The 72089-nt window shown below is 38.8% G+C and overlaps 5 protein-coding genes across 9 annotated transcripts; 1 reads left to right on the top strand and 4 right to left on the bottom strand.

The window, feature by feature from the left end:
- The first annotated feature begins 7439 nt into the window (after positions 1 to 7439).
- Positions 7440 to 19157, top strand: LOC134680044 (uncharacterized). Of its 2 annotated transcripts, none has more exons than XM_063539033.1 (4): positions 7440 to 7589; positions 9944 to 10099; positions 12093 to 12198; positions 18257 to 19157. In XM_063539033.1, exons 1-4 carry the CDS (start codon positions 7535 to 7537, stop codon positions 18381 to 18383), a joined length of 444 nt encoding a protein of 147 aa, XP_063395103.1. In that variant the 5' UTR covers positions 7440 to 7534; the 3' UTR covers positions 18384 to 19157. The 2 variants fall into 2 exon arrangements, with proteins under 2 accessions (XP_063395103.1, XP_063395104.1); XM_063539034.1 differs by lacking the exon at positions 18257 to 19157 and adding an exon at positions 15801 to 15975.
- A 156-nt stretch (positions 19158 to 19313) lies between these two features.
- On the bottom strand, positions 19314 to 22234 carry LOC134680109 (uncharacterized). Its single transcript, XM_063539157.1, has 2 exons — positions 21982 to 22234; positions 19314 to 19957 (listed from the first exon to the last, which is right to left on the bottom strand). Exons 1-2 carry the CDS (start codon positions 22019 to 22021, stop codon positions 19374 to 19376), a joined length of 624 nt encoding a protein of 207 aa, XP_063395227.1. The 5' UTR covers positions 22022 to 22234; the 3' UTR covers positions 19314 to 19373.
- An 8910-nt stretch (positions 22235 to 31144) lies between these two features.
- Positions 31145 to 36040, bottom strand: LOC134680062 (uncharacterized transmembrane protein DDB_G0289901-like). 2 transcript variants are annotated; one of them, XM_063539071.1, is made up of 3 exons: positions 35885 to 36040; positions 32240 to 35627; positions 31145 to 31719 (listed from the first exon to the last, which is right to left on the bottom strand). In XM_063539071.1, coding segments are annotated over exons 1-3 (3486 nt in total). In that variant the 5' UTR covers positions 35982 to 36040; the 3' UTR covers positions 31145 to 31718. The 2 variants fall into 2 exon arrangements, with proteins under 2 accessions (XP_063395141.1, XP_063395140.1); XM_063539070.1 differs by having other exon boundaries at positions 31145 to 31732; positions 32244 to 35627.
- Positions 36041 to 42068: 6028 nt separating this feature from the next.
- LOC134680124 (serrate RNA effector molecule homolog) lies at positions 42069 to 60014 on the bottom strand. Its single transcript, XM_063539176.1, has 17 exons — positions 59804 to 60014; positions 58627 to 58881; positions 58051 to 58236; positions 57117 to 57183; positions 56741 to 56939; positions 56236 to 56324; positions 55663 to 55822; positions 54754 to 55100; positions 54192 to 54332; positions 53395 to 53601; positions 51674 to 51817; positions 50694 to 50837; positions 49239 to 49352; positions 49005 to 49148; positions 48189 to 48316; positions 44046 to 44147; positions 42069 to 42269 (listed from the first exon to the last, which is right to left on the bottom strand). The coding sequence occupies exons 1-17, from the start codon at positions 59941 to 59943 to the stop codon at positions 42194 to 42196; spliced, it is 2643 nt and encodes an 880-aa protein (XP_063395246.1). The 5' UTR covers positions 59944 to 60014; the 3' UTR covers positions 42069 to 42193.
- Positions 60015 to 61092: 1078 nt separating this feature from the next.
- Positions 61093 to 70720, bottom strand: LOC134680043 (atrial natriuretic peptide-converting enzyme-like). 3 transcript variants are annotated; one of them, XM_063539032.1, is made up of 6 exons: positions 70341 to 70720; positions 68984 to 69078; positions 67544 to 68628; positions 66798 to 66998; positions 64330 to 64449; positions 61093 to 62524 (listed from the first exon to the last, which is right to left on the bottom strand). In XM_063539032.1, the coding sequence occupies exons 3-6, from the start codon at positions 68580 to 68582 to the stop codon at positions 62295 to 62297; spliced, it is 1590 nt and encodes a 529-aa protein (XP_063395102.1). In that variant the 5' UTR covers positions 68583 to 68628; positions 68984 to 69078; positions 70341 to 70720; the 3' UTR covers positions 61093 to 62294. The 3 variants fall into 3 exon arrangements, with proteins under 3 accessions (XP_063395102.1, XP_063395099.1, XP_063395101.1); XM_063539029.1 differs by lacking the exon at positions 68984 to 69078; XM_063539031.1 differs by lacking the exon at positions 70341 to 70720 and having other exon boundaries at positions 68984 to 69092.
- Between the last annotated feature and the right edge of the window lie 1369 nt (positions 70721 to 72089).

Here is a 72089-nt window from a genome sequence, read left to right as displayed (position 1 = left end):
TTTGGGGAAGGGGGCTTTATCTCCGAAACTACTGGGTCTAAAATTTTGAAAAGATACACAGAATAGAATCTATAGATGACAGGAAAACCTATTAGAATTATGCAGTCAAGCGCGAGTCGGACATTACTTATAGTTTTTGAACCGATCCCTACAGGTTTTTTAAAGGCAATTCACTCGCGTTTCACATATATAAAATACACTGTTAAAAATTGGGTAATGTACGGAACCCTTGCAACGCGAGTCCGACTCGCGCTTGGCCGGTTTTTATTCATTTTGAGGTACGGAACCCTAAAAAGAGAAAAGTGTTCCATATGTCTTTCGTAGAAAATTTTATATCGATTATTTATTTACAAGAACAATAAGAACTTATTTTGCTATGAGCCTTATTTTACGAGTCATTTGCGAAATCCTAAAAATAGGGACCTGGAAATTGATTATAATTAACTTACCCCCTTTAATATCTCTTTAAATATTGATCGTAGCGAAAAAGTGTACAGAACCATTTTTGTGGACAATTTTATGTAGAATATTGTTTTGCAACGGGCCACCGTTTACGAGTTATTTACGAAAAACTAAAAAAAAGTGACCTGTGAACTGATTGTAATTAACTTTCTTCCTTTAATATCGCTTGAAATATTGATCCTAGAGAAAAGTGTTCTAGATGTTTTTTGGAGGAAATTTTATGTAGATAATTTATTCTTAAGAACCTATTTCGCTATGGGACACCGTTTACGAGTTATTTACAAAAAACTAAAAAGGGACTTTAAAATTGATTATAATTAACTTACCCGCTGCTTTGTCTTTTTAAATATTGATCCTAGCGAAACGTGTTCTGCACTTTCCCACTCGGGTCGCCACTTTCCCGAATGAAGGTTGAGGGAGGCGATGGCTGAGATCTCGGAGTAAATATCTATGGAGTAGAGACGCGCACTAATTTCTATCTGAAAAATTCTGTCGTTTTTGGCGCGGGGGACGAGGTAACGCACACAAATAATGTTAACACTAATGCATTTTTAGCATGCGTCGCTACACACGCACACGACAAAATTATCAAACACTAGCAAAAACTATATTCACACAAGTACAAGAACAAACACAGACAACCCTGTCCGTGAACGAGATGACGTCAATTCTAAGTAAACCTAGATAGTGCGAGGGACGCGCCGATAATATTGTCGATAAAATTGACAATGAATTTTAATTTCTGCTTATTATCAATTATAATAATAATAACAATATCAAGTCTTTGTACGAGCATTTTACTAACTTTCAATTGTTGTATTGTTTAGATGTTATTTCTAATAGTTTGTCAATTTGTTTAGGGCGAATCTTGCAAGCTGATATAGAATGATTTTTTGTTATCAGTTCATTAGTTAATATTTTACATGTTGGTTTACTTCTGAAAGCAATGCAATATACTATCGAGCATGCAGATCTGATGACAGAGATGGAACGCGGCCATAGGATGTCATTTAAGGGATATTGAGTAGGGGATAGTTAGTATATATATCGGCGGTAGATCGTAAAATCGGGCATATCGAGATATTCCTAGGCATATCATGAAACGCCGCCATTTAATAATCTGCCTTTTGCATTTTTTGCCACTGCTAGTGCTGCATTCTATGTGGCATTTGGAGCAGAATGCGTAGGTACTAGGTAGGTACTAAAATCATACGCTACCCAAACACGTACTATAAGTAGGCTGTTAAGCCATTTCAATGGTTATCATTTGCTAAAATTTAGGACATCCTACTTATTCGATATGCCTAAATGTTGAAGTTTGCACAGTATGGCAGGTGGTCACTAGTTAGATCATGACATGCCGGCGTTTCATGATCTGCTTAGGAATATCACACCTTGAAGTTAGCACGATATGGCTGGTGGTCACTAGGCAGATCATCATCTGCCTAGGAATATCACTCCTTGAGGTTTGTACGATATGGCTGGTGTTCGCTAGGCATCATGACCATCTGTATATTATTCATTGTTTATATCGATTTTACCGATATTGGTTCTTATGGTGTCCCATCACTAATATTGGTACGGTGATACCAGAGTAATAAATTAAAAGTGCCTATTTATGGAAAGTGACAGCCGTAAATACCTTAAATTAATAAAATATTTGCCATGTTAAATAAAAATATATAGCTGGTCAAGCAAATCTTGTCAGTAAAAAAGGCGCGAAATTCGATATTTCTATGGGACGATATCCCTTCCCGCATACATTTTTCAAATTTGCCGCCTTTTCTACTGACAAGATCTGCTTGACCAGCTATATGTAGAAACTAAAGAAAAAATAATTTTCAAAAAATAGTCTATCGGTAATTTAACGTTATTTAGGGGTTGTGCACAAATCACGCGAGATGTTTTCGACTACTTTTTGATCCCCCGTCCTCCTTTTCTTTATTATTATAGATCAATTTATTTGATTAAATAGATTAGGTTGATATGAAACTAAGGTGTTATATAAAAATAATGTGTTACATAAATTATAATAACAAAAAGCAACGCAAATAGGGCATATAACTGCAATGATCTGCCGTCAGAGTGTAGCACTAAGCTAGCTAGTAAATTTTCTCTTTTCTCTTTATCGCTCAAATATGCAATAGTGATAGAGAGGTTAGATAACGAAATTTAAATTTTCTTGTTCCGCGGCGGACCCCCAGATTGTGATGGATTGTGATAGTCGCGCCCCCTACGCAGAGTTTCGCATAATATTTCCTATTAGAAATTCTACTCGTACCTAATTAATATTTAGAAAGTCTTCTTTAGAATTACCCTAAATTAGATCTAATATCATATAACTGGTATCACTGTCAGATTGACAATGTTTTTTAGTTATTTGCAAAGTTAATGCACTATTTGATAATATTTAGATGTAATAGTACTTACATATGATAAGAAACATGTTCTTTTTGTAGACTAGACGTTTCCGATCTCATTTTGCACGAGAAAACGCTGCAATTCGGCATTTTCGGCTCCTATCATTCCGCTTAGACTGACGTTTGCTGAATGGCGTATGACGTGTGGCAACTAGTTTTATATAACCTCCTTGACCGGCGGCCGCGATCTTTTTGCAGAGGGGAACGCCTGTTAATGGCCGCTCCATAGATATTTACTCCGAGGCTGAGATACGCGTCATACTCGTGAACGGGTGCTGTTTGTGGAGACTGGTCTGTTTAAGCTAACACGAGCTATTATACTTAGTAACTTAATTTTTATTAATTAATTACAGTGAGACGCCTCATTCTGTTCTCGTATGTTTCTTTTCTCTTAATGAATGTCTTAATTATACAGGAAATTGACTCTTGGAGACCCTATACATCTCTAAGGATAACTTGATAAACTATATAATCTTATAGTTCTGACACCTAGAGACATTTACACCTCTAAATATTATAGATTTTTTTTCGTGTGTTTTTTTATCTGTATTTTGTATGTAATTCGACATTAAGAGACCATATACATATCTTAGTAATTGTAATACGTTAGATTGAATTGTTAGTTTTATTTTATAAAATTGTTGATGTTACTATTTTTGCTTTTATGTAAATTCAATGTTGACGTGTAAAAGTGCCCTTGTGGCCTATTTGCTGAATAAATGTTGATGTTTGATGTTTGATGTGCATGTTTCTTGTAGGAAATTTTACGTTTATTATTTATGTATAAGATTTTTTTTTGCTATGAGTCATACTTTTCAAATTATTAACGAAAAAATAAAAACAAGGAACCTTAGAATTTATTATAATTAACTTTCCCCTCTTTATTATCTTTTTAAATATTGATCCCTGCAAAAAGTGTACTGAATCTTTTTTGTTCAAAATTTTGTGTAGATTATTAACGTCTAACAACATTTTTTGATATTAGCCACCGTTTATGAGTTATTTACGAAAACCTAAAAAACGGGACCTTAAAAGTGATTATAATTAAATTTCCCGCGTTAAAATCTCTTTGAATATTGATCCTAGCGAAAAATTGTAATGAATCTTTCTTGTAGGCAATTTTATGCAGAATACTTATGTAATAGAACATTTTTTGCTATGTGCCACCGTTTAAGAGTTATTTACGAAAAACGAAAAAAAGGGACCTTTAATGTCAAATATCTCACTTCCGGTCAAGATTTCGATCGAGCAACCGGCAAATTCGGATTCAGCGGGGTCTAGTTAGGTTAAAAAACCCGGTTGCCAAAAAGTAATATGCTTTGGCAGTCTAAATCGATTTTATGAAAAATATGACCAGTCTAATTACTATATATGTTCAGAATATTATTTGAATAAACTTAGGATAGGATACTTAGGATAGGAAATAAAATGTGTGTTTTTATATCTTTAAACCCAATTACTAAGTAGATTGCACATACATTAAAGTCACATTAAAATTCCATTTTGCGAAATAGAGATTTCAACCTTTAACTTTGCAAAAGTAGATAATTGAAATATTCTAAAAGCAATAAAAATAGATTAGGTTAGATTCGAGCTACAATGACATTAGTTTGGGTTCAAGGCAAGGTTGCAGGGCCTCAACAAGGGAAAAAAGGGGGAGGGACTGTTGGCCTGGCTCAGTGAGCCAGAACTCACCCACTTATCCCTACTACTGCCGTAAGCAGGTAATGAATTCCCAATGTATTAAGTTTAGGTTTAATAAATTATAAATATATTTTATTAGTAACATAATTATATACAAATATGTATAAGCATAAAGTAATAAATGAGCCTACAGCTATTAATAATGTCCGTAATCTGTATAATCCCAAAATACGGATCCATCGTATGTGGATGCTGCTTACATAATCTCGTCTGTCAAGGTGTTTCGGCAGGAAAGGCCTTGGCAGACTTATAAATTCCTGAAATGAGGGTTCATACCTACCGACTAGAATTAGTTTCATGGTGGTATCAGATGGGTTAGTGTACGGTAACCGATGGTCATTTTGCTTATAATCTCGGCTGCCAAGGTGTTTCGGCAGGAAAAACCTTGGCAGACTTATATATTTCTAAAATGGGGGTTCATACCTACCGACTGGAATTGGTTTCATGGTGGTATCAGATGGGTTAGTGTAGGGTAACCGATGCCGACCTTGCTTACATAATCTCGTCTGCCATGGTGTTACGGCAGGAAAAGCCTTGGCAGACTTATATATTCCTGAAATGAGGGTTCATACCTACCGACTGGAATTGGTTTCATGGCGGTATCAGATGGGTTAGTGTACGATAACCGATGGTCATCTTGTTTATAATCTCGTCTGCCAAGGTGTTTCGGCAGGAAAAACCTTGGCAGACTTATATATTCCTAAAATGGGGGTTCGTACCTACCGACTGGAATTGGTTTCATGGTGGTATCAGATGGGTTAGTGTAGGGTAACCGATGCCGACCTTGCTTACATAATCTCGTCTGCCAAGGTGTTTCGGCAGGAAAAGCCTTGGCAGACTTATATATTCCTGACATGAGGGTTCATACCTACCGACTGGAATTGGTTTCATGGTGGTATCAGATGGGTTAAATTAGGGGTCCCGTTGGCCACCTTTGAGAGCGTCTGCCAAGCACTTCCGGCAAAAAAAATACTGGCAGACTTCGCTTTTATGTGTCTACATGTAAATTTCTAACTGCTGCCATAACTATTATTTCGGTATCAGATGGGTTAAATCAGCCCCCTTTTTTCGCACCGGAAGTGGCCTTCTTTTTCGTACTTTCGGCAAGTTCCGCCGTGGCAGACTATCGAATTCGGACTTAGCATCACTTTTATGGGACACCATTGTGCATTTCATCGTGGTATCAAGTCGGTTAGAAAATTTGCGGCCGGCTCTTCTACTAATACGTTTTTATGTATTTGGATTATTTTCCGGGTTCCACGCTTAGGTATTTTGCAGATATTTATTATTTTATTTAAAATATCTGGGACCAACAGGACGGCGTCCATTTGGTCGACCCAAGTAGGCCTTTTTGGCTGCCCGATCTTCACCCATCCTTTCGAGATGGCCAAGCCAGCGGAGACGATGCGCTTTGGTCTCACATATTATGTTCGGCTCGACTATCAGATGTTCTATCTCGGCATTCTTTCGGATCGTCCAACTGCCATCGTCTCTTTTAACCAAAGACCGATCAAAGTGGCGTGCTCTTGTGTTGGAGGCCAAGACTCATTTTGGGTCATCGCGCCAACCAAGTAAGTAAGTAGTAAAATATCTGGGAGACCGAGATTTCTTGAAACTATAAAATGCGCGTTTTCTCAAAGATAATAGACCTATAGCTATATCGATTTTTCGCCCCCGAAAACCCCCATATACCGGGTGTGGCCTGTAACATGAGCAAATAATGAAAACATAGATTGGACTCCTCAAACGGTGACACTTTTTTTCAACAACTTTAAAAATTATTCTGAAGTATTTAGACTCCCTATTTTTCATACAAAACAAATATTATTTCCAATGGACGCCATCGCCACGCCATATCATTTTGATTGACGTTGCTTGTCACGCCTTAAACATAACAAAATTCGCAATATATTGCGTCTTGGAATAAACTTTAAAGTGTATTAAAAATCAAACCACAAGTTATTTTTAAAAGTCGCTGAACAAATGTTGGTCAGTATGAGGAGTACAGCCTACAGTTAAATTTTTTGCTCATATTACAGGCCACACACGGTATAACTTTCATCGTAATCGTTAGAGCCGTGTTCGAGGTCCTCGAAATATAAATACATACCTATATAAATACCTATATAAATAAACAAGAATTGCTCGTTTAAAGGTATTAGATTAGGTAAGGTATATAAATGTATAGCATCACCGACATGTTTTAAATCGACACGAGTTGCGAATTACCTTTTCATACGTGTATTGTACATCGTTTTACTCTTACATTACAGTACATATGGGCACAGAATAAATAATAGTACTACCATACAGAAATGAAACTTCCTACAAAACCGAAGTTTGACAGTTATCTGTCGTCGTGTTGCAAACGGACGTTAAGTTGTGTCAACCCTAATAATCGCTCGGAGGCTCGGAGCAATGCTGAGGCGAACGGAGCCGAGTTTGCCCGAAGGAAGGAGTTTCGCTCCCCTATAATACTTAGACTGGACTTGATGTAGGTACATGCATTGCATAAAATTGGGAACAACGGTCTAATATGGGTTCAATTCAGCGACCATGTTGTAAGTAAACGTAGATTTCTAACTATTCGCGTGGTCCATAAATTACAGTTGAACCATTATCCAAAAATAGTATCGTTACAAGATGACCTGCTATACCTAATTATAATTACCAGTAACCTAGTAGGCACGAAGTGGGTTTATAGGCACGCATTCTAAAAATCACAGCCGTGGAGAGACTCCATCAAGCTTCATTGCTACCTAATCAAATTTACGATATCTTTTCGCTGGTAACCGTTACTGTAGGTAAGTAGCGGGCGTGCCGTGTCATGATGCGCTTTCAAAGCTTTGGACTGAGTTATATCTAGGTAGCTATATAAAAGTGAGGCAGCGGAGCGCCCGGCAGTTCCTCCACAGAATCTGTCCGAGTCCGACGTATCAACCTTCACCATGCAGCGGCTAACCTTGTTTTTACTCTCGGCGGTGTTGGCTGTCGCTCTGGCAGGTTAGTGCCCTTTCGTTTAGTTTTTGCCGCCGTTCGATGCGACTGTCACTTGTTTTTTTTGGATTGGTAACATCCGATACGATCAAGTTTTTTTAGCAACTTGTCCTTATTTGCCAAACAATAGGGACGACTAACGCGGGAACTCGCGTGAATGTCGTTGATTTTCAAACTTTTGGAAACCTTGGGTCTGCAATATTTCTGTCTGAATACTTATTAATAGGCGTGAACTTTCACGAATCAAATAAGTACTATAATTTCCTATGTCAAATGGATGACTCACTTTATATGATAGGTATTCATTATCAGACCACTCCACTGTTCTGACGACAATGATAAGAAGTTTTGGAAAATTATGGCTAGTAGTATATAGGTACTCTTCTTGAGCACCCAACTATTTTATGAATAGGTAGTTATTTTTTACAAGAGCGAGGGGTTATAAGCGAAAGATGCCAAAATTGACCAGCACGAGCGTAGCGCAGTGTGTGGTTAGAAAAGTGGAATCTTGAGCATTGCGATATTTTCAGAAGGCACACACGAGGGTAAAGAAACTTTGCTACCAAGTGAAACAACAAACTAACGACAAGAAAATACTAACTGTAAAAAAATATTACAAATTAAATCCAAATGAATGCTACTAAATATTTATCATTCAAAATTATCACTTAAAAGTAAATTCTACCATCTAACATTTCCTCAAACTTTTCATAGGTACCAAATGTTAGCAATGTACGCGTAGGTACGTACGTAGGTAAAAATATCTGAGAAACCATTTAAAATATATAACTTAACTAACTACTAACTTAACTAACTTAAAATATATAAATAAACAATTAAACAATTAAACTTGGCCAGAAAACTAGATAAAAACTCCCAAACAAATGCTAATAACATCTTTTAAGTTAAAAAAAAACAAATGTTTACACAGAAACAGAATTCAAAAATTCTACCCGTGATTAAACGAGCTTTCTTAAAATTCCCTTTTTCTCATTTATTGTGGTCTCATTAAGAGCCGTCGCTGACTGTACCACTTTGATGAATTCAGAGTGTCTCCTTTTTGCCGATAAATATTTAAAAGTATTGTGGTTTCATCGAGTAAAAAACGAAAACGCTTAACAAGCCTCACAATTCACAAAGCTTACAGATGTAGGTACCATGCAAGTTTGACCTCCGATCGTGCAGAATTGTCTGCCATCCCGAGGTCAAATTATACATCAAGAATTTGTAGAAAATCAGTTTTGTGAATAGATAGGATCGAGGCACTCACAAGGTTGAGATCACAGTACGTAATTTATCTTTTATGTTTAAGTTGATGCGACCTTACCCGATCGTGACTAACTTTACTTTTAATGATCAACAAATCGGTTGTTGATTTTCTATATCCATGTATGATTAGGTACATACTTTGATTTAATTGGAGACTCTTTAAGATTCGTTATGCGGAATTAACCAGATATTTGTCAAGGGTAAGGTTGGTACCTATACCTATATATAGTATTTATTTACTTCTTTATTGCACATTACAAGAAAATAGATACGGCGGACTTAATGTATGTAGGTATATAGTACCAGTAAACCTACTTACCTTGCTGAGATCAATATTAAAATATAAATAATGGATGCACATGGTTCAAATCAAACCTACACCTACATAAGCCGACCGAGATGCCGCCAGAATGTACAATCTACTGATGTTTGGAAGAAAAAACAATGGTCCCAAAGACCAGAATTGAAATGCCCCCTTTTAGCTAACAGTACCTACCCGTAACGTACTTTCTTAAGAACGACGTTGAACCACAGAATAACTAATGTTGAACGGCATACTGCACTCGGAGCGCAGTGAAACAATGCATGTACTGTTACTACGGGTGTGCATTCCTGGCAGTGGAGCCAACAATAGGTACCTACTGTGCGCGTTCATATTACACTGATGACTTGACCCAGCTTAACACAAAGTTGTATGAACACCAACAACCCGGCGGTACCTACATTCAAAAACTGACTGACTTCACAAAACAGTGTGTCATCACTTTCTAGGTAAAGCTGTACCTTTAGAATCCCATGACCAGATCCTGACGTAACGACAAAAGGAACCACTTGTAAGATATACCTTTTAAAGAAAGAATATACCCAAAGGATTGTCCAGCCGCGAACTGAGAACCGATCGATTATTAAATCTCTTCTTAATTAATTAAAGCTTTGATTCATCGACAATTTAATCCACTGTCTCGAAACCGCCTATTCGTAACTTCGTTGACAATGGATTAAATTAAATTGTGTTATCGACATAAACCCTTAATTGTGTATTAAGAGCACCCTGTGTACATTACTACATTTACTACTGATGTAAATTCCAGAGGGCCAGTACTACGTGCCCCGCGCATACTACACGATCGACTCTACAGGGCACGCGTCGGCGCCCGTGCCCCTGCAGCGCCTGCGCCGGTCCTTCTACCCTTATCCCGGCCCTGGATCTGATGCTAATGCCAACGCTAACGCCAACGCATGGGGAGGTACGTACACACAGTAACTGATGCTTTACGACCACCATAATGCGATGACTCTACCTATACGGACACTCTACTATTTCGCATACCTATTATATGAAACATGCGAACTAATGCAAGTATTGGCAGGCAAGTATTGTATTCTATAGGTATTCGATAACTAACTGATGCTGTACAGCACAATAACTACTCAAAATCTACTAAGTACATAGATATATTTATACTAGCGGATAGTAAAAGCGCTTTTTTCGTTTGTATGGTTTACGGAAGGTTTCAAAAATAAAGTCTAATATAGTAATTTATTTACGTATTTTAATGTTCTTTTTAAAGTCGTTAAAGACTTTCTTTAAAGTGCATTTTTCTTAATGATAAAGTTGATAGGTAATAGATTACCGTAAACATATCATTAGCTCAACTTTATTGAATCCGGAACTTTACTAATCACCGCTAAAACGCGATGGGTGATTCAATCAAGATGACTGAGAATCATGACATCGCAATAACATTCATTCACTGACCGGTCGAGGAAATCCTTGATGATCCGAAGCTAATCGTGGCCAACCACGACTTTCCTATTAATTAAAATGCCGTTATTAATTAATTATGTACTTACCTATCACCTACCGCGGTACGCGGTAGTAACATAACGTCGTCGTACCTAATAAAATTCTCTTAATTGGAGGTAACGATAATACAGGGTGTATTTGTATCGCCAGCCATACTCTGCGTAGTAAAATAATTATTGGTCATACTGAACAATTTTTATCATGGGCCTAATGCCAAAATCGCGAAAAAGAAATTTGACTGTCCCATAGAAATCGTTTTAATAAGCCTAGATAAAGTTATTATTTTATTTTGCAACCACGAGGTTGCTCTAAATAAATACCACAAACATAACTGTTTGAAGTATACTCGTCTTGCCTTAAACAACGGAACACGTTCAAGTGGAATGGAAACGGAATGGTAATTGATATGCACAAAATGAGTTCTTAAGTACCTACTACTTAAGTAGAGCATCATCGACGTGCGCGGCAACCACCAAATTCTAATCGCTTTTCGAGCTACTTGCCTCACCTCTGTCTCAGGCAAACCAGTATAAGTGTGAACTTGAGCCAGAAACTAATATGCGCGATTGAAGGAAGTTTGTACTGTTCTAATGATATGAATTCTCTTCTCTATACGATCGCAACACGGCCAAGGTGTATCGCCGCTGGCGCCGTTCGAATAACGGTTCTAAATCACCCATCACCCGCCAAAGTGCAAATAGAAAAAAAAAGTTCAATGAAATCATTAACTACTTTCTTAAAAAGTTTGTCACAAAAACTAGTGTCAGCTACTTGAAGTTCAATCTTCCGTGACGAAACGTGAGGAACCTGCTTTTCAGTAGACACCCAAAGTAGGTATGCTAACTTAAATAGATTTCGTGACTCTTACCACATTGTCAATAAGTTTATAATGACTCTTTTCTTGGTATAATAACAAAGTAGGTTCAGCGAACTAACAATGCCTAGAGCGGCAGGTGGATGGTGGATGGTACAGTATAGACCAATGTATTTTTTTCTCTATGGCAATGGTTATAAAATTTTGATGTAGTATATTAAATTAGAGTCAGGGACGGAGGGAATGGATAATGTAATTTTTCAAAAATAAATTGAAATGTTGTTTGGTTGAATAAATGAAATATAGAATTACCATGAATAGTTTTATTTCTGTCAATATTTTAAAAGTGCGAAAATTTTTGGTGCATATTTATTGCACCTGTTACAGGAAACACCCGGTATACCTATAGAGAGGCTCTTTTATCAATCAAATCTCTATCGGTACTATTCCAGTTACCTCAGCTTAGGCATGCTTAGGATATTTAAATAATATAGGTACATTTACTCGTCACAATGCCCCACACCCTACACACGAGGGGCGTCGCCAGCTGATGCGCTAGTTACTCAAAATATAAGTTTAAGTAAGTTCAGAAATAAAAATATGGTGACGTTATTTTCAGGTGGCAACGCTAACGCGAACGCGAACGCCAATGCCGGCGCCGGGCGCGCTTTCCCCGGCGGCAGCTGGGGCGTCCCCGGAGCGTACGGAGCTGCGAAGCCAATGGGGTAGGTAACTCATCATCATCATCTCAGCCATAAGACGTCCACTGCTGAACATAGGCCTCTAGGGTAGGTAACTGAGTATCATTAATTCATTATCTCATAAAGAGAAACCGGTAAAAAATGTGTAGAAATTACCGTTAAAAGTAATTTTTCATAAGGTGAGATGAGGGACCTACCTACGACGAACACCAGGACAAGAAGAAGACTTTGTGGAATCGTCGTGTTTTTCGTCTTGCCTCGAACAAATAAACTACGTTCTTCTTAACCTATTTCGAGAAATTTACCGGTTGCATTCCCTTATACAGAAGAAGAAAGAAAGAAGCAATCTTCTGTAGGTTTAATTTGTCTCATCCCAATTAAGGATGAAATGAACGGGAACTAACTAGAATTCTGGTACCCACGGGAAGAAAAGTAAAGCATCACAAAGATACGGCTCCAAGGACTACTTTGTTTAAATAAGTTGCTACGTTACCAATACCAATAATTTATTAAAAATAGGATAGGTTACATATCGGTTCGAACAGTAGCCACGCCATACCTGTCACATTGACAAGTCGAATGAGTTCCCAGGTATAGTTATAGTTAGTTAGTTTTACTGGGCATTTTCCGCAAACGGTATCCACTATTTTCCGTGAAACGAGGTAGCCCTCTCTCTACTCTAACCACCCCTTCTCCACGCAACCTAGCAACTCTAGCAAAGTCTTTAGGTTGCTAACTACCTCCTTCAGTGTGCACGGATTCCCTAAATATTTGCTCTTGTATACCTGTTTATCCCAGGGATATTAAGCGATTTTTACAAAAACGTGGCCATTTGTCGACAATTAAGAGATGGCACCAAAAAACTGATGCCTATTATAGAGTCTGTGCGGAAAGAGAAGAGTTGTAGAATGTATTGGATCCCATATATTTAACGACTACTCTCTTTCCGTACAGGGCCCGTAGCCAAATTACATTCGCTCCGTATCGATTCGATCTCTACGTTCGCGACCCAACTAGCAAAAATAAGTCATAAATATGTTTTACAAACGTTTTTCTTAAAACTTATTGGTATGCAATTTTAGGCATACAAACGTTTATACAACGCGATTTTGGCGCAGTTTTTATGGCTAAACAGTCGTAGAGTGGTCACTCAATCGTCATAAGCAAGCACATTTAGTCCTACAGCTGTCATAAAAAATATATTAAACGACTTTTTAGTCGGAAAAGTATCGTAAGTTCTCGCTTTGTAAGTGCAATTGCTTGTAGAGTGATCATAACGCAGACGTTTGTACGACATATGAGTCGGTGAAATGCAACAGCGAAGCAGTTTCAATCATAAGTATCATAACAGGTCAAACAATTTGTGAAAAGCAGTAATAAGTTAGTATTATACTTTTTACCATTTTAAGTACTAGTAACTCAACTCGACATCTACTAGATACGAGTATAACAAATCAGATACGCATGCGAACATAATATTTTCGACGAATGTTACTAGGTTTTGTAAGACATTTTTAATGCCCCCTCTAAATATTGTTTATTTATTATATATAATTTAATAAATTAATTGAATATTTATCTTTGGTTAGTTATATGACTCATATACGACTTATAACTCGTAAGCCGACACGATACGGCCGCCATTACCATGATCATCACGCAGTAGCTATAAGACGGTCATGTTTGTGACTGTTGTATGGCATTTTAGCAATTTAACAGCTGTAAAAAGCTGATGTTATGACTAGTTGTACAGTAGTAACTCATAAAGCTTTTCTATGACCAAAGTGCTGTAAGATGTCATATTGAAGTTGTAAATCCGGGAAAAGGTCATGGTTAAAACTTTTATACGACAATGACTAAATTGCTTTATTACTATGTTATACAAACGTTTGTACAACTGTGATTTAAGCACAATTTGCTTTAAAACTAAAGTGCTGTATAAATGACATTTATACAACGTCACGTTGTAAACCTTGCTTATTTACGACGCATCTACGATTAATCAGTCGTAAAAGGTTCAGATCTTATGACCAATTTGTTAGTTGGGGAGCGACTGGTCGATAATGTTTATAATAACCTAGCCAAGAGGCAATCTTTTTAGTTATCGCATATTCGACCGGCCAAGTCGATAAAAATTAATTTTAGTCTGTGGTTCTCGTTCAAAACTGTCAAGAAACGTCATCTGTCAGCTGTCAAGAGTGTCAAGTGAACAGCGAATCTAATTTTGGAGAAAATAATTGTTTTATCGGTAAGCAAATGAAATATTTTGGCATTTGTTTAACTTAGTTAATTACAATTTCGTGATAAAATAACTCTATATAGTGTAATATTTAGTTTACCTAGGTAAAAGCATGTCGAAGTAGGAAACTTCGGATTGGCTTCCATAGTGTTGTAGATGTAGAGCATGCATAGATTCATAATTCATAAAACATAAGTCTTAAATTTCTTAGCCCGCCGAACCATACATGAAAGATGGATATCTATAGGAAATCTGAAACTATGACAATAAACCTAAATCTAAATAAAGGAACCATAGCTCATAGTTTTGTAGAGTTAATATACCTACACTGTGTTTCACAATTTTTAAAACCTTGACCTAAAAATTTTTGTAAGTACCTACCTACCTACCAACCACCACCTACCTAGGAACCAGAAATCGTTTTTATTTCGATAATTGATAATATAAATTATATAAAAGATAAGGAATAAACAGTGGCGTACCAAGGCATGGGCGAATGGGGCCTTCGCCAACGGCCTCGCACTTAGGGGGGGCCTCGCAAAGCCAACCTTTTTATTACCTTGGGAAAAACACATTGAAAAGGGCCTCGCAGATGTGGTTTTCGCCAACGACTAAATTGGTTCACGCTATGCCACTGGGAATAAATGTTACCAAGAAACCCTATTCCTATCTGAAATAAACAGAAAATGGTTTATTTGGCTATACATACAGTGAATGTGTGTATGGACGAATAACATATAATATTTATATTGTTTTGCACCTCTCCCGGCGGGTTAGGGGTTAGGACCATTTAAGACTTAAGTGATAAATTGACAATGGCACTATGCCATCCAAAAAATATGTAGGAACAGCTAGTGATTGAAAACGTCACAGGGATCAGGATTCGCCGCGAGGAGTAGAGATTATCCAATAGTACGTACCTTAATCGATGTTAAGATTTAAGATTTTTTTGACAGATTGTTAATGTCATATGACTCATATGGGTTGCTAATAATACATGTATTAATACTCGTACGTAAGGATTAACGGCCTCAAATCTCATTGATTTACACGTTGTGGTTATGAAAGGTCACACGCATGGGGTATAGGGTTCGTCTACTACTTAACTATGTCATTAATATTATTTAAAACCTAAGGGTCGGTTGCATCAAACCGTCTGTCATCGAAAGAATTCGCAAAATTTTATTGTATGTACAAGTCTCATAGTTTACTGCTGAGTGATGTTAGTCAGCCCGTCAACTGTGGCTGGCGCAACCGGCCCTTAATATCATGTGTTTTTTAAATGTCTTGTTGCTAGCATCCTGCAATCGATAAGAACACCGATAAGTACTTAATCATCATCACCATCAAAGAACATCAGTGACTAATTTGCCCTTTTTGTCCCTAGGGCCTAGCGGGCGAGCAACATAACTAACTCCGGTGTGGGCCATCCTGAACTTTTCCACCAGCTGCACACGCCGCGCGCCGCTGCCCGCGCCCCGCGGCCTACCGTGCAGCTGCCGGAAGACCATTTTATTGTATCTAAGTTGTTACTAATAAAAAACGCATTTTGAAATGTTTAATTACTTCACTTTTTACCTCATCATCGTAAACTGGATGGGATATTTAGTTAACTGTTCATAAACGAAACGCATGCTCGACACTGACTCCGATTGGCATACCTCCAAAGAAGTAAAAGTCTTACTTTTATTAATTATTACTATTAGATATGACCAAAAGCATGCACATTGGAATCTTTTAAAATAATTGCTACATACAAATCGCTTATTTAACGCCGATTTCAACGATTTTATGATTCATACAAAGATAACTGCGCTTACCAATCGAGGCCCCGCCACTTGATTGTTTCCGTGGAAATCCGCGTCGCCACTTGACTACTTTTCGCGTTTTCGTTAACGCCACTTGAACCTCGAACTATTAGTGGCGTCGATGTCTTATGGCAGAACATTGGTTTGGCAACTAAACAGTAACAAGTAATCTGATGAAAAAAAACAAATACTATAGGTACTTATAACAAACAAAGCACAGGGGTCATTTTCCCAAGAAAAATCTTAATAGCGTGATTCAGGGTTTCTACTATACGGAACTACATTTTTCATCATATAGCGCTTTCAATTCGTATACTAATCAAGATTAAATGCGAATTCATTTGTGCCCCCATATCAATGAAGGTACCTAGTGGTCCTACCTAATACGCTTCGGTCAATCCTACCACAGGGTCTAAAACGGTACCTGGGTCAAACAGATCACTGTGTTACGTCTTTCCTGTAGACATATACAAGAGTTAAGGGCTATAAAAGTCAATTTTCTTATTTAACCCTTATCCACGTGAAAAGGTCCTCCTTTTATTTAGAGAACTATGATAAAATCATTACTTACATGCCCACAAGCTGTTAACTATTGCCCACATTGGAGAGAAAAATGTACAGTTCGCGCGAACACACGTACTAGTTTTCTCTCCTGTGGGCAATAGTTAACAGCTTGTGGGCATGTAAGTAATGATTTTATCATAGTTCTCTAAATAAAAGGATGACGTTTTCACGTGGATAAGGGTTAAATAAGACAATTAACTTTTATAGCCCTTAACTTTTGTGTATGTCTACAGGAAAGACATGACACAGTGATCTGTTTGACCCACCTATATAATGTCCTACTGAACTAAATAGCTAACGGATGTCAGCAATAACCGCAAAACGCAAAACTAATAAGTTGATGGCACACATTACTCACGTAAAAACGGAGGTGCAAAAAAATAAACAAAAAATAATCATGTTGCCGGTTTTTACAACAGTTACCTACTTGTAATACAAGTTTAGGAAATACTTCGATGTACTTAATTCTCAGAATAGGCAACAACCTTGGTAGATTTTGATAAATTCATATTTTTCAATTTATCATTCATATTTAATTACTTAATGAACTTAGCCATGGCCCCATGGCTATCGAAATAAGGATAGTCCCATGTTTTTATACACCGAACCGAATTTACTTTTAAAATATCACTCGAAGCATATACTTAATTAATTGTATTAAATAAGAAATTAAAACATTTTTTTATGTGCACAGTGAGTAAGTAAAGTAGGCAGTGGCGTAGCTAGCATGGGTGGCACCCGGTGCGGAAATTGTGGGTGTCACCCCAAAATTCAATCAAAATTGTAAAATATATTTAATAATATTAGTAATATTTAAAAAGAGTAATTGTAATTTTTGCAAAATAACTCAGGATTTACTCCATCGCTTTCATTTTACGAATTTTATATGTGGCACTTCTGATGTTCACCCCCCCCCTAGCCCCCCCTAGCTACGCCACTGAAAGTAGGTACCTAGTAGTGTGCACAGTGAATACCTATCATACCTAGTATACCTATGTATGCTTAAATATTTACGACTTACATAATAGCACCGGAGGTCATTTTACGAATGAACTCCATATTCCATCTTTATAAATAAAAGGGTAATTGAATGGATATTACAAATTGAATAACTATTGCTCAAGTCACCTTTTGTTCCGTAATCACATTAACAAAACGTGGACTTGAGTTGGTATATGAGTTGGTCTTGGTACCTATATACATCGTATACCTATATCGTTGTGGTTTGGTATATATATATAGTCGGCACGAATGAAATTGGCAACGTTTCTATTAAGTATGTATATCAATATCTTACACATTTAAACGAGCAATTCTTGTATAGGTACCTATATATAAATATATATTTATTTGCATATTTCGGAGATCTCGGAAACGGCTCTAACGATGAAATTTGCTAATTGGGGGTTTCCGAGGGCGAAAAATCGATCTATAAAAAATATAGTAATAAGTAATAGAGTATTTTCAACAGCCCCGGTATGACCCGACGTATGTTCGGTGCGGTGAACGGCGCCCACTCTGTCTCTGCCAGCTCCTCGGTGGATGTCGACGGGGAAGGCAACGGGTCTTACGACGTGTCCTCTTCAGTTGGCTACTAAACCGAATCCACCATGAACAGCGAGTGATGGTTGAGCTTTTATCCGTCGTGTTTTAATAATTATACTTAATATACGAGATTACGTATACAAGAGTGATGCAAGATACCTACGATAGAAGATAAAAGTGCCTCCATCAAATCCGACTGTATCTACCGAATAGGGCTGACTGCAGCTTCAATTTCTTAAAAAGTTAATCGGGTGCCGTTCAGCCCTATAATGTGTATACTAAGATACAACGACACATGGCTTCAGAATTGTTTTTCTGTCGTAATCCTAATTATTCGTTACCTTGTTTAATATTTAAGTTTTAATTAATCTTACGAATTACTGAGTGAAAGGTCCAATCTTGACATAATTAACTATTTCGTTAATAACTAAATAAAATGGGTTACCTACTTGTAGCTAAAATTTAATGTGTGAACTTGTGTGAGTATATAGATTATATATTACCTACTTAGTGTCAATGTAATTGTGTAAAAAACCATGAAAAATCTAATTTAACATTGAACAATTGAATTAATATCCCAAAAATTATATGCGAGTACACGCACATATAAGCTCAATTATGCGTGTTAGTGTTAATTAAAATTAATTGCAACATTATGTGATATGGTTCGCACTCTACAATTGTGTAGATTTGTATTACTGCAGTTGTAGCTTTTAGTAAATATCTTATGTTAAGTAACTTTCATGTGATACTTATAGTTTGATTTATTATAGTTAGGTACATTGTTCAGGATGGGTCACAAATAAATAAATGCATTTTATATTTCATTACTTTTTTATTCGTTTAACTAGAGTTACCGTAATTTTTTTAAATCATTCTCCGAACATTTGTTTTGCTTAATACTGAAGAGAGCCTCTTCTAAACTCAATACTTAATACCCGTAAAATTATGCTAAGTATTATGCCTGGAAGGCCTCGAAGGAAATTTGCAATAATATTAAATTAAAGTCTCATCAATGGTTTCCTAGGAATTTGGTGTGAACTTTACTTATGGGGTAATTCGAGTCTGTACTGCGGCTTGTTATACTGGTAGCCGCCCTCAGCGGGCTCCACCGGGGCCGGCGCTGGCGCAGGCGGCGCTATCGGCACGTGCGGAGGAGTCACTATCACTGCGTCATCAGTTATAGCCACATCGCGGCCCGCTGGGAAGTTCCGAGGGTACTGACGGGAGAACTGCTGGGGGTACTGGGGTGGTACTTGGTTGAATTGAGGCTGCAAATGGTTGAACTGTGGGTGCACCTGGTTGAACTGCGGCTGCGCTTGGTGGTATGGGTTGTACGATTGGTAGCCAGGCGCGCTGTACTGGTAGTCGTAGTTATTGAATGAAGGAGGACCGTACTGCGTGGGCAGCTCCATCCGACCGAACATGTTTCCTAGGAACGGGAACTTGTTGGTGAGGTGGTTCCAGAAACCGGTGCCGCCGACCTGGTTGCTGCCTTGGCTGCTGCCCCAGAACAGCCGTTGCGAAGGTTGCTCGAGGAAGTTATGGTTGACGTCAACCGCGAACGGATCGTTCGGCCCGATGTTGTAGGGTGCGTTTGGCTGCGCGTAGTACCCTACGGCACTTCCTAAAACACAAATATTTAACACTGTCATAGGTAAAAAATGTATGTTGTGCATTTTGACCAAATTAAATATTCTGGAATAAGTTACTTATAGCGATAATTTTAAAAGGTAGGTTTAAAATGTGATTTATGCTCCTATTCATTTGAAATTCGAAACCTGATACTTGAAAGTTGTCTATGATTCTTAAAATTGTTTATATGCTTATTCGATCAATGTCGTATTTATTGGCATGGTGTTTAAAATTAATTCAAATATATTAATATAATACTCCATTACAACAAAAGATTAACGATTACAAAAAATCAGGTTGCACAATGATAGGTAAGTAGGTAGGTATTGTAATCATAATCAATTGAAACTAGTTTATTAGGACCGAAATTAAAGTGTCTTTCCATGTTTGATAAAATTTAGCTCAAAGTTACTTTTAGAAGTATTGGGGAAGTATCGCAATAATAAGTGTAAATAATTAGCGCCCCTTTTTAACATACGACATTGCTCCATACGAGTATTAGGTATATTATAAAATTTCACTAGGTATGTATCCATTGTTGACCATCACATTTATTTAACTGAACTATTGAAAAGTTTTTTTTTCAAACTGAAACCATTACAACCACCTAGACGTGCGCGCCGCGCCGGCGCCGCCGCGCCGCGCCACCATTCATACGCGCCGCCGCCGCCGGCTCATCCACTCGGCGCGCCGGTGCACGGCCGTATATATGAATTTTCTCAAAAATGGACGGCCAAGTCGACTTTGCCGTCTAAAAAATAGGTCGCGAAGCGCGTAGTTTATGGTCAGTCAAAAATTAAAAACTTAAAAACATTGCAGTCTCGATTTTGGGACTGCAAACTTCCAAACTTTTTAAAAGTTGAAATGGCCATATCAAATGAAGGCACAGGCCCATTAAACAGCCAAACAGATGATTAGTACCGCGACTACTTAGCTGTCTCAAATAGGTTGGCGTATTTTTGGCAGAAAAATACACTTCTATTTTTTTATAAAAAAAAATAAACAGGCGGCAAGGGCTTTTTTCTGTAAAAATATATACGTAAGATCTGTATCTGCTTTCGTGAAATATTTCTGTGATAATTATAGTTCTTGCACCATTTTTGAGAAAAGCACTATATATGACTCGGCTGGAAGGCTACTTGCTGGCTTCGGATTCAATTAAACGGACTCCCAAGGTCGTCCGTTTAAAACGAATCCTCAGCTTGCAAGTAGCTACTTCCGAGCCTCGATAATAATGTACTATTTTCGATATTTTTTTATGGCAAATCTAATGAGATCCTAACGATTTTAATGCCTGAACAAACGTGAACTAACGTCGCCCGATGACTTCACATAGTTAATTTGGCTGATTTCGGGGTGGTTATCGTGAAGACAGCCCACTTTGACCAAAAAAATAAAAATTTAATGGTTCGGGGCCCTAATGATTCTAATGCCTGAACAATCATGAACTAACGAATATCTTGCTATCTAGACCAATAAAACTTAAAAAAAGTGGTTTGGGTTGGCTAGCGTGAAGACAGCCACCCCCTTTTGTTTAAAAAAAAATGTATATTAGAATCGGGGATATGTACAAGAATAGCGTGTGCGTAAGTATAATGCTAGTGAAAAACTATACATAGTTAATTTTTGCAGTTTTAGTAGGTAATACCCTCGGAGTAATTAACAATGGAGCCGCCATTAACAGGCGTTCCCCTCTGTCGAAAATAGGCGGCCAATGGTCAACCACATGTCAACCATATGTATGGACTGACGTTTATCTGACATGACGTACCTATACATTTGATGTGCCCCTCCCCCGCAAAAAACGGCAGACTATTTTGTACCGAAAATTTTAGACATGGCGTCTCCGTTGTTAATTACTCCGAGGTAATACCTAAATGAAAAAAATTGCTACACGCCGGCGCCGCCGCGCCGCGCCGACCAAAAAAGCCGGCGCGCCGCCGCCGGCAAATTTTAGGTCGGCGCGCACGTCTACAACCACCATACGCATCACTTGTAAAAGTTCACATCACGTACCAACAACACAACACAGCAAGAGTGCAAGGGGCGCATTCATTTTGGCACGAGTATCGGCGTCGACTGCATGTTATTGTTGCCTCTTCTTGTATTTATACCCCCTCTATTCCCCAAAAGGGGACCTTGAGGTTCATTGTAGCCCAATATTGATAGTGTGAGGTAATGGTGGCTCACCCAGCGGACAATAGGCGCGACAACTAGGTGACTCGTGCGATGCACAGGCCGTGCCGAATCTGCATGTCGTATGCTAAACTCCTTCGGAATGGTCGTGTAATTATGGAGTATACTGAAAGCAGAATACATAATTAGCTCGTGAAAGCGGAGAGAAAACGTACCAAACTTGCAAGATTTACAAAAGGATTGCGTGGTGCTTATTTAGGTACTAACTCCTGGTTGCAACCTTAACCTTTATTAATAGTGATGCTGATATGATAGGTAAGGAATATTTAACGGTCATCTAGTCTTGTCGGTAGGTACGTCGATAGTGACCCTACCTACGAAGCAGGAGGTCCTAATAGGTCCAAATCCTGGTAAGGGCATTTATTTGTGTGCTCAACATACATATTTGTTTCGGAGAGTCCTGAGTTATGGATGTTTTCTATGTATTTGAGTACGTATTTATCTATATCCAATGTGAGATTAGGAGCTATGATATTTTATATATAAAATATCATAGATTAGGAGACGCTGTCACCCAAGTGTTAGATCAAAATAAAGTTGTGCTTATTTAGATAGGTAAATAATAATGATCGGGTCATTTCAGCTTTAAAGAACTCTACCACAGACTATACCAAAATTAAATTTGGAAATCTCGTAATTCAACAAAACTTCAGTAATCAAATACCATACCATTTAGCAAACAAGGCACTTACCTGATGTATCGTTACGTATAAAATAATTACTTACATATGAGAAGTAAGACAATCTAAAAAATCTACAGCCTGTATATGACAATTTTTTTTGTGAAAAATTCACTCGCACGCATGTATTTACCCAACATAATCGGCATTATTCATAAGATAACAAGTATTTGTCTTCGCCGGTTGTCGCGGCATTGTCCGAAAAAGCGTTTTGCGAAACCTTTACTCAAGCGAGCCTACACGATGGTCACGGAATCGTAGACCGACGACGGAATAGATAGGGCAATCAAATATTGCAATCAACGATAAGATAAACGTGACTTTATAGGGTCATGCATTTATTGCCGACCTTCTTGTTTCACCGCGCGCAAAATCAAAATCCCTCAAAATCCGGCCCTTTTTGTCTAAGCTCTGATCCCCGTTCATCACATTAGCTATCTGTTGAATTCCTTCATCTAGTATACCTAGGTAAGTTATATTTTTGTGTTCGACTATCGACAGGTGAATCTAAATAATGAATAACTTATTTATATAGGATTCGTAATAAGTAAGTAGGTACATTATTTTTGCACAGTCACGTCTAAGAGATTCAATAGCTATTGTCTTAATCCCTAACTTATCTCTTAATCTGACCAGCTTAAGTTTAAAGTTGATTATGCCAATAGGGAAAGTGGTTAGCTGCAAGGGGTCAAGTCAAGTCTTAAAGCCACTCGGCTTGCCAGCGATGCGAGCTATATGGCGACATACGAATCTACGATTGTTTAAGAAGAAAAAGCTTACTTTATATGTGTGTGAGTAATTTATGATGCATGAATAAAATCATGAACTTTTTATACGGCCAATGGTAAACATGTATCGATGATAAATCGCTATATTTACGTGTACACTTGCGATGTACCTACTTCAATTTTTCGCCGCAGGTAGCGTTCGGTTAGTCAACAAAGGTTAAAGGGTGAGGTAGGTACAGTCACCGCTAATAGTTATTAGTTTTACAAGGAGGCAAAGTTTTGTTTGTTCTCTCGTACTAATATTGATAGCTGAGCAAACAAAAGATTCCAAAATTGAAACACGAGCGTAGCGAATGGTTCGAAAAGTGGAATCTTGAGCGTTGTGAGGGTTTCAAGGCACGAGGGTTAAACAAATTTTGCCATCTAGAGAAACACAAAATTTTTCACCACCCAACACAAGAAAATACTAACTGCAAAATATCATTCAGATTTAAAGCAAATCGATTCAAAATGAATGATATTAAATATTTATCATTCAAAATCGTCATTTAAAAGTCTATTGTACCAGCAAACATGAGAAAACAACTCAAAATTTGCTTTGCCTCACATATGACTAAAATACAACTTTCTTATCAGCTTTTGAATTAACGATTAAGAGAGCCCTTGCCAGCTGGTGTGGTGAAAATGACTATATATTTTTGAGCGTCTGCGTCTAAGTAGTGCTGGGGCAAATAGCGTCATTGCGCAGTTGCGCCAACGTTGAGTCGAGCAGCAGCTAAGAGTTGACTAGACGGCGACGCCTGGGAGACGCTATAATATTATAGCGTGGAGTGGCTCTTAATTAACATAAGGGGTCATCCATTAATTACGTCACACGAATTTCTAGGTTTTTTGACCCCTCCCCCCCTCCTTGTCACACTTGGTCACATTTGGCAAACCCCTCCCCCCTAGTGTGACGTCACATTTTTTCTACGAAATCGCCAAATCGAATTAAGTAAGTACCTAAGTATTATTAATATTTTATCAAAATATTTTTGATGATATAAATATTAGTAATTTTATAACCCAAAACTGCTTAGGAATGAAAATTAAACGAATAAAAACGATTATCGTTTTAAAAACTTGTTACTTAAATGTACAGCGAATAAAATAATTTAAATAAATTTTCGGTTACTGATGAAGTTAAAGTGACGTCACAAAGTTTGTGTCTCCCCCCTCCCCCATGTCACAATATGTCACATTTTCTTGACCCCCTCCCTCCCCCTAAACGTGTGATGTAATTAATGGATGACCCCTAAGGTATAATTATTGCACGGTCCATGTTTTGGAGGAGGAGCATTTGTTCAACATAATGTCGTACTCGTTATCCATGGCTTGTCACTGTGCTACTCTAAACGGTCATTGTTCTTAAAGATGAATTACGGATGAGACGACAGAAATTATAGCGTTTACTGCATATTATATGAACGCCCGAGGCTCGGTGACCCGGATATCAACATCACGAGCCTCTTGCCACGCAACCCCGACTTGTTTATTTACTTTTAACAATATATTCCTTTTGAATAAATTTATTCACATTTTTGATTAAACCACAAATAAGTCGAGAAGCTTAATTGATAGCCTTTTGTTATTTATTGCTTTATTTTCAATGGGATTTACGATGACCCTTAGCTTTTATTGATTAAATTTTTTTTCTTTTTTTTTCATGTCCGATTTACACTTCGTTGTTTATGTGAGATTATACAGTAGGTATTATTTTACAGATGCCTATATCAACTACATAAGTGATCGTATAGTATATAAATATTGTTATTCGGACGTCTTTACCAATTGGTTTTATTTAATTTCGAAGGCCTACTATATACATATAAGTAATTACATGCGCATAAATTAATTGATTAATGCCATTGTCCACGGGGTATCATAATGGGCATAACGGTTGGGCAAGGTTCATACATTGAGTGGAGTAGGTAAATATTGATCATTTAATTCATTCAATGAATAGCAGTAACGTTGCTACTTGTCAAAAATAATTTATGAAGGTAAAAAAAGTTGTGGAGATGAGTATTATGGATTTTTAATCAGATGCAAGAAAAAGAGGGGGGAAATATTAAAGAAGTGAAAGAGCTTAGCGTTGAAGGCTTCATTAGAGCTTACAGCGGAGGCGTAGGTCACGGTAGGTGTAATTACTTCAATTTTTCACTTTATTCCATATTTTCATTGAATAATGTTACTGCCATTGGTATATTATTTACCTATTGGGAATAGTTATTTGTTTTACAAGGGGGCAAAGTTGTCGTTTAACCGCTCGTGCTAATATTGATACCCGAGCAAGCGAAAGATTCCAAAATTGAACCACGAGCGTAGCGAGTGGTTCGAAAAATGGAATCTTGAGCGTTGCGAGGGTTTCAAAGCACGAGGATTAAACAAACTTTGCCCCCGAGTGAAACACAAAATTTTTCACCACACCAACCCGAGGCAAATATTAAATGTAAAATATCAAACAAAATCGAACCTAATCAAATCCAAATGAATGTTATTAAATATGTATTATCCAAAATCATAATTTTAAAGTCAATTCTACCAGCAAACATAAGAAAACAACTCAAAATTTGCATTTGACTACTTTGCCTCACATGTGAATAAAATGCAACTTTGCTATCAGTTTTTGAAGTGCAAAGTAAGACTTTCCGAGCTGGTGTGGTGAAAAAATATTTACTTAGGTAGATATAAAATGCAATCTATGAGATAACGACGGAATTAAGATATTTAACTTAATTAGAGACATGAACATGATTACTAACAATTTTAGATTACCTATTTTGAACTACCACATCTGTTCAATACCTCAGGCACAGGACCTACCTATACTTACTTACTACTTTCTGCTCGGGTGGCTCGGATTCATGTTATGGAATTAATGGTGTAGGCTTGTAACTTAATTCGTCTGTTCTATGCTTTTTCTCAGAATTCTGAATAGGAAGCAAAGGAAGAACAGAAATATTTAGGCGTACCGCGAAAAACGATAATTTACATTGGTACAGATACTACGGATAGCTCTTGAATTACTTTTCACTCTTATGTGTTTGTTAAATAAGGGTTAAATAATTATTGGCATTTTGATTGTACTTATAATCCATCCATATCATATAGGTAATCTATTTTTACCGAATTTAGTCATGCAGAGTGAGTTATCGATGGGTTGTAGTAATTCTAGGTATCATAGTTTAATATAGGTTCTGTAAACAGAGTGCGGTGTCCATGACGAGCCTTTGTGGATATTGTGAGTGGGTGAAGGTAGTGACGACGTTTATTAGTCAGCCCTTCCAGTAAACATAATCTAAGGCGTTACCGCGACGGAAACGATGTAAACAATGTAGACTGCCTAGTGCCTACACAAGTACATTGTCAAAGTTTGTCGATAGAGGAAAGAAGTTATGAAGACAAGACAGTGTGCAAACTAAGTTCAAACAAACAAAATCGATTTAATCTCGATACGGCCTGTGTTCGGGTATAGCGGAATATAATCTCGCTTGAATTTGATATAAATCAGAGGAAATTACTCTACCATAGTGCACCAACCATGTTTTCTATCCTTTAGTATAAGTCCTGTGCTAAAAAAGTTGGCTAAGTAGGTATTCACATAAAACGTTTAAAGTATAAGGAAAAATCGTGCTCGAATTAAATAGCCGAATTAATATTACGGCTCCGTATATGTGCGGTAATTCTGGCTGCTAAATTAAAGTTGTCGTCAGACAATTCAGTTAGCACAAACTATATCGCGCCATCTAGTTCAGCTGTCAGACATGGGGGGGGGAGCTATATATCTTGATTTGTATACCTCTTCTACAACCAGCAACTCTTTGGTATCGGTATTAGTATTTGGGCATTTGGATCACTTCTTGCCACTTTTATCCTTAAAATATAGAAAGTCTATCGGAACACTTCAGTAGGAACACCTACTACATACAACAGAAGCTTTAGCTAAGTTTTTAATCTGTGCCTGTTATTACTTATACTTACCTGAGTGCCAATGTAAGGAGGGGCGACTCCCACAATGAATATTTATTGATCAGCATCAGCATCCGTGATGTTCATACGAGTCGTGAACAATGGAGAGAAGTGGATGATTGTATCAGCAAATACACTGCATTCCCGCCGCTCAGCGAGCGTTCAAATCAAGCTAACCAGTACAACTATGATCTGAAGATCCGTGATAATAACATGAATCGCAAACACTATTAACACTTGTTTGCTAACAGCTATATGTCAGGCATGCTGTGGTAATAGTATAAGTACTGATATATGTGACGGTTGACGAGATTTACGATCGATGCTGAGAATCTGCAGACGATTAGGACTGATGCAAGCAATCACTGTTATTCTGTCAAGCTGGGATAAAGACGTAATGAAGGTAAAGGATCTATTACAAAACAAATTTATTATCTGAGGCGCATAGGTTAATAATACACCACAACAAATAACTACAATAGAAAATGTCATATTGAAATCTTTTTTAACCATCGATGAAAAAGAGAGCCGTATAAGTATTAAAATATTATAGGTACGAAATGCTTGTCATCTTGGCTAGGCCCTCAGGTGTTTTTAAGCGTGGAGAGGTAACAGATAGACAGGGTTACGATACAGTACAATACAAAACTTTTTACAGTAGGTACACATGGTGCTAGCACTTTCCGTGCGTAATCGTATGTTGAAAGTTTAAAGGTTTTTACAGTCCAGGCTGTAAAACGTTGTACGATACATCGGTACTTTCACATACTCACATATGAGTTACTTTCGCATTAATAATATTAAGTAGGCATTTACCACTACTATTTAAGGTAGAGTAATAGTTTCTGTGCAAAATTGCAGAATCAGTATTAATTACTACGCATATCTACGGCCTACGCACACTGGAATTGCCTGCAGAAGTTACCTACTCTAATGAGATGAGTAAAATACTTTTCATCAGAGATAGGTATAATTTACGCTAGCTTTGAAAATAACTTTGATTGTACCTAGTTATGACAGATTTATATGATAGTTTAATATATAATTGCTTCTACTTAATAATTCCAGTTTTACCAGTTTAAAAAGCGTTAGTCACACACATAAATTATAATATTTTTAGTCGTTAATAGTCGTCGATCCATAGCATCCTGTTACAAGGTACATATAAGTAAAAAAATTCCTTATATGCAGTTTAGCATTTTTTTGCATATACGTCATATACACCGTGTTTTTTTTGATTTCCGTTAATTTCAAGGGTGCATTCCTGAGCTTAAATCAAGTAACTTTCACAAAGACACCGATGTTCTAATTAAGTCCATTTCGGAGATAATCAATAATTTATTTTTTTCCTATAATGCCTCTACAAGCGTCTACACTTGACTTAGGGCCGGTTTACATATTGATTAGTGTTTAGAATGAGTTCATTACATTTGCTACTAAACTTAAGTACAATCTCGGTCGACTGATGTATGAAATGACATTCATATGTCACAGATTTCAATTGTTTGGTTGAGTTAAATGTAATGCCCGTGTTACAACAACGCTATATGCTACATTTAATTACTTTTTAAACAAAAAAGAAAAAAAAAATTTTTTTTTTCCAAAATTAACTATGCCATTTAGTTCTCTTAAACGTACTTAACCATACCCCGAAGTTAACGGAATTCAATAAAAACACGGTGTATATTTAATAAGTCGACATAGTTGTGCCAGAGACAAGTAAATAATGCGGACTTACAATCTTCTTTTAACCCATTGACCGCCACAGACGGCTGTGGACGTCATCGGAAAGTCTTGCCAAGGGAGCCATCGACGGCTACAGCCGTTAGCTTCGCCAATTCAATAAAGTTCAATTTCGCTTAAATAATCGCGATCGCCTGGCGTCCGGGGCACGGCATATTCGCGCGCCGTCTGGCGTTCAGAGGGTTAAAGGGCCTGTCCTCGTCATATTGTTGTAAACTGTTCCCAGTGGTCCCCCACCTTGACCCTACTTGTTGTAAGTCCTTTGGCCCCTGGTTCACAAGTTCACCCATAACGACATCTATTTTAACTCTTTAAAATAACTCGCTAGGAAGGAGGTCAAGTCTAAAGGCTCCTCTTCACGTTGGGCCAACGCCAACGCCAACGAGGGACGCAGCCATGCGGTAGAATGAGATAGCAGTATCACTTGCTCCCTCTAACGCATAAATGCGTCCCTCGTTGGCGTTGGCCCAACGTGAAGGGATGTCATGTTAAAATCTGTGACGAGGAAGGCGAATTTGTATTGAGATTAACCACGAAGATTAACATCCAACATCAGTCTGTATAATTTAGGTATCTGGTATTAGGTATAAGTAGGCGGCATAATCTCATTAATTTTGCAAAAAATTACCACTGGATTTACCTATTCCACTTTTAGTTTTTTTTCTTCTTTTATCAAATATGGTCGACCATCACGGTAAAAAAAGTATTTAACGAGATAATTCCACGGAAGTATACTTACGCAGGAAGTCAGTAGTCGTTGAACTCTAATAGATGTGTGCTCTCATGACGTCAGAAATTCGCTGGATTGAAAAACCCCTCAAGTAAACGTGTCGTTTTTTTTGGTGTGCCCGTCGTGTATAATATTTGCGAGGTAAGAAGTGACCTTTTATTTTTTTGCTTTGCAATTGTTAAAACAAATGACAGCTGGTCTATGAATGGTTTGACAAGTTCTATGTAACTTAAGTAGGTGTGTACCAGCAAAACTAAACAATCTACAGTTTCGATACGGAACCATGTGCATGACTGCAAGTGCTAACGAGCTGAAAAATTCAACACAGTCATAATTAACTGACTACCTTATATAGTTATTCCCTTATCCTTTTTTTTTAATCAGGTGATAAACCGTGTAGTAAAAATGAAACTAGTGTACGTAGAGTGCTCACACAGTTTCTGAGATATACGTCTGGTCTGATTACAGCCTTGGGTACCTTTCGTTTATGTCAGACTTTGTGTTTTTAAGGTATATGCGATCTTGAGGAACTATATAGGTACTAACTATAACATTTATTAAATCAGGATTCTTTGGCTCGAGTGCAGTGTCTTTCAATTGCTTAGTTTGCTTTTTGTAAGCAACCTGATTTTTTTCTTCTCACAAAGGTACAACCACTACCTACAAAAAGATCTCCCACATAACTTAACATAACATAATAAAAACTGATCTTGAATGATAATCACAATATAAATTCATAAGGATTTACCATGTGTAATTTTAAGTGACATTGTATATTGTGAGATAAATAAATCATATCATATCATATCATATCATCTCATCATAAGCTCGTTGAACTCTATGCTAAGCCACACAATGTAGTCAGAAAAGTGAGATATTTTTTTTTACACGGATAAGTATAAAGCGACCACATTAAACTAGCCTAATCATAATCACAAATCTTATTAAATAAGACACAGTGTTGCGTAGGGAAAACTAAGGTCACTTTATATGAACGCTCTTACGATCTATTAAAAGTTACATTTATTATAAAACTTAATAAAGAAGGAAGAAGGAAAGAGGCAATAAAAGAAGTATAATAAAACAGTGTATTAAACATATCCTTTAATTAAATAATAATGACCTAAGTAGTTTTGAACTATCTATTACTCACGTTTATATTGCACTTAAAATACTATATGGCTAAATCGTTAACAATTCTTGAATATGTCGGTAGATATGTACCTATAAGTATTCCTATAAGAAAATACTTTGTACTTAAGTATATACATAATTGTTATGTTTGTTGGAAAGTACTTGCTTTTGCCACTTCTATTCAAAGTAGAGGTAGCAAAGATATGTATTTTTAAGGACATTGTACTTTGCTAAAGCGACGAAACAGTACAGAAAATTTAGCTTCAGTATCGACAAAAATATGCGCATAGTTAATACTTACATTGATAGGTTATTTAAAAATCCTAAGTCGATGTCTAATTGGTTGTTACAACAATCTCAGTTGGTTAGTCTATATCTTAAATATCACAATAAGTCCGTATTCAGATCTCCTAATGATTAACAATTATTATAGTTAATGGATTAAATTAAATCAGGTCGTCACATAGGCCTTGGGTGCCTTATTAACAGCTTGCCCATGTATGGAGTCTTGTCGTGAAGTAATTAAAGTTATCTTCTTCCGTAACCTGGAACAAGATAAGTGGTGAATTAGTACTAATATCAACATGTAAATACACTTGTAGGTACAGCTACAGATCGATTTATACTTCTAATAACTTGCTCAAAATTTGAAACATGTAGTCTGTCAATATGATACGGTGGAGTTTTGCATGTTGTATTGGGAGGTGAAACGAATTATTTATTAGGCATGTTATTTGGGTATGGACTTTAAATTACATTAAGTACCATAAACTGGATAAGTAATACATATATACTTTTGGGGGGAGGTTAAAGGTAGGTATAAACCAAGTAATAGTGGGTAAAAAATTTACTTAAGTAACTGTGAACAATTATGGAAAGAAACACTTTCAAACTTAGTGATAGGTAAGTAACCTAACCTAACCTAACTTGAGTAACTAGGTACGAGTAACTACTCGCAAAACAATACAAAATTGCTAAACCGACATGGGAATGAAACACATCGGATAGGTACAGACCTATTCATTTAAATTCGAAATAATACAAATAAATACTAACCTCCTTTAGTAGGGAATCCAGCAGAAGCATGCGCGTTAACGGAACTGCTCGCAAAGCTGCCGGCTTGGCTGTACGCTCCGCTGGTGGCTCCCGCGAGACTCTTTGCGGATGCGATCGCGCCACTGTTACTCAGCGCGAAGTTTCCATACGGACTGCCGCCACTGCCTCCACTTCCGCCACAACCACCATCACATCCACTATGACCACCTTGGTTACTTCCAGAGCCAAATGCACCTGCAGCTGCCCCGGCAGCTGCATGTGCACCAGCACTAGCCTGTGATCCACTTCCACCTCCATTCAGGGAATTATAAGGCGAATGGTTTCCAGTTCCTGCTGTTCCTGCATTCAGGTTATTGTTGTTTCCGTTATTGCCGAAACTACCAGCGTCAAGGCTGTTTTGAGAAGCGCCTGGCTTGCTTCCCAGTTTCCCCTCATCATAAGGTTTCAGAAGCCCCGGTGGACCGCCAAACCCTCCTGAGTATGCAACAGCATTGGCACTGGCTGACGCACTTGCACCGGCGGCAGCCCCGGCTATACCCTTGTTCGAGTTGCCAGCACCATATGAAGGGGATAACTGACTTGGTTGAGCTCCGCAATTCCCAGATGTGCAGGAAGGTTTATTGTAAATATTGGAAGTGGGAGACGTTGGAGCTACTCCATGTGTAGTGGACGGGATTGCGCTTGTGCTAGGGTGCGCGGGTTGACTTGTAGGATTTTGACCTGTTGGGAATGCAGGTTTAGAAGGTAGTGAAAAATCGTTAGGTTTTAAAATTCCGGGTGGGGCGCCAAAGCCACCGGTATAAGAAGGTAATTTTTCTTCGGAAGATGGATATGTTCCGCTAGCTGGTTTAGAAGCTCCCAAAGGTCCCGCTCCAGCATTGGCACCAGCCGCCGCACCGTACTGGCCAGAGTTAGAAGGTGAAGTAAATGGAGGAGTATATGTAATACTTGGTTTGGTGATTGCTCCTGGGCTAGGCTGTGCGGAAGAACCGACACAGTTAGGAGTGCCACAATTGGTGGGAGCAGTTCCACTCGCTGATGGGATTGTAGGGGATGTTCCTTGCGAATAACTTGGGAATTTTGATCCTGGATAAGTGCTAGCTCCTGTGGAACTGGGTGCTGACGAGGGGAAAATACCACAATTGCCGTTAACACAGTTGCCGCTAGGACCTGACGGCAAAGGTGAATAACCAGGGGCTTTTGAACCTGGATAAGTTCCCGCAGCACTAGGGGCAGACGAAGGATAGGTGCCGCAGTTTCCGTTGGCACAATTGCTACCGGGAGCTGAAGGCGTAGGTGAATAGCTTGTGGGTTTGGAACCTGCATACGATCCCGCAGCGCTTGGGACAGGTGAAGGATAGGTGCCGCAGTTTCCATTGGCACAGCTGCTACCGGGAGCAGATGACGTGGGTGAATAGCTTGTGGGTTTGGAACCAGCATAAGATCCCGCAGCGCTTGGGGCAAGTGAAGGATAGGTGCCGCAGTTTCCATTGGCACAGCTGCTACCAGGAGCAGAAGGCGTGGGTGAATAGCTTGTGGGTTTGGAACCCGCATAAGATCCCGCAGCGCTTGGGGCAAGTGAAGGATAGGTGCCACAGTTTCCATTGGCACAGCTGCTACCGGGGGTAGATGGCGTAGGTGAATAGCTTGTGGGTTTAGAACCTGCATAAGATGCCGCAGCACTTGTGGCAGGTGAAGGATAGGTGCCGCAGTTTCCATTGGCACAGCTACTACCGGGAGCAGAAGGCGTAGGTGAATAGCTTGTGGGTTTGGAACCTGCATACGAACCCGCAGCGCTTGGGGCAGATGAAGGGTAGGAGCCGCAGTTTCCGTTGGCGCAGTTGCTACTGGGGGCAGAAGGTGAATAACTTGTGGGTTTGGAACCGGCATAAGATCCCGTAGCGCTTGGGGCAGGTGAAGGATAACTGTCGCAGTTCCCGTAGGCACAGTTGCCGTTAGGAAATGTCGGCGTAGGCGAAAGGCCTGGGGCTGTGGAGCCTGGGTAAGATCCTGTAGCACTGGGGGCTGAAGAAGGACTGCCACAATTTCCATTAGCACAGTTACCACTAGGAGCTAATGGTGCAGATGAATAGCCGGGAGCTTTGGAACCTGCATAAGAACCCGAAGAGCTTGAGGCAGATGTAGGATAACTGCCACAATTACCGTTAGCACAGTTGTTATTAGGGCCCGATGGCGTTTGTGAATAAGATCCAGTAGGGCTAGGTGCAGAGGATGGGTAGGCACCGCAATTTCCGCTAGTGCAACCACCATTAGTAGAAGGCGATTGTGAATAGCCTGGGGCTTTGGGTCCGGGATATATTCCTGTAGGAGCAGGAGCGATTGAGGGAAAGGTACCACAATTTCCACCAACACAGTTTCCATTGGGGCCAGCCGATGTCGGGGTATAACCAGGGGCTGACGGACTAGAACCGGAAGAGGGATACGTGCCACAATTTCCGGATGCACAGTTTTCTTTGTTGCTCTCCGCCGACTGCGTAGGGAAGTTGGGGCCTAAGTAATTAGTTGAATAAGAATCACCATTCGCGGGATTGTATACACTATCCGGATGTTTATTATCACACTTTCCGGAAGAGCACTGACCAACTTTACCATTCGCTGAAGGGACGTTTTGGTAAGCATTGTTAATCAAAGGCAACCGCCCAGTTCCTGGATTGGGGTATTCTTTTGGAGCCGTCAGATCTTTAGCAGGTACAGGTACATCTGCATTACCCTGTGCTCCACTCTCAGGCTTGGAATAATCGGGTCCTGCACCAGGGTTCGTTTGCGGGTATGATGGCTTTGTAGAGGACGGCGATCCACAGTTTCCGTTGGAACAACCGAAAGGTTGATAGCTATCGGAAGATTTGTCGTGCTGAGATCCTTGAGCATTTTCAGTAGTTTTCGAAGCTGCCGTACCAGCAACATTTACATGAATGTCATTACCGTCATCTTCTGGTCCATCATTTGATGATGGTGTGTCACATTTTCCTGAAGTACATTTAGCAGCGTCACCGCAGTTAGATCCTTGACAGCCTGAGGGTTTCTGGCCAGAACACGCACCACTAGTGCAAGGAGCACCATTAGGTGAATATGCCCCAGCGATTGCGCCTGCTGATGCTATAGCCCCCGCGTTCGCACCACTGAACGCTGGAAAACCGTTTCCAGGTTGACCGTCTGTGCTCTTCTGACACCCTCCGGAAGTGCAACCCGCACCTCCCGGGCCAATGGAACCACTACCGCTGTAGCTGAATGAACCTGAACTGGAACTAGCACTCGATGAGGCAAAGCTGGAGGCAGAGGATTTAGAAAAACTGCCCGAAAATCCGGCCCCAGCGGGGATGCTTCCAGCGCCACTAAAAGCACCGGCTACCGCTGCTGCATCGGCTAAAACAAATATATAAACACTTTTAATACTTTGATATCTTTTACAATCTAAGCCTAAATTATGATTGATGATGACATTACTATATTAATTATTTACTTCTAGTTTCCAGTTATTCAAATTAGAAGCCGGTTTATTACTAACTCTTAACAATTATAAACTGCAGACGAATTAATAGTTTAATTACCGAATAACCAAATCAAAGTTTAAATTAAACTGTTATTTTCCTAACAAATAAACCTTACAAGGAAAGACTTACCTTTAGCCCCCGCGCCGCCCTTAACGCCATAGCTATTATACGGACTGGATGCCACTACACCCACGAGGGTCAAGACCAAGGCGCACTTGAGCTCCATCTCAGTGAAGCCTCGCGATTACAATGTGGCACAGCCACGGGTGCCTTGCCTTTATAAAGCGATACACAAATAGCCAGTTCATAATGTATAGCAAAAAACCAGTCGGCGTTTACCGCGAATCAAAATGTTGACTTCACGTTTGTTTCCCGCATTCATTAGAGGCACCGCTCCGCAGTGCATGGTAATTGGGAGCCGGGGTACTCCATTTCAAATTTTATTACGTAAGTAACGTCCTTAACTAACGCTTATTAACATAATATGAACTTGATACCATGCGCGAATCTATTCAGGAATTTACCAGTGAGTGCCATCCTTGTATCCGCTAATGTTTTTTATATCCTTTTAGGTAAGTGTTTACAGGAAAATACATTGATGTTGTTAGGGTTATCGTTTGAGATGATTTTGATATTGTTTACAAGGTAACGGCCTCCATAGGTATGTTTTTTAAGAACCGGTATTTACCAATAACTTTTACAAATCAATTCCAATAATCGCTTAGTCATTTGAATTATAAACACTGTCGGTGTGTAGGTATACAAAAACAAAGATACCTACGAGTACATGCTGGATTGAACCTATATGTATACTTGCCTAGGTTATGCACTAACGCCTTAAAATTACATAGGTAAGTAAACAATTCATCAGCATCAGCCATAAATAATAGGACCACAATTAAAACTAACGGTCACATCTTTATTCGTAAACACCTAAAAACATGGAAATGGAGCTATAATAAGTACTCCATATTTATTACAGAATGTATTTATAGAAGGCAAGTAATATATGCATTCAAATAATTTGCAATATATTGCAGTTATTTAACTGCCTATAAGGTATGATACTTAATATGTCCATATTTTCACAGTGAAAATGGTACTACTTTCCCAGTGCGGGAATAAGCACTTTGTAAGCATATAGGTATTTTAAAACTTTGTACAATACGCGTGCGAATAGGTAATTCGCAACTCGTGTCGATTTAAAACACTCCCTTCGGTCGTATTTATGATTCCTACAGAAGAGTAAATAAAAAAACTATACATACTTATCTAGGTACTCTAACTCTATTAATCAGTTTTATTTTAAAATAGGCCGGATGCGCGCGCGGCGTGAAAAAGCGAATTACGTGACATTAAATATTAGGTATTAAGTATAATTTAAAGCTGTTAGTTTCACTTAAAGTTCTTTTTTTCAACAAGTTAGGCATATTAAACTGGGGAGGCTTTCCTACATAAAAGCTTCTAGTAAAAAAAACCAGATACGAGTAGGTATCTAGTATAGATTAATTTTTTTACTGTATTACAGCCACGTCATTGGCATAAATTACAGACAAACAATCGGTCCTTCCTACTACATCCATATGTGCATGAATGTAAAATTAAACAAGATATGACATCAACGCGAAGTCATCTGGAGCTTTATAAAATGTGATCTCGGTGTCAATGACAGTGGGGAAAACTGAATGACTGCATAACTACCTGCCTATGTTGCTAAACCGTAGGTGGTTTTCGACTATTTTAATGACCGCTGGTGACATTACGTCTTAGCCATAGTAGGTAGGTACCTACCTATATAGTTTACAATATGTAAGTTTTGTAAGCTTAATTTATCTATTAAAAATGTATCTCCGGAAGTTACTACCTATTATGTATTTATAATTGTCCCGCATTGGTCAGAAATGGTTTCCTGAAAAACTCCAAATTTAAAAGGCTATGGATTAATGCATTTGGGGAGGCATAGTAGGAACCTTCAATATTCTCTCCCTCTTATCGTATGGAATCTAGAATTAATTTATTTCTAACTTAAAGAACCTCAAAAAAATTTGACATTTTTGAGTTGAGGTGGACAACCTAGCCAACATGCTAATCGTTTGCGCTCCGTAGCGTAGTCACGTCTCTCTAGCACTTTTCATATTAGTACCACAGCGACAGTTGCGTTTCGTTCGCTACGGAGCGTAAACGATTGGCACGTTGGCTACGCACCCAGGACATATGACGAATTTGCTCTAAAACAAAGACAAATACTGCTCCTATGCAGATACGAGCAAGGACAAGTGATAGTGTTACTGTTACCAGTACCTTAAACTGGATCATTTGAATCAGCATTGGTTAGTCACACAATGTTCAACTTGAACTTTTGCCTAAGTAGGTAATAATAATACTTTAAGCCAGCACTGAAATCCAGCTATAATGCTACGACACCATGTAGGTATACTGTTAAGCTAGCTTTGTCAGTAGAAAAAGGCGGCATATTTGAATAATGAGGAGCGAGAGATCGATCGCCCCTCATACAAATTTCGCGGCTTTTTCTACTGACTAAGTTGGCTTTTCAGAGTTGCCAGGGTATATGCATTATATAAGATCCTTAGATTCTCTTACCCCTCGTATGGTTAGACACGGATCCGTGCGTGAGATTTTAAATGTCAAGTTATCAATGATCGAATTTGACAGGCTACATACTTAGGTACGGGGGGGTTAATATTTCCTTATCCTTATTCCTGCAGTTATGCAATATCTTCTTAATCTCGATTCCGATTGAATATTGTAGTCTAAATCACGGGCAAAGATATGTATCTATAGCCACGACCGACGAGTTAAATCAACACAATAAAAGGTCCTTATTAGTGTCCTTACAGCAATTGCCAATGGTTTTCATTACAGTTTGTAATTCTACTAGTAATAGGACCATATGTGCTGCATATGTATATTGATCCATATTCATGTCAGATCATATCGGGGGCCAAGATGACAATCGTTTGCGCCGCCGTAGCAAACGATACGCGTCTCTCTCTCTATCGCACTTAGGAACTCTATCTCTCTTACAAATAATTTACTTAGTGCGACAGAGACATTACGGCTCGGCCACGACATCGAGCGACTTTCGACGGCGGGAGCGATAACCATAGGTTGGAGCGTGACACAGCGATCGGACCTTTCGCTCCAACCTATGGTTATCGCTCCCGCCGTCGCAAGTCGCTCGATGTCGTGGCCGAGCCGTGAGCGTATCCTTTGCTACGGAGCGAGTGATTGGTAGCTTGGCTAGGCACCCAGGCGTATAGAAATGCAATATGTCATAAGCGGCTCTTCGATGTCAAGTAAATACTTTAGGAATACAATTGCTAATTTTCATTCATAATAATTTAAAAAATGAAGCTAAGATTGTTTTACTTAGAACCGCATATGACCAGTTGATACTAATCCAAGCTTGTCAATTTGCATTCCTTACCATGTTGTGTATGTTACCCTGTTACCTTTGATTTGTAACGTCAGTTCATCTCTGTCGTGTATTCTGGTGTTGTGGTGTTCTTCAAGCCGATGTATCCTGGTCTTCGTTGCAAGTGTCAGCCGCAGGCGCCGTGTGGCCGTGGCCTTATAACGTGACAAAGCGTGGCGCGTCGTCTAGCTCTATATTATTACCATAGCTTACCAAGTTCAATTCATGAAAAAGCTCGACCTAGGAGAACTGATCGACCATTATCTCAGGCAGTTGGTAAAGAAGTAGTGTGGTGATCTTTTAGTAGAAAGTAGACTAGTTATCTGACTAAAACTATACTTTATGTACTACACTGCGACTTTTACTTAACCTACTAGCATTTAGCTCTACTAGCCTTATAGCCTTCAACCAGTCCGAAGTTGACCATAATATGGTTTCTTGCGAACCGCCCTAGTTAAGCGGTAAACTTTAGCGTCTCAATCGAAAATAAAATTACTCAAGTTAATATCAAAAATAAAATTTCTGAAAAAGTTTATCTGAGGGCACACTTGGTTCGCCTGACACGATCGCTCCCTTGCGGTCGGTACGCGATACGAATAACGACCTATGTCGTGCGACCGCAGCCGTGTGTTGCATCCACATCCGGGTGACGTACAGCCCACATACTTACCACTAATTCTCCATACATTCCAAACTATATATGTTTCATCCATACTCCTATAAATCATGCCATGAACTTGGCATGGACTTAGATGGTAAATGGTATATCCATATCGTAGCTAACAATGTGCACATTTATGGCTCAATAGAGCCAACTTGTCTCGGAAAATAAATCGTATATTCTTAGATCTTCGTTTACCTAATCACTTAATAAAAGTGTCTGAATACGCTAAAGTAGTATTCAAATATAATCCTTATAACAAGGTTGATGAGTAAGTAATAGTTTGTGCCTATGACGGAACGGGAGATTCAGAGTTCAAGGCTTCACCAATACAAACATTATATTACTATGTATAATAAATAAAGAATTACTCATTGCTTTTACGTGCCGTGAATTTTACAGCTCGAGTGAATAAATTGTATCGGTCATACGCATTTTGATTTTTAAGAAATTTGATTTCGCGAAACAAAGCAAGGTTGCATTGCTCGAGAGCATTAGAATTAATTTCCTGTTTAAAAGGTCTGCACGATGTACTCATTAAAATCAATTCTCAAGCTCTTATTCGACTCTATGTAGTTGAAGTGGTAATAACTACAGCAAATGCGCCCGATTATTGTTTTAAAATATCTTAAGGGAAAGATACATAACACAAATTTAATAAATACCTATGTACTATACTCGTAAATACGGTTGACTTGAATTAAAGCCGAATTCACCAGAATAAAATATGTATTTTATTTAAAAATAGCATATTTCGCCGAACCATTACGACAATTTTACCTTAAAACTACGAACAATTTCGAAGGAAACAAATTAGTAAACCTACTAAAATCCTAAATAAGTTAATTTGTGTACGGAACATTGTCAAAATACTACGAGTGTGTGTAATGGGCGTCCTTTGGGTGATGTATCCAAGTTATATGAACTCGTCTGGTTCGCGCGGCGCGTCCAAGTCTCGGTAGTGTATGACAGGGCGGTAGTCCGCGCCGCCGCCCCTTTAACAAGCAACCACACGGTTAGGAACCACTCTACTCAAACTTACTAAATCGGGATCACTCCAAATTCCGAAATCATTGATCCAAAAGCATCATACTTTATCATATCATACTAAATTACATACTTAATTCAGAAAATCATTTACAACTGAAGGAATTGTCGATGTTAGGGCCACCCCGCACTAGCGTCTCTCGAACGTCGCCGTCTAATCAACTCTATGGCTACTGCTCGACGCAACGTTGGCGCATCTGCGCATCGACGCCATTTTCCATAGCGCAGACTAGAAGCCGATGTTCAAAAGACGATAGTGTGGGGTGGCCCTTACCATTACTGATTTAATATATGATAGGTTCAAATTATATTCTAACATTAAATGTTCCATAGTAATCATCCTGTGGAATGGTTAACGAAAAAAAAAGAAAACCTTCGGAAAAATGTTTTTCGGAATGAAGTAATTTCTACTAAAACTCGTACACACGGCAAAACACACATTTAATGCAAAGTGTATAGGTAGGCATGTAATTTTAAATGTAAAGTGTTTATGTAGGTACATAGCGGAAGGCTTGTTCTATATCATAGGTACGCCACAAAGAATACAAAGAATGGTATCAATACGATATGCTATTTATAAATATTTCTGTTCAGTCTAGAAATGGAAAGAAAATAATCTCGGCTTCCCGGAGATTATATAATATACGCTACAGTGGTTGTAAAGTATAGGAAGTATATGTAGGAAAAACAGATGTAACACCTCATATTATTATAAGATAATTTATTTCAAAAAAGTCTTACAAGTGATTGTATTATGTATATTGTACTACAGTGTCTTGCTGGCGTTAAGTAATAACACAAATTTAAGATATATTTACTGCAATGTAATTAATACTCGCATTTACTCGTATGTACTATTTAAATTATAATCATACTGAATGCACAACTGAACACATTTAGGTATAATGTAAAAGTCTAAGGTAACATTACACAACCAAAATTTTGATAAGGAATTGAAATACATAGCATTGAGACTACAACATATAGGTTTATAAGACTGGCATATAGGTAGTCAGTTAATTGATAATTTTGTGTCTTATAATGTCTCAATGATGAATCTATTTCTGTGCATTTGAATTATTAAGAAAGTGTTTATTGTATAATTAACAGTCAAACAAGTTTGTTTACTTAGAACTTTAGAACAAGCTAGAGTTTATATAGTTGTCATCTTATATTGGTGGAACATGGAAATATGCTTGAAATAAGTTAACATTATTTATAAGTCGGAATGATTAATACAAAAATATCAAATATAAAATATAATCTGTCATGATTTTTAGTCAATGCTTAAAAGTTAAAATATATCGCCACTATCCGGGAAGTCAAGATCGTTGTAGGCAATAATAGGCCGGGAGCGGTCGACATTATCCCTGCAAATTATTTCCTTAAACTTAACTAATTGTTTTTGAAGTGTATAAAATATATAATTTAACATTAATATTTTATCCATAGAAAAAACAAATGCCATGCAAAACCCAAAAAACAATTATTTATACCTAGTTTTAAAAAGGAAACCATGCATAAATTGTCATTGAACAGCATGATGTTATGATCGCCACTTATGTTTAGAAAATGAATCGGACGGTTCCGCAATGATGACACAGATTAATGCTAACTACGATTTAACGAGTACAATATTACATCCTTTTAAATATATGATTAGATGTAAATCATGTTTATTATAGGAAATATTTTCAAATAACATGTCAAAAAAATTGACAATAATAATAGTTCGATGTTGCGCAATGTTCTATCGTTTATCAGTTGTGTTTATGTAAATTTAAATTCGGATTTTATTAATGATATTATATTTTTATGGTTATTTTAAGCACAGTGTGATGACTTCAGAGTAATAGTAGGTTTTATCGAAATTAGTTAGATACCTGCGTGTAAATTACCGAAAAGATTAAAACAGCAGCATGTACCTAACCTATGTATGTATGTATTATTCAAATTGACGGGCGATTTATCTCAATAACTAAAGTGCATGATAAGTTTATTTATAAGTAAACTAAAACATCATAATTTTTAATAGACTTTATAATATTTTATGATGTTCAATTAAGGCACGGCATGAGGGCCATACCAGGCTAATGACTGTGTTATCTAGAAACCGCATAACCCATATTAGCGTATCGTTAAGATCAGAATTGCAAGTCGTTTCATTATCGATTGTAAATATGTACGATGCCCATACTTGATTAATGAAATAAAGCACTATGATTAATGCAAAAGAAGACAAGTAAGCGTTAGTTAAATAAAAATAATATTAATAAATGGTATTCAAGCCATATCGTTGTCAATCAAATTAAATCATAGTTTATTAAATATTGGTTAAAAAAGCAAGAAACCCTGAAATACATTCGTTTCGGGTCGATCATTCAGTAACAAATTTGCCAAATAAAAATATAAAACATCAGTTTAACTCAACTAGCTCGACTGGTAAACTTTATTTAAATCTCACATGCGAAATATAAGCAATGAGTATTTAGAAGTAAATAAAAAATAATGATAAACATTTTATTTTTCCTGAAACCGAAAAGCAAACTTGCGACTGAATGACGGACGATTTACATTCATATTACACGTCCCGTTTTCAGTTGGAACTTACTAATTTTTTTTCACCTCAGCAGCTCGAACAAGGGTACTTTGCTTCTTAAAAACAGTGAGCAAAATGCGATTTTGCTCACTGAGTCATTTTGTCTCACTCAGTGAGCAAAATCGCATTTTGCTCACTTAGTGAGACAGTATGAGTGAGCAAAATCGCATTTTGCTCACTGAGTGAGACAAAATGTCATTCAAGTGACTTTTATAGTCAAATGTCATTTCAACATGCGGGGTCTAATACAAAGTTCGATATACTTGGGTTCTATTATCTCTGTCCCTCTAGGTATGTTCTCACTGCTTAGGGTGAAAAATTTTGTGTACTACACGAGATCAAAGTTATTTACATCTCGTGCGCTTTTGAATCCCTTACTACGCTCAAGATTCTAAATTAGATTCACTCGCTACGCTCGTGAATCTATTATAGAATCTTTCGCTTGCACGGGACTCAAAATAAGCACTCGAAGAAATATCAAACTTTGATCTCTTGTTGTACAAATAACTATTTTAATATAGGGTGAGGATAAAGAGGCTCAGCTTACCTCGGCCTGGAGAACCTCGGGTGGCGCGGCGCGTAGGGCTGCGGCGGCGCCCAGCCCGCCCAGCCCCAGCCGCGCCCGCCCGCCGGCGGCCCGCCGCCGTACCTGCCCGGACATCAAGGCTCGATAATCACAACTAATTCATATTTATACATATACTCACTAATATGCTCGTTTAGGTGTGAGAACTATATCTAGTTTCATTTATATCGATCGGTTCAATTGGGTAGGTAAAGTTTTTTGAAGATAGGCAAATTATATTTTTTTCCGATAGTATTTATTATAGCGATCACGGAAATGCAGCTCTTTTATTTTTATTTCATTTTATTGATTAAATATATTTTTTTAAATGATCGATATGACGTTTGTGAGATGGAATGGCAGATCCGACTAATTCCTTTGCACGTAGTAAATGGGACGGGATAGAAAAAAAAACGATGTCAACTGTCAGTGTCACTTAGCTCTCATTCCCGAAAAATAACGGACAAGCCTCATGTTACCTTGCGAATTGCTATTAATGTTATCATTGAGATTTTCGGCAACCTCAGCACGACCCACGGACTTCTGATTCCCCACGACATCTGCGCGTATTTGGACAAAGATTGAATTTACTTTCGATAACTTGGCACTGCATAAATTATTGGACAACGTTTTCTTCCCCACCCCTACACGACGGCCCCTACGCTGACCCTTGGACAGAGTTTCGCAAGAAAAATAAGCGAGTTCATACGAGATTGCGAGCAGATTCTACACATTTGAAATTATTATCATAACAGTGATAAGCACAATGCCGTTGAATTAGAGGAGCAATGGCCGTACAGGAGTACGTATCCGTGAAATACATAGGTACATAAAACTTTCTTCGCTTGTGTTTTGATTTTTATTATTAAATTGCCATGAGCTGTTAAGTTCGTAAACAAGAAATCAGTCTAATTTTTTCTAACAATTTCAACCATCTGTTAGTTTTGTGTGGTTATCCTCATTTTATGAATGTTGTTCTTATTTTCAGGTGGATGTAAACATTCATTGGCGGTATTATACTGATGGCTAATTAGAACCATTGAGCCATGACATACTTCCTTGCAGTGTTATTCGGCTAAGCCTCGAGCATCCTGTGAATCTGAAGGATATAATTATTTCCATAAAAAAGAGCAATCGAATTAGGACCAAGATATCCCGAGAATCTAAAGACATTTTATAAAAAATGCAATAAAATGAAAATGGGAGACTCTCTTATTTTAACAATGTTACAAGATCATGACAATGTTATGGTCTATACTTATTAAAATTTTAAAACCAACATGTCTTTATCTTTGACTTGAAAATGTACAAATGATTTGGGTTAAGTTTTATGAAATGCAACTTATGCTAAAAATCTATTATTATTATATGTCAAATTATCGTGAACTCGATGTTGCTTAAGGCGTATCCAGATTAGTCAATTTTTCGCCAATCTGATTAAATTGCCCGATCGAATCGGGACGTACGGACGCAAACGCCAATTTGGCTCGCCGAATTCAACCGCCGATAATGACCAATAAAATGAGGTGCGGACACAAGAACACCAATTTGTGAGGCTAGTATTTTCGTTATGGGGCATTTTTTCAATTTAAATGGGTCTAATATCACCATAAATCTAAAATTGGAGATTGACGCCAATTTCATTTCTGATCAAATCGACCGATTTGATCAGTCCCGTCTGGATACCGCTTTAGCACCGCGAAAGGGCGCTGCGCGGTGCGCGCGGATTGACGCATGCGCGTATGCTTTGTATCTATGGTAATATAATTTTAAAAAATATGCAAATAAAAGGCGGCAAAGTTTATTCGTTGTGCAATACTCAATAAATTACCGCTTGTTATTTTAATACTCGTAATAAACAAAATGAGTTCAAGTGACGAAAACGACCTGGAATAGACGGCATGCACCGCCTCATTTGAAAGCAGAAGCAAACTTAATAATGAATAACTAGCTTCCTGCTAAGTCCTGGGACAAATACAACAGGACTTACGACATGCTCATGCTGTGGAAGGACACAAGAAGGACAGCCAAAACGCAAGAAACACCTACTCTGAAAGTGGTTTTTAGCGTATTTCTATGACCAAGTGAAAACTAAAAAGCCATCTACATTTAATATAAACTAAGAATATGCGTTGTTTTTTTAATTGTATTCGCGTCACTTTACCCCTATTAAATACGCTTTACTAAATTGAATTTGTTTTATTTCCTCACATAATTTGAGAATAGTGCTTACTATGTATACCTCAATGGAAGCAAAAATGTAGTATTTTGGCGAGTTGATACACTTGCTACTTGTGTATAGTGGCAAATGTATTAAACCCGCAATCAACACTAATCAATATGTAAACAGGCCCCAACGTGAAGCACATTTACCCTACAGACATACTTATCCATATTGACCATATTTGAACCTCTCAACTCTCTTCAAGGGCACGCCACACAGCGTGATTCTATATACTGTTGTAATGTTAATGCTTAAGGATAATAATTTGTGGATTTTAAAATAAAACGAAACGAAATTTACTGGATTTATATTATATTATTTTGGATTTATATTATAAGTTTTCTAAAGTACAGTCGCCATCAGATATATTGGTGCAGCTAGGGTGCTCATAAATATCTGAACACGCCTCTATTATCAGGGCGTGCGTGTTCAGATATTGTGAACACCTTGCCGAGCCCATATATAATAGCCAATAACGACCTAGTTATAAGACTATTACAATCTTAATCATTATGTATGTATAATACAACAATTACGTTTATATAGTCCTCACAAACGTATAAGTTACCATTTTGGCCAATATAGCTTCAAAGCTTGGCACCGAATCGCTGTTAAAGACTTTGGTGTGCTCAAATACGCTGAATTTGGAAAGTAACGTCTGTACTTCCTACAAGACGGTACGACGCACTTTGAGTTCATCTCTGTAATATTCTATTTCCATTCGAACGTTTCCGGGATCGTCTCCATCTATTGTGTTGATACTGAGATCCAAAATGACTCGTGTAGCAGTCCAAGAGTCGTGGTGGAGGCGTTAATGAAAATGTTCTCCAAGAAGCAGTGCCAAGTAGTCGAAAGCAATCGTTATCATTATCAAAATATCCGTGTTGATCGTGCTAGGGACGTTAAAAATACTTATTCTAGAAATCACACCGACGTCCAATTACAAGAAAACACAAATGTTTCGTCCGACCATTATTTTCCAATTATTTGCAAGTTATTTTCCAAGAATGACACTGACAGTTGACATCGATTTTTTTTCTATCTCGTCCCATTTACTACGCGCCAAGGAATTAATTACTCGAATCTGCCATTTCACCTCACAAACGTCATATCGATCATTTAAAAAATTATATTTAATCAATAAAATGATATAAAAATAAAAGAGCTGCATTTCCGTGATCGCTATAATGAATACTATCGGGAAAAAATATAATTTGCCTATCTTCAAAAAACTTTACCTACCCAATTGGTTGTTCCATAGTAATCATAATCAGTCAGTAATGGAACGAAAATTTCCCCCTGGGTCTCGCACAGTCTATTTGAGCCTTTGCGACTACTACACAATAAGCGAAATAGTTTAATTTATTTAATATAAAGTTTATTGATTAAATACTGGGTCTATAACACGGCAACATAACATAAATTATGAAACTGATTAATATCTTCCGATATCTGTAAACATTTACGGCGTCCGCTAGCTAGAGCTGTAGACATAATACATCGCACACGTCCACCCCAGTTAACGCTAACTGGGATGTTCATACTATTTCTCGCTAACCCACTCACCTGCTTCGGGCAACCGTGCCAGCTAGCGGACGCTCTTAGAAATTAGTTTACGGTGTTATAATATGGAAAGCGACTGGTTGTTAGTATCGGAGTATCGCTATGTATTTACGTGTGTGACGCACGTGTTCATGATCATCATCTCAGCCATAAGACGTCCACTGCTGGACATAGGCCTCCCCCTTGGACCTCCATATGGAAGCGACCCGCATCCAGCGTCTTCCGGCGACCTTAATAAGGTCGTCTGTCCATCATCATAAATAAAAAAAATAAAAAATCTTGTGGGTGGACGTCCTACGCTGTTACGCTACTTGTTAGCAGTGATATAATGTACTCACGGCGCGGGCTGCGGCGGCGGCGCTTGCGGCTGCGGCGGCGCGCGCTGCGGCGGCTCGGGCTGCTGCGGGCGCCGCACGTCGCGCACGTACGCGTTGAAGTACGCCACCTCGCGCCGGACTTCATCCACCTACCCAACATACGACGGAACTTAGAGTGGTATTCCACCTGTCCAATGTGTATTTGGCCTCAATTTCCTACAATTATTTAGGTGGTGTGCTGACGTGCCCAAAATGCGCTCGAGTATTTAGCAAGAAGATAGGGTACGTGAGCCACATAAGGGCGCACCAGAGAGTGGATCAGCTACACTCTAATAACACGAGTTAAAATTTGCCTACTCCAGAGCACACAGTCGCTGTGGCCGAAATCGGTCAGGAGAGCATCATCATCATCATTTGCTCTCACTTCTTACTTAATGAGAGAATGATATTGCAATGACATTGGACAAAGATATTGGATGGATTGAATTAGGGACACATGCTCGACAAGTTCATAAATGTGACATATGTTCGGCCATGTAATGCACACAGTGTACACGCTAGACCTTACATTAGTCAAACGTATGGCGGTCGGCGTCAGCGCCGAGCGTGCGTTCCATGCTCCTTGAGTAAATCTATACTGACTGAGCCGCCTCAAACGTCTGTAGCGGTATAATTAAGTCGGTCGCATATTGGAAACGAATTCAGGTCGTACTAATAGGGCGTAGGTCGTACAAATGGAAAAACACATTTAGCTCCAGTGCTCCATCAAAGGGGCTATGACTTAGTGACATTGACATTGGACTATTTTTGGCGCGATATTAATAATTTAAAACGCACCTTCTCCGCATGCTTGTTGAAGATATGCTTCCTAATAAAGTCGGGCCCCTTGAACTTCTTGCCACTGAGTGGACACAACCATTTGTCTTTGGCCAGCTCCTGAGTGTTAGCTTGGATGAACTTCTCTACTTCTGCATCGGGATCCTGGTACAATGAAATAGAATTATCAGTAAAGTATATAACATTCAATATCAATTAAGTCACAATCAAAAATTGTATATTCTACAAAATTACCTTGATTCCAAGCTTTTGTAACTCTTCTTCAGTAAGGGGTTTGACGTCTTGGAGGAAAGCAGACATTTTCCCTTCAAATGTTTTGATGTAATCTTGCACTTCTTGTTGGGTGGGCTAAAAAATAAATTGCGTAATTAAGTATCGACTCGAATCATGTACAGTCACCTGCAATAATATGTTACACAACGAAGGCCGCAAAAATATCTGACACGATCTTATTTATAGAGCCGTGAGAGCGTATCGCATATTTTTGCGGCCTTCGAAGAGTAACATATTATTGCAGGTGACTGTACCCACAGTCAAAAATATAATAAATTACAGTCTATTCCCATGTCTCCCCTTGTTAGTCCTTGGTGGAAATAAATAAGACGTCCTACCTATTAGCACTATAGACATCTAAGAAGAAACTACCCCCAGTTACGTATTTAACGCGAATTTGTAATGTTTTATGTTATTTCAATTTAACATTTTGCATGGCAATATTGACAATGATAGTTTTAATTTACACCACTGAGGACAACAGATGGCGTCAAATGGAACAGGTAATAAGTTTTTGGCAAAAATTTCATTTTTGGTACAAGCTTTTATCGCTGACTGTACTTTTCTTTCCACGGGTAACTAATGCTCATCGAGACATTTCTAAAAACCCCAAACACAATTAGGTTCGTTGTTTTATCACATAGTTCCTATGGCCACCTCCTGTCTCGATCATCAGATCAGCTCGATGACACCATAATATTGCATTGTCACCCGACTTACGTATGTATGCAAAATTTCAGCTCAATCGGAAACCGGGAAGTGGATCAAATTTAACTTGCAAGATTTGATTACAGACCGACAAACAACGGTCAGGTGAAAGTAAATAATAGTACATTATTGTCGAGGCTCGGAAGTAGCTACTTGCAGGCTGAGGATTCGTTTTAAACGGACGACCTTGGGAGTCCGTTTAATTGAATCCGAAGCCAGCAAGTAGCCTTCCAGCCGAGTCATATATAGTGCTTTTCTCAAAAATGGTGCAAGAAACATAAATATCATAGAAACATTTTACAAAAGCAACGTTCTTACGTATATATTTTCACAGAGAAAAGCCCTTGCCGCCTTTTTATTTTTTTAATAAAAAAATAGAAGTGTATTTTTCTGCCGAAAATACGCCAACCTATTTGAGACAACTAAATAGTCGCGGTACTAATCATCTGTTTGGCTGTTTAATGGGCCTGTGCCTTCATTTGATATGGCCATTTGAACTTTTAAAAAGTTTGGAACTCGACAAATAATGGAATTTGTATGCAACATTGCAGTCCCAAAATCGAGACTGCAATGTTTTTAACTTTTTAAATTTTGACTGACCATAAACTCCGCGCTCCGCGACCTTTTTTTTAGACGGCATAGTCGACTTTGCCGTCCATTTTTGAGAAAAAGCTTGTAAAAATGACGATATCGGTCGTATTCCGTTACCTTAGTGGCGGGAGGGCCGGCGCGCGCGTGCATGATGCCGCAGCGGTTGGGCATCTCGTCCTCGTAGGGGTACTCGCAGTGGTTGTAGTAGTCCACCGAGTGCACGATGCGCAGGTACAGCACCAGACGGTCCAGTACGCGCATCTGTCACGACAAACATGTACTTAGGGTCGGTTGCACCAAACTGTTCGTATCGTTAAAGAGTTCGCTAAATTTTTATATATGGAAAGTTTCATAGTAAAGCGCCCCGGCGCGCCGGCTGACGTTGATCAGTCTGTCAAATGCGGTTGGTGCAACTGGCCCTTAATCTTATACCTTTAAACGAGCAATTCTTGTATATCTCCGAAACGATTCTATCGATTTCGATGAAATTTGCTATATGGGGGTTTTTGGGGGCGAAAAATCGATCTTGCTAGGTCTTTCTCTGAGAAAACTTTTTGAGTTTTTTAAAATTTCCGAGCAAAGCTCGGTTTTCCCAGATATTACAACATTTACAACATTATCTATGCTATAAATACATAGATAATGGCTAGACGAGGGCGACCGAGTCATTTGGTAGCATCGTGGTTGAATACCCAACGACATAAAGTAAGTCAGCCACGTTTCGCAGCCCCCAGTTTTTTCACGTAGCCATGAGTGGATGCTTAGACAACTTGTGAAGGAGGTATGTTTTGTGAGAATCGTGTTGTTCGTTCGTTCGTTTTTACTTTTGTAATTCAATTATTTCAACCACATTTTCACCCCTTCAGAGGTTCAAGTTTTCTGAAGCTCTACTATAACATAAGAAATATCAGGTTACAAGGTCTAAAATCTTGAACGAAAATTAAGTAAATGTGACGAACGATTTTATAAAAACTGTATTTTATATTGGACAGATATATATAAATTTTCCTAGTGATAAATATTACGGACATAGTTCTGAACTAAGCACATTCATTTCGAATGCATTTCTTTTCTGAAATTAACAAATTCTGACGTACCAGTTCGGGATCCGCCTGGTCGGTCTGCGCCTCGGTATCGGGCTCTACGCCTAGCAGCTCCTCCTCTTCAGTGGAGGCCTCCTCGATCAGATGCTCGGTGATCTTGTGGAGCACGGGGTTTGGGGACTCATTCAGGCTGAAGCTCTAAAACGAACATAAAAGACTATGATGAAATTTACTAGAAAGACAATAACTTGTCCAATCATAGGGCGGTTAGTGTTTTTACATGTTGACTGGTACTTGATAAAGGCAAGGACATTACAGGGCCCTAAGTTAAGATTTTTGGGTCTGAGGCCTATCTTTATAACCACAAAGAACATTATCAAAATTCCAAAATAATTGGTATAGACAACTATTACGTTACGATTGTTCCGCTCTGATATAAATTAATTTCTTTTCTGCAGGTGTATGCAAGATAAACAGTTGAAGACAATATGAAGCTTCTATTGTTAAGGTAATTACTAACAGTACATTACACAACATGCGCTACAGACAACTACAAGGGACAGATACTTAATGTAAATTGTTCGACGTGCTACGTGATGACCATGCCACCTAATCTTCAAAAAATTCACCTTAGCTTTAATTCCTACATCATTAGAATCGTTTGACATAAATGCATAGTTAAGTAATACTACATACCTGTATATTAACATGCATGAGGGCTACCTACTTAATACTACTTATGCATAACGAGCAAAAATGCCGAGCAAGTTGATGAGTCCAGTCAGCTGCTGAGACGTTCTTGAGTGAGGGCTTCCATGAATAGATCTTAGCAGCTGACCATAGAGGCAATAAAAAGCCTCGTATTTGTGTTGCGTGCAACGTGTTACTTAGTTGAGTTTCGTTAGGGTGGAATCACATCTGTCAGCATCGAGCCGCCTTTTATATATGAGAAATTGCTCGTTAGTATTGCGTACGCATGCTTTCAGCTTTCCGATGCGTACGCATTCGATGCTTCGATTCGATGCTGACAGATGTGATTCCACCCTTAATAGACGGATGCGCATGAGTTACACGTAAACGTAGAACTCAATGTTCAATAATCATGCTCACTGTAGAACTAGCTTGTCGTGCTTGGGAAGGAATGAAGGTTTTACTAACCGAGTCCTCATGAGGGACTGTTCTATTGAGACGGGGATCGCGACTGTTCTTGACTATTTGACCATGGGCGTCCTAAAAGTAAATAAGTGTTAGCTACACACAAAAGCAATGAGGATGAAAACATTATGTGAAGAAACCTGGTATAAAATATACATGCTTTCATTATTATTGAGTATTATGTTATATATGAGTACTATATTATGGCCCGACTAGCTACGGAGCTAGGCGTAAAATATTTTTTTCCTGCTAGTAAAAAATCAAAAGGTTTGGACTATTTTTTGGTGTTTAATAAACCCTGGGAGTAGGACACTATCTTACTATAAGTATTTTGTTTATTAAAGCAGACACTTGTAAGAAAGCAAGGTTTTAATGAGAAAAAGTGCGGGTGTGAATATGCATATATGATTTGTGAGTAATACAAAGATATCACCACAGTTTTCGTCACCAAATCGGTCGCTCCGACATTGGCAATCATCACATATACAGTTTATATGAAACGTGAGAAACTACTTCCGCGTAACACTATTCGACGTCGATAAATGAGGTGACACCGTCAAGACAGCCGCGCATCGACATGCATCTAACGTCACCGATTTGCGACAACCTTTACAACCTACCTCCGGCTTTGGTTCCTGGTGTTCCCCAGCGGCGTCCTCCTTGGGGCGGTGCCACAGCTTGGTGCGCGTGTCGAGCAGGTGCGCGAGGCGCGCCGCGAGGCGGGCGTCGGCGCGCAGCACGGGCCGCTCCAGCGTCACGCCCGTCACCGGCCGCACGCGCCGCGCCAGGTCGCGGTTCACGATCGCGCCCAGCTCGCACTCGCGCAACTACACAAATACAAACAGGAACAAATTAACCTTTTCGACGCCATGTCAAACACAAAAGCTGTCACCCAGACGCCACGTCACCGAAGTGTCAAAACTGAAATTGAACTTTATGCATAATGCACGTAGGTCTATGTTGCTCTGTGGTCTGTGACTGATTAATTGGTCTTTGGCGTTGGACCTGCGGTTCGGATACATCGGTCATTGGCGTCCAAAAGGTTAAACCAAGCCGGATTAGGTTAAGCAGTGCTCGTTTACATCACCAATGTTTTCATCGATTGCCGTATTCGCGATATTCAACTGTACCTAGTAATGATTGCAACAGACGAGTCAATGTATTCAATTTTAAGCGAGTTCACCATTCACCATGAATATCACGTCATCGCCTCAACCCCTTGATTTTCACAAACGCGATATCGAGTCGGCAAAGAGATTCAAATTGCGAATCTAACTTTAAACAAGGTTGTTTTTGGCTGACAAATTTCAAGCTCTAGGACTCAAGAGGTTAAGACACTAATGTAACCCGTTTCATACTTGGAGAAAACAAAAGATTTACATTTAGAATTAGATAACAAAATAAAAATATGACATACCCGAATGTTGTTGAGGTTCCAGCAGATATCCTTGATGTTGACTTCTCTGCGGAATGTGACCCAGCCGCGGCGGAACCAGCGCCGCTCGGGCAGCGGGTCGGCCAGCGCGACACGTAAGAAACCGCCGTAGCGCTTGCACATCTGTATGCAAGCATTACTATATGTTAAGCAATAAGTCTTTACCATTGGGCTGATGGGTGTGTTACCTTGTAGTCTTTACCATTGGGCTGATGGGTGTGTTACCTTGTAGTCTGAATCTAAATTAATATCATGACATAATGACAATTCACGGTAATAGGGCCCCCTAAAGTCAGTTCACGATCCCTGCAATCACGTGTTTCTTCATGGAAACAAAGGACTGATTTAGGGTGGTGTGGTATGCACATTTTGGACATTCGACAGAATACCACCCTTAGACACCAAATGGGGCAATGTGTCGCTTATACGTGGGCTACTAAACCGTATGTGTTTCATGAATTATTTGTAACTTTCATGATATCTATGAGGATTTGTGCCGGGCCTTAACAAAAAGACAAAGTAGACAGTTGAAAATAAGACTTACAGCTTCAACTTCAGCCTTAGTAATACTGGGCGCCAAGTTTCTCAAGAAAATGGAGGTAGTTTTATGAAGGGCCCTAGTTTCTTTCTTCTCGACGACGACATCAGAAACCGACTCCGCCTTTTCATCGCCGCTCTTGTCTCCATTCTTTTCATTCTCTTTAACAATATCGACGGGCTTCTCGTCTTTTTCGGCGCTTGGTGATTTGGATTTCTCCTTGCGTTTAGGAGACTTGTCCGGCGTTTTGGATTTGGACTTGGATTTGCGTCGCGGCGCCGTGTCGCCCTCGTCTTCAGAGCTGGAGGAAGACGAGCTGGATGAGGAGGAACTTGATGAAGATCCAGGCGGTGCTGAAATAAAAATGATGATAATAATCTTGCTCTTATTGGGGTATAGGTTGACTGCTATTGTTATTGATCCCTCCATAGTAATTGGCCACTCTGTATAGTAAGACAGAAAGAAACAAGGCAATAGAAATCTTATTGTTAAGGGTGGCCAATAACTATATTATAAATTATAACTATGTATTATTATTATTTTTGCTAGTATGTAAATTCAATTTTGACGTGTAAAAGTGCCCTTGTGGCCTATTTGAAGTATAGCAGTCACCATACTAGAAAATTATTAGACTTTTATTGTATCGTGATCCATATAGATAGGTACATATTTCCTAAGAATGAAAAGAATTTCCTGGAGAACAATTAGGGTTGCTTCTGCAGTTGCTGGAGATGTGGGTCTATAGCAGATATATGGCCTTACTTTTGCTTTTAAGATTATTATTGTATGTAGGTACATTAGTCTGTAAGGTACTTATCTAAGGGCCTAAAAGTTGCCCCAAAATAGATTTTTTTTATTTGGTGTATCACTCTTATCTACTTTATTTACGACAAATAGGGCCACTTAAGTACTTACGTGGTTCCTTCTCGGGCACATCGATATCGTCGCCCGGCTCCGTGCCCGGCGCGGAGTTGAACCGCGAGAACATTTTAGCTTGCTCCTGCAGCTGCTTCAGATGAGGGTCTATCTCCATAGTCAATGGCGTCGTAGGCTTTGGTGACTCCGGTTTCTTTTCCTATTAAAATATTAATAATAATTCAGCCTATATACGTCTCATTACTGGGCACAGGCCTCAAACTATGCGCGGGAGGGCTTGGGCTATAGTCCCCACGCTAGCCCAATGCGGATTGGGATTGGGCTTTTCCTATTAAAATGTAATTTAAATTTAGCAACGCGGTAAATTTAATAACTTGGGCGCTATAGTGGGTTCGCATTTCATTAAAATCATCATTGTTCGCCGGCCTAACTACGCCCATAACCAATCAAATCGTTTCTAATTACATAGTTAAGTTCGCAGTGACCAGTTGAAGCCATACTTTATAGTTAGGAACGATTTGATTGATTACGAGCATCGCTAGTCCGGCGGAAAATGATGATTTTCCTACATTCTTAACGAGACGAACTACAAATTGCACAATAGACAAATACCTTCTCTTCTGTTTTCTCAGAATCGTCCTTTTCTTCTTTTACTTTGACAGCGTCTACGTCAATGACGACCGGTTGGTCGTCACGTTTATCTGCAACAAGCCACTTATAAACGAACTACATCAACAAAAAACAGACTTTAATAACAGCGTTTCAACATTGGGTTTATTACGAAGAGTAAGCTGTAAGTAGTTTTATAAAGATACAAGTAACAATTTTACAAAGTTTAAAGCGGTATCAATAATTAAAACGCGCCTCGGTTTCGCCACTGGTTAAGAGCGTGTAAGGACTTTCCCAAACTAGCGTCTTTTGAGCGTCGGCGTCTAGTCAGCGCTATGGAAAATGGCGTCCCTTCGCAGTTGCGCTAACGTTGCTTTCAGCAGCTGTGGAGTTGACTAGACGCTAGTGTGGGGTGGCCCTAAACGCCGTTTTACACCTGTAAACTTGTAACTTCATACAATAGGATCCTAGTCTTAAACACAGGTTCCGTAAATAAGTATATAGGTACCTGATTTTTCACTTATCGAATTAGTATTCTCGGGCGCAGGCGGCAGATCGAGCGCTTTCAGATCTTCCTCAGTTCCGCCTTCTAGTTTTATGACCACGGTATCCAGCAATCGGACCAATTGGTCGGACTTGTCCACGTCCACGGATACTTTGTCCAGCTCCCCACCTTCTAGAAGCTCCAGGAAGATGTTGACGCGGTTCTAGAAAACGACTTACCATCAGTCTCTTATTCAATAAGATACACTCCTGCTTATAAAAAAAAAATATCTGCCTATAGATATCATAACACAAGTTCCTATTTAAACTGAGCTATCAATCAAGGCATCTAATTGAGAGAGCAACTACGTAATTAACATGAATAATCAAACAAGACTAACCTTTAGCGCATTGAGTTGCTCTTCTTTCCGTTTAACCGATTCTTCAGGATGGTATTTGATCTTGAACCTAAATCAAAATCAATTGTTATCATGCCTTCAGAGTAGAGTACACAACACGACTACAAGTTGTCTAGTCTTGTCATACACTCAAATACTAAGTCTCTTAGAAGCGCAAGTGATTGTTCCAGAGAATATTTCATAAAAATCACTTCTAACAGACTTACAACAACATAGACATGACTTTCTCACTAATAAAGGCTCATAAAAACTACAGAACTTTCGCTTTTATTAGAAAGAATGTCATAGCAGTTTATACCTCTGTTGCACACCAGTCTTGCTCAACCACTGTTGGTGTTCAGAAAACTAAAGAGCTTAGTAATAATTTGTAAAATTACTTCATTCTCACCTGTACCACACTTGTGGAATTTAGCCCTAACAGCCCTACAGTATCGAAACCGGTAGCATTGCGCGCTACTGGTCAACGCGAGATCAACTAGCTACACACACGATTTTTATTTGTACAAAGTTTCAATATATTTTTCTCAACGGTGTCCAGCAATTCCACGCGTTTACGCGGTTGACTGTAGGGAAAAAAGGTTACATTATAATTTGCATAAGGTCTTTAAAAGATTTTAAGCTTTAACTGATCTTAAAAAATCACAAATTATATTTTCATCTCATGCAATGTTTGTTAATGCTTAGAATCTTTTAATTACCAGCAAAAACATTAATATACAGCTGAGTATAGAAAATTTCCTTACGATTCAAACTTCAAGTTATTATTCAAAAATTCTACAATCAATCTTCATAAGACTCTATGGTTTTTTTATGAGTCTGCTTGCAACAAAAAGCAAGTTTTTTTGGTAAATTGAAATACATGTAAATATAAAGTTTTCCAAGATTTGTAAAGAATGAATATAAAAATGCTACATACCATTCCTCGTCTTTATGAGCCACGAAGAACTCATTGAGTTGTTGTCGCTTGTACTCGAGTTTGTACTCGTTGTACTTGACAATGGCGTCGTCGACGGTGATGGAGTCGTCCTGCGCCGCGAGGAACGCCTTGAAGGACATCATGGTGGACGAGCCGTCTGATGGACCAATGGGGAGGACTGCGTCCCTAAAATAATAATCCTATTTTAGTATATTACACTATAGACACATGTGTGATCATTGGGTGAAAACAAAGAATATCACCAGAGGAATGGTTTTATATTATCTGAAATATTTTAACTGAATTACCAGGCCCATAAAGCCCTTGAAATCCAGTTTTCCATATGGAAGTCTGATTTTAAGGTCTAAATAATGGCCATAAAAGCAAAACTTTAGCTCCATTCATAGGTTATGAAAACTCTGATTTAAGAAGTTAATAGCTTTATTAATTTAAAGAAATTTTATGAAAAAAGAATAATGTTAAAGTTCAATTTGAAGTTTAAGATTGTCTTTAAATACCATCATGACAAGTTTTATATAGATATTTTTTTGTAATTTGAAGCTGAACATTGATTACCTAGCAGGAACTGGGGGCATGGGCTGACCATATCCTTGATGGGCAGGATGAGGCCCAAAATGATCATGTGCCCAACCATAGGACCCGTATGAATCATGAGGCATCCCCCCATATCTCCTGTCTTCCATGGGCCAGTCAGGCCGGATTCTCTTGTTGGGTGGCCCCTCACCCCGGATGGGGGAGTAGCCGCGGCTTGCACTGGCTCCTCCGCGGTAGTCTCTGTAATCAGGTCCCGAGCGACCTCCACCTCGGGATCTTGAAGCAATATTATACTAATTAGTGTCTAGGAAATGCGTCAAAATGAAATTTTGATTAATTAGTTTATATAAATATATCTTTGTCAGAACAAGGCATGGCGGTTAATAAAATTCACCATGATTATTATCAAACAGAATACCTAATTGCCATTGACCATTGCATTGAGCTCTATGCTCTATTTGCTTTCAATTTGTATGGGACATGCTTGAATTTAAGGAATCTGGATGAAATGCATTAGAGATGAGTTGTGAAATGTATAATAGGATCTACGAGTCTTCTCTTTCTGCATGAACTATAGGGCTGATTTGTAGTAAATTATATTTTCTTTTTTATTCACTTCATGCTACCTATTATACACATGCTACTACAATTACTACATGCTACTACGTTCCCTCACTTTAAGCAAGTTTTCTATGGAGGGAACATAAGTCGTTATTACTACTATTACACACTTACTTCTTATTTGGAAATGACATTAGGTGTATTTAGGTAAAGCTATTGCCACACAGAATGTCGGTTGGTTTGAAAGTCACCAATAATTTCATCAGTTTGTCCATAGTCCATTCTTGAAGTTACCCGAAGATCTCAAGTATCAGATTTACCGTAATATACCTTAGTAGATTTTCAATACAAATACTTATTTCATATAAAGTTAGAGGAAAGCAAACTACGTTACAAATTACAATAAGTCACATCTCTAAGTCTAAGCTAAGACAGATGGTGTGCATAGTAGCAGTCAATAACTTAATTTGTACCTTATTACTAGGGTAAAACAACGCTTAGGATATTTAGGGGCAGGTATAGGATTCTTAGGAGGCTCGGTATTTTGAGGATGGGATCTAGAAAAGAAAGCTCAGTGTTTATGATGTAAACATAAAATAACTGCCACATACGCTAACGTATAGAATAATAATTGTACCTCTCAGACCACTCTTCGCGTCCACGACCTCTTTCTTCCCGCCGATCGCTGCTCCGGTAGCTGCTGCCTTCCGCTGTACCTCTTTCACCACGAAACTTGTCTCGTCGCTTACGATCGTACTCATCATCACTGTCAGCCATAGTGCAACGTAATGGCAACTATTATTTTATACACTAATTACGAGTTTTGCTGAATCAACAACTAATAAAATTATAATGATTGGCAGGCACCAGGCACGTATCGTAAAGTCAAGAGAGAAACTTCATTCATAGATTATAGAATAGCATTTCATCTCACGTAAAAAACCACAGATAACTCAACTTGGCATTTTAATGTTGGCTAGACTGATTCGATATGAAAAATAGTCTGAAAACTCCAGATATTATAATCTTCCTTAAGTTGGCTAACCATTTCATTTCCGTGAAAAGTAAAGGCGCGAAGTTCAAAGTTTGTATAGGTATAGGTGACCCCACAATCACTTGAATCACTTCACTTGAACTTGATCAAACCAAAACGATCACATCACCGATAGTTTTATGCACGTTTTATGCGTTTATTATAAATTTCTCGCATTTTGACGACCGGTCTGGCCTAGGGGTAGTGACCCTGCCTGTGAAGCCGATGGTCCTGGGTTCGAATCCCAGTAAGGGCATTTATTTGTGTGATGACACAGATATTTGTTCCTGAGTCATGGTTGTTTTCTATGTATTTAAGTATTTATATATTAAATATATCGTTGTCTAAGTACGCACAACACAAGCCTTCTTGAGCTTACTGTGGGTCTTAGTCAATCTGTGTAAGAATGTCCTATAATATTTATTTATTATTTTATTCATTCACCCCCCAAAAAAGGGGGAGGCCTATGTTCAGCAGTGGACGTTTTATGGCTGAGATGATGATGATGATTTTATTCATTTATTTATTTTACCTAGTGATAGTGGTAATTTTATATACTAAAAAAACATAGATAACTTTTTAATCATTTAGGCATCAGTTTTTATGAAGTTAATATTAATGAATTAAGTATAAATGAATTATTTAAGTCGCTCTACCTACCTACACTAAGTTTAGCAAATTTCATCATGCACACACGTGTATGTTGTGCTTAATGCGAGTCAGCTCGTTGTAGGTAAACAACCCCCGACAAAATTAAAAAACGCCATCTACATCTACAATTTTGATTATAAAAACCCAATAAAAACCGCACTCAAATCAGACTTATTTCACCTCTCACTTCCCCTCGGGGTTTAATAATAGGGACACTGAGTTCATGGAGTCAAAAAGAGTAATTCATTTCAGTCACTATTTATTTCACTATCTAATTATATACAAAGTAATGTAATTCATTAATAACGCAAAATTTATATAATTATAATTATTTTAGCCATTTCAGCTATACTTAGGTATACTAAGTTGAAATCACTCCCAGTTAAAACAACTTAAAACAGTCACTCTATCAACACTTACACTCAAAACTTGAATATTTTATAAAGGGAAGGACAGATAATTAAGAGCTGTGAATTTCATCAGTGGCATCGCCAGAGTTAGGCTGGTTTTAGTGTCAAACAGATGATCGAAGTTTTTCTAAACGCGCCCTAAACATGATACCTATTTGGCCTGTCAGCGCGACACTAAAACTAGCCTTAACTGCAGCCGCCTTCGTAGCAAACAAAATCGGAATATTTTATAAGGGTAGAATGCATCACCAACAGCAGTTGACTTCATCAGTAGCGTCGTCGCAGTTAATAAGGCCGTCGCATCCCACGGTGTAACACGCAGCGTCAGTTCCTGCACTGTACCTATCTCGTGTGTAAACACGAGACACGAGACACAGGGTTGTAGTAATACAACCCTACAACAGTCGTCGTAGTCAAGTACAATTGAAAGTTGAAACAGGGTAATTGCGTCAGTTTCGGTCCACTTGACGGATTAGCAAATAATACATTTCATTTATAATTTTATAATTTGCTACTTTTGAAATATATATTTTTTGTATTATACATTGTTTTGTTTAGATATTAAGGATTGCAATAAGTCCAAATTTGTGCAGATATGAAGGCTTATATTCAAGTTTCGTCATCAAGTGGGCGAAAACTAGAGCCGGACGAAAACTAGTGCATTGTCCCTATTGTATAAGAGAAGGATGCATCATCAAGAGCAGTTAACTTCATCAGTAGCGTCGCCGCAGTTGTCATGTCCGTCGCACCTCACGGTGTTAGACAGCAGCGGCGGTTCCTGCACTGCAGCTCGTGTTTACTACAACCGTCCTCGTAGTCAAGTAGGTAGGTACAATCGGAAGGATGCATCATCAAGAGCAGTTAACTTCATCAGTAGCGTCGCCGCAGTTGTCATGTCCGTCGCACCTCATGGTGTTAGATACGCAGCGGCGGTTCCTGCACTGCAGCTCGTGTTTGCTACAACCTTACAACCATCGTCGTAGTCAAGTAGGTAGGTACAATCGGAATATTGTATAAGAGAAGCATATGCATCATCAAGAGCAGTTAACTTCATCAGTAGCGTCGCCGCAGTTGTCATGTCCGTCGCACCTCATGGTGTTAGATACGCAGCGGCGGTTCCTGCATTGCAGCTCGTGTTTACTGCAACCGCCGTCGCAGCCGCGTGGTTCGTCACTGCCGTCCGGGCAGTCGGCGTAGCCGTCGCAGAAGCGCGACTCGAGGATGCATTGACCGTCTGTGCAGGTGAACTGGTCTTCGGGACATTCTGGAACAGTTATCAAAAGTTAATACTTTCGCTGCCAAGAACTGAATATTCTTAGTATCGTTTGTAAAATGATCTGTGACAACATGAATTTATTATTTATGTATTTAGATTTTTATTGTAAGTGAGTGGTTCGACTGGTTCGGTACGGTGTTAAGTGAGTCAGTCAGTTCTTCTTCAGACACAGAGCACTTGTCTGTCAATAAAAACCGTATAACAATTTGTTAGTTTCTACCAATGCTGTTAGCGTGTGCGCGACGGTTATTGTGTCAAAACACAAAAAGGTATGTACCTGCAATACATGCAATGAGTAGGTACGTTTCAATTTCTTTGATCATAGGTACATCTCTGCAGTATGGGGTCGATTTGACCCCGTCAAATTAATCATAGGTATCTTATAGGTATAATAACTACCTTTCATTAATTACGAGATAAACTAATTGCCACTATGACAATAACGATTAACACGAGTCTGCTTATTGAGGTTAGGGGCTAAGAGTTGATAGCCTAGGCATCAGTTACCTACCCATATTGTTCGTGACCTTAACAAAATGTATTTACTCATTAGCAGTTCGAAAAAATGTGTCACGCCGGCGTTCGTTAAGTATTAAATTTATGTCAATATAGATTATAATGAGTAGGAACTCCCGTTAGTTGGAGTGAATACATTCATAACCCAGTTTCGTGGCAACTGAATGAAGGTCACGGCGATTTACTTTACATTCGGTATAATAAGTACGAAAAATCCTAAAACAAAAAATCAGTGTTTGTGGCCCTATGAATTAGGCGTACTCTACTCTTGCTACAATACAAAGTGTAGCAAGTCGATATCAACTGAATATGATATTTTATGATCCCTTTAGTTTGTAAAGGTTTAGCGCTCAAAACTGATCGAGGTTGCACTGTTAAAGAGAAACTGGTAAAGACGCCTCGAGCGTTTTTCACGAGTCTGGATGCAGCCACCAAATTTTTTTGTAGACTTAAATTAAAATGATTCGCCTAATGCCACTTCGTTATCGTCATACCTACATATATAAATATACCTAATTCAACAAATAACGTAGTCTTAAGTCTCTAGACTAGAACGTAGTTACTAGTTAAGTACCTATAATCCATATTATATGAAGCGCAGCCGGCCTAGCCAAGGTTACAATCGCTATCGCTTCGACAACGAAAAGCATTACGTCTCTCTATCACTCTTCCATATTAGTGTGACAGTGACAGTTGCGTTTCGATCGCTACGGAGCGTAAGCGATTGGCATCTTGGCTACGCGGCCTGGTGGCCTAGCGGTAAGAGCGTGCGACTTGCAATCCGGAGGTCGCGGGTTCAAACCCCGGCTCGTACCAATGAGTTTTTCGGAACTTATGTACGAAATATCATTTGATATTTACCAGTCGCTTTTCGGTGAAGGAAAACATCGTGAGGAAACCTGCATACATCTGCGAAGACATTCAAAGGTGTATGTGAAGTCCCCAATCCGCATTGGGCTAGCGTGGGGACTATAGCCCAAGCCCTCTCGCGCTCGAGAGGAGGCCTGTGCCCAGCAGTGGGACGTATATAGGCTGAGATGATGATGATGAATCCATATTATCTTTGATGCCTACCATCCATGTTATATTGTAGATATGTATTTAAGTAAGTTCCCAAGTTAAAAGTCTTTGGCAACGGTCAATTCAGCCGTGATAACGACAACGTGCAATGGTGAAAATTAAGGGGCAGTATAAAAAAGATACCAGTTAGAAAGTTACGATTTCGCAAAATTGATGGGCAGGTAATATGGTAGGTAGTGAGCAAATTGATAAATAACCTGTCGTGCAGTTAACTTCGTCGAAACCGTCCCAGCAGTCGATGATCCCGTCGCACAGCTTGTTGTTGGGGAAGCATGATATGAAGTGACCGCAACGAAACTGCTTCGTTAGATCACACTCTGTAACAAGCAAACAATCAAATCAATTTCTCCTTTACGCCGCCATTTGTAGAATGTATGTCTGGTAAAACCCATCTGCTTCCTCTATATTTTACATGGTTTTACTTATCTATCTCACTTTTTGGCCTTCAAGTTGCTTAAATTTGAATAACATCATTTACTTATTCGAATTACCCAGTGAACGGTAGGTTAGGTATAGAAATATAGAAGTAGGATATCACAGTTCTAATTCTATACTTCGTTTTTTTTAGCATTAGAAATTAGGTAAACAATCTTGATGTGTCTTTTGATTGAAAAACACATTTTAAAAATAAGTTACGGCAAATATGTAACAATTATGAATCTAATACGATCATTTATATTCTTCTGCTTTCATAAGTAATAGTTACTGATTTTAAAAAAGCGTTTTTCAATTAAAAGACATGCCAAGATTGCTTACCTTCTTTCAAGTTCTTTCTAATGCTAAAAAAAACGAACTATAGGCATGCCCTCTAATACCTACAGTGGCGGATTTGCAGTCTGCCACCCTAGGCCCCAGTCCCTGTAGCAGCCCCTTTCTCAGCATACTGCAGCATATTGACTTCATTTTGATTTACCTATTTCTTGTTATTTACAGCGAATTTTTTGTCACAAGTCCTCTTAAAGATCAACGAGTTGCCTCCAATTTAATAGGTGTTCCAATGTGTTCCTTGTTCCTTCCTTTGTGCATTAATGTAGGTACCTAGTTACTGTAATTAGAAACTAACGCACGTAATATATTTTTATTGAATCAACTTCTGTCGTGTTCGTGTTGCACACTCTAACATCCATTTATCTACAGCACATGAATATAAACAGTTTAATTTTGTTCTTACCGCTGTGAGTTTCGTAAGTTGTACGGCGCCTTCCCAATGGACAGTACAATACAAGGCTGTTGGGCTCATAGCATACTAACCAGCTCAGTCAGTTTATCTATATACATATGTGGAATCAGGGGGGTGTCACTACGCAGTTTAGGTACATTTGGCCGGCGCGCCGCGTTGCGCGGCGTATGGCAGTGGGCTGCCGCGTGCCGCTCGGCTCGCACGATACCAGGGGTGCGAAGCTCCTGACTTCGGCCAAACTCGGCTCCGCTCGGCTCAGCATTGCTCCGAGCAATTATTAGGGTTGGCACCACTTGACTTCCTTTTGCGTGCACGACCACAGATAAGATAATCATTTGAATTTTGACAACCCTAATTAGCCGAAAGGGATAGTGCCATGTATTAGAAAGGGATAGCATGATTCGACCCTGAACCGCTGTCAAACTTCGGTTTTGTAGGAAGCTTCCTTTCTGTACGGTAGTACTATTATTTATTCTGTGACGATACTTAGTCGTGTTACGTGGCGCTCGCGCAAATTTGAAAATACACAATGGCTTCGAAACCTATATCTCGATCTAATCCCTATAAAAGATATTGTTCTCTTTACGGATGTCTAAAGAACAAGGTTGCAGAAATAACATTTTATTAAATTCCGGACGATATTGAAAGGTGAATACTTTAAAACATAACATAAATACTAAGTAATCAAATTCGACAACTAATTCGTTTTGTTTGCATAAAACTTAAGCGCTTTAGACCAATTTAAAATGATTATTGGTCGCCCAGAAACAATATTAGGAACTGACCGACATATTTTCAAAGGAATACGGCTGTGGCATATCTACCTACTTCCGTAAGAATCAGACATACTATCTCCGGATAAAAAAAATATGTTTACAGAATCAACGTTAGTAATTCCTACATATTAATCTTAAAAATAATAAATCGGTAGGTATAGGTACAAAAACTTGTCAAGTTTCAACCCTGTGCCGACGCTCACAGCTCGGTCATAAAACTGTGGCGCGCAAGGAAGATTCACGGTTCGTGCGCGGTTACGTAGGTATATAAGTTTCAATTTTGCGTGCAGGTGGCGGGTATAGGTATAATTTTATACCTAAATGTGACTTTTGTGAACGAGTGAATTTTCTGTACGGTAGTACTATTAGTTATTCTGTGGTGGAATCTCGAGATTTAGATCAAAATCGGTTAACATTGTTTTTCGTTGACCCATGAAGCGCTTTTGTCAGTAGTTTAGGTATAGCAGTAACAAGACTTGCAGTCCAGCCGTGAGTCGGTAATGTAAGGTAATGAAGTTTACCACAGCTCGGCTCATCAGACCTGATGTCTACATTGCAGCGTACCGTGGTGGGAAAAGTACAGGTCGTTGCGACAGCACCACTTCTCCCGCGAGCACGTTACGTTACGGGCCCAGCTGCCAGTGTGCTAGTAAGTAGTTTACAATTGGCATACCTTCCCACAATAGCATATTAAATAGATGGTTCTTACCGCAGTGCGTCTCGTCAGACTTGTCGTAGCACTGCACGGCGCCGTCGCAGCGCGCCGTGGCCGGCACGCACAGCCCGTTGCGGCAGCGCCACTCTTGCGGCGAGCACGTCACCAGATTCAGCTGCCGGCACACGCGCACGCCTCGCACTCTGTCTACTAGCTGACATGCCTCGGTCTCCAAGGCACACAGACCTCCACAACCTGCAGATGAGAATTTAGGTAAATTCAGAATATAAGTAGGAAAACAATATCTGCTTCACGAACCTGCCCCACTGGCAATACGTATGCGTATTGGTTTGTTAAAAAATAAACGAATGCTTCAATTAAACAATAACTAAAGCCTAATCATATCAATAATACCTAGTCTAATTATGTTTTTTAAGTACTTATCGTTCAGAGATCAACTTTCAAGAACTTTTTGGTTTGCTTTAGTGTTTAAGACACGCAGCCCTCGAAAGTCGAGAACCTACGAATTATATTTAAATATTTTATATTTGTCGCAATGGCGAGGGCGATAAACATGCAATCTAGCGCTTTCTTTATCAGAACTCGTGGAGCAGACCTAAACGTCTTCTTCTAATTGGGAGATGAAGTTAATTATAGGTATTTGAAAAGGTAGAGCTAGGTAGGTGTGGCTCTATGGGAGGTATTGGTAGTCCATAAAATTTATGCATTTTACCTAAGTCATGGCTAAACTATGGTTGGTGGAAACATGTATGTAGGTACTAAGGGTAATGTGAACTTACCCGTAGGATCATCGGCGTCGATAGCTTTCTTGCAATCTGGCGTTCCGCTGCTTTCGTTTAGCATGCATATTTCATCTGTTTGGCACGAGCAGAAACTTTGCGATACAATGTCTCGATTTATGATATCTTTTGGTTTTTGGCTTTCTTTGCTTTTGTTAGAGTTTTTCGGATAAGTCCTTATATTCTTACGGATTTTAGATAAAACATTATTAATTAAGGAATTATTTTCAGTTGTACTGCTGAACTCGTCTTCTGTTGTCAATGATATTTCAGTGGTGACAACTTCGGGCAGTTGCGCCGACGGTAATGCGATATTTGTAACTGCTGACGAAGTTTTATTAACAATTACGGGTTGGGTTGGCACTACAGTTGTACTAATTACTTTTACACGTGTAGAACTAGGAGTAGTAAAATTCACCAAAACAAAACTTATAACTACAATAGCAACAATCATCACACTTATTGAGCACGCTTGGATCTGAGTCCGCTTCTTGACGGGTTCAGTTAGAGCAAAATTCACGATACATCCGATGCCTTTTAGGCTTTTCCTAAGTCTTCGAGGATTACTTTCAGTAGGCTGTGTTTCATAGGAAGTAAATTTTTGGCGAATATTTGAGTCTATTTGATGAGATATTGATGGAATGCAACGGTTAATTTCTACATCTGTGATGGCGGAGTCTTTTGTGGCACTTTTTCTGCACGAGTAAACTTCTGTCCTACTAATATCTTCACATATGGAATCTTCTCTTGGGTCATCTAACGGTAAGCTAACCTCTTTGGAAATTCTTATGTGTGGAGTGGAATGCTCATTTGGTCGGAAATCAGTTCGTGGAGATTTTATCTCATATTTTCTCATCTTTCCCCTGCAGGTATAACAATACGTAATGACTCTATCGTCCACATTTTGGACATTGTTGAGTATTGTTTTCCGTAGGTTGCTGTTTGACCACAGATGGGAGCAGTATAGTTGATCCCAGTTGGATGAAGAATCATCGGTTGCGCTAGATATCTCCCCGGAAAAACTGTCCGTCAATGTCATATTGTCCGGTTGCTTCTTTGTGTGTCTATCATATTCATATTATTGTCTGAAAAAAAAAATATATCGTTTAGTTTCTTTGTGTAGGTACTCGTGTACCTCAGGTTAGGTAGAAAATACATTTTTAGGAACTGACACGTGTTCCTGCGTCCTTCCCCTACCTCAGTTGCAAGTTACTTGATATTTTAGAAGGGCATCATGTAGTATCTTTTACGGTTAATTCTAATTGCGTGAAAACGACACCGTTTAATCTATGCGGGTATCCGTGTCCGTAATTAAAATTAGGGTATTAAGTGCAGGAGGGGAGGTCTGTGCCCAGCAACGTCTCTATTACGAGTAAGATAAAAAAAAAACAATTTAATCTTTTAAGTTTAACGGCGGACGCATTCAAGTGGGTAGGTAACCTGGTACTGAAGAACGCGGAGCAACAGTATTTTTTTATGCTACGTCGGTGGCAAACAAGCACACGGCCCGCCTGTTGGTAAGCAGTCTCCGTAGCCTACGGACGCTCGCACCCTCGTTGAGCTTAGGCAAACTTACTCACCGGCAGGAACACAACACTATGAGTAGGGTCTCGTGTTATTTGGCTGCGGTTTTCTGTATAGCCCCCTCCAGACTATGCGCGTGAATCGCGGGCGAAGCCGCGAACGTGAGTGTGGAGTCGATTTCGCCGTCTGCGTAAATCGACGCCACACTCACGTTCGCGGCTTCGCGCCGCGATTCGCGCACGAGTGTGGAGGAGGCTTAAGGTGGAGGTATTTCCCCAGTTGGGCTCTGCTATAGAGTCTAGCCATTGCACTCGTGATTTTCACACGGCGAGTGATATTTACGTCGTGAGCACGCTTATTATGATTATTATTATCCTCATTCATGCTTACTTTCTCACGATTTTCTTGCTATTATCTCCGAATTGACTAGGTCGTAAACGCCCTATCTACATGATGTTTACGAGGTTCAAATGTTTAAATTAACCTATACTTAGGTACTTTACTTAATCAGTAAGCTAAATCACAGACGGTTTATTTATTTAGTTCAATGGACGCTTCGCCAAATCCCACTATAGGTAGGTACTTCGCGAATAAAAAATCTGAAGTAAAAAGCATGAAGACATGAGGATTTTTATCTGCAGATACTTTATGTGGCAAGTAATAAGGATATGATTTTAACTATCACAATATTTTTTTCCTACTCATCAAATACCTACTTTAAAATTACCGCCCAATTTACATAAAACGACATACTTATTTATAAGAATTATGACAGTTATTTCTAGTCCTAAAAACAAACTTAAGAGTTCTAATTATTGAGCCTAAATCACGATTACTTAAATTGTACTGTTTCGTTTGTTTGATCTGAACCTCCTGAGAGTCCTGACCTGAATAAGTAAATGGATATAACTTCTTAATGGGTAACATGAAAGGGATTTTGTAACTATGTACATAATTAAAAGATATAAATTTAGAAATGAAGTACCTAATTCAATAAGTACCTCTAAGGGTAAGTAGGTAAATTTTAAAACACATAGGTATTAAGTCGTTAATCATCAATAAGTATATCATTATCAATCAACTAAAAAGGATCTAGGATATGTGGAAAACAGTTACCAACTTTTGGGAATTTGGAATCTGACACGTAGTAAGAAACTAATAAATTCTAATATCAGCGTGCTGCGTCAGCTGAGTCTGCATACGATCTTATAACCTATATACTTAGATTAAACCTATGTAGGTACATAATTAATTAATAACGCTATCTACTTACGTGTTGTGATAAGTTGATGTACTAAACCGACACTTTACTAGAACATTTTCTAAATTAAATATTGTCTAATTATGGAAGTACAATGTAGGACGTCAGCGTGCCGGGCAGCCGCGGGTCTTGTGGACGGGGCTCCGTTGCCGGGACGACCATTAAACAACCCACACAACCCCTTTGAAGTAAAACTGGCAAGGAAAAGAGATGCTTATTTTAATAAGTGTGTGCTAGAAAGAGATATAGCTAGGGGTTGGTGACGTATGGTGGTGCCAGTGGCCAAAGGCTGTGCTCAGCCAAGAGTGACACGCAGCAGGTTTTATTGGGGGAAAGCAACTGAACTAACAGCTGTTCATGTTACGCCCTTAGTTAACGCGATGCACTACGAACTTAACAATGAATGCAGGTGCTCTTACGTCACGCTATAGTTTTTAGTTGGGTGTTGAGAGATTTAAAGTCGCAATTAACATGGTTATTAGACTTATTCCATGCGTGTCTCTCTTCTGGCTGGTAATTCTTAATTAACTTTTTTGTTATATTTAATACGTAGAAAGAAGTATGGACAATTGGACATAGGAAGACAAAAAAAAAGTACATAGGTAATAGCTACTTATTTTTTCAAGACCCACCCCCTGTGATGTCAGCCAAGCTTAAATGAATAGACCAAAATATGTATATACCTACAAGCAGGCACAGCTAGGCTAGCGTAGGTGTAACTATCTTTAAGTAGTTAGGTACATAATAATAATATCAGTTGAAAACTCACCTATAATTAATAAAAAATATTTTATCCTTTTTGATGTCGTTTTTCCTTTTTTTTATTATTTTAATTAGAACGTACAGTCAAGCTAATAAATAACGAAACGGAAAAGTGCTAAAAATACGTAAGTACACGACCTTATATTGCCCATATATAGAAATGATGGTTTTTGTGGATTTTTAATACCTTGACAAGGGTACTGTACACTGTACCTGCGTGCCTGCATAACCGTGGCATGGCAAAGGTTAATTTAGGCTACTCGGTTCGGTTACTTTGTGTTCCATATATCCAACGTGTGTTCTTTGTACGACAGGCCCAATATATATGTAGGTATATTCCATAGAACTAATTGATGCATCTCTCATCAAGATTAATTCCATTGTCATATTTACGCAAATTTATCTTGTAGGTATTTTACCTACCGATGCAAAAAGGGGAAGCTTTTATAATTCATGGTAAGGTACTTATAAGGTTTAATACGATCGATTTCCCGATGGCTGTGAAAGGATATTTAACGATTAGCATGGAATAAAATAGAAATCTCTAATTTCTACAAAAATATCTACTACCTATGTACGTGCAATATGCATATAGTAGTGGTAAGGAAACTGGTATCAGGGATTGACTTGGCAGCTAGGTACCAGAGAATATAATGCCTAAGTTTCGCTCGTTAAGTTCAGAGTTATCAGTGTACTTGTACAGTGCTGTATCATTCACTGCCATTCAGTAATGACTAGAGTTAATCATGTTCGTTGCACTCCAGGGTAACAGACACCGTAATTGTTATTCAGATGAAAGTTATAAGTTGTACACTTGTAGAAGTTCTTTGACCTCTGGTAATAGAATAGCGAGTGAGTAAGTTATCAAGGAAAATAAAATACGGGTCGGTGTCGTGAAATTGGGAGTAGGTGTAGCTACTTTACATAATCGCTGAGGACAAGTTTAGATTTTTTTATTTTACTTAGCAGATACGTCTTTGTGTGCCTATGCTTATCAAT

This window comes from Cydia fagiglandana, chromosome 3 (assembly GCF_963556715.1).
Source record: "Cydia fagiglandana chromosome 3, ilCydFagi1.1, whole genome shotgun sequence".
NCBI classification, from domain to species: domain Eukaryota; kingdom Metazoa; phylum Arthropoda; class Insecta; order Lepidoptera; family Tortricidae; genus Cydia; species Cydia fagiglandana.
The sequence above is the reverse complement of the archived record's forward strand: the minus strand, read 5'-3'. Positions and strand labels throughout refer to the sequence as shown.

Excerpts from the sequence above, each read along its gene's own strand:
- LOC134680124 (XM_063539176.1), bottom strand. The coding sequence starts at position 59,943 with ATGGCTGACAGTGATGATGAGTACGATCGTAAGCGACGAGACAAGTTT. Across the intron at positions 56,940-57,116 it reads AGCAACTCAATGCGCTAAAG|AACCGCGTCAACATCTTCCT; the intron begins GTTAGTCTTGTT and ends GTCGTTTTCTAG. Across the intron at positions 55,101-55,662 it reads TGTGCCCGAGAAGGAACCAC|CACCGCCTGGATCTTCATCA; the intron begins GTAAGTACTTAA and ends TTTTTATTTCAG.
- LOC134680043 (XM_063539032.1), bottom strand. The coding sequence starts at position 68,582 with ATGACATTGACGGACAGTTTTTCCGGGGAGATATCTAGCGCAACCGAT. Across the intron at positions 64,450-66,797 it reads GTCTGACGAGACGCACTGCG|AGTGTGATCTAACGAAGCAG; the intron begins GTAAGAACCATC and ends TGCTTGTTACAG. Across the intron at positions 62,525-64,329 it reads CGAAGTTAACTGCACGACAG|AATGTCCCGAAGACCAGTTC; the intron begins GTTATTTATCAA and ends TAACTGTTCCAG.
- LOC134680044 (XM_063539033.1), top strand. The coding sequence starts at position 7,535 with ATGCAGCGGCTAACCTTGTTTTTACTCTCGGCGGTGTTGGCTGTCGCT. Across the intron at positions 7,590-9,943 it reads GTTGGCTGTCGCTCTGGCAG|AGGGCCAGTACTACGTGCCC; the intron begins GTTAGTGCCCTT and ends TGTAAATTCCAG. Across the intron at positions 10,100-12,092 it reads TAACGCCAACGCATGGGGAG|GTGGCAACGCTAACGCGAAC; the intron begins GTACGTACACAC and ends CGTTATTTTCAG.
- LOC134680062 (XM_063539070.1), bottom strand. The coding sequence starts at position 35,981 with ATGGAGCTCAAGTGCGCCTTGGTCTTGACCCTCGTGGGTGTAGTGGCA. Across the intron at positions 35,628-35,884 it reads GGGCGGCGCGGGGGCTAAAG|CCGATGCAGCAGCGGTAGCC; the intron begins GTAAGTCTTTCC and ends TATTTGTTTTAG.
- LOC134680109 (XM_063539157.1), bottom strand. The coding sequence starts at position 22,021 with ATGAATGCGCCCCTTGCACTCTTGCTGTGTTGTGTTGTTG. Across the intron at positions 19,958-21,981 it reads CTTGCTGTGTTGTGTTGTTG|GAAGTGCCGTAGGGTACTAC; the intron begins GTACGTGATGTG and ends TTTGTGTTTTAG.